The sequence below is a fragment of the Camellia sinensis genome, chromosome 2 (assembly GCF_055761805.1).
Source record: "Camellia sinensis isolate YWXY chromosome 2, ASM5576180v1, whole genome shotgun sequence".
Taxonomy (NCBI): domain Eukaryota; kingdom Viridiplantae; phylum Streptophyta; class Magnoliopsida; order Ericales; family Theaceae; genus Camellia; species Camellia sinensis.
The window spans coordinates 100,596,732-100,668,820 of record NC_138962.1 but is presented as its reverse complement, the minus strand read 5'-3'; the positions used below and the strand labels follow the sequence as shown (position 1 = coordinate 100,668,820).

At 35.9% G+C, this 72,089-nt stretch overlaps 2 protein-coding genes and 1 pseudogene across 25 annotated transcripts in view; 2 read left to right on the top strand and 1 right to left on the bottom strand.

The window, feature by feature from the left end:
* Positions 1 to 7,613, top strand: part of LOC145820229 (putative disease resistance RPP13-like protein 1) — an 11,459-nt gene extending 3,846 nt beyond the window's left edge. For 2 of the 24 annotated variants that reach the window (XM_082915280.1, XM_082915266.1), the window contains exons 1-7: positions 1 to 607; positions 2,514 to 2,599; positions 2,761 to 2,871; positions 3,873 to 3,935; positions 5,307 to 5,386; positions 6,033 to 6,118; positions 6,627 to 7,613. The exon at positions 1 to 607 is cut by the window's left edge. Coding sequence is in view for 14 of the 24 variants with exons in the window: in XM_082915266.1 (XP_082771392.1) it covers positions 1 to 592 (592 nt within the window). In the remaining 10 variants the exon portion in view is untranslated. Of the gene's footprint in view, positions 608 to 1,494; positions 2,600 to 2,760; positions 2,872 to 3,872; positions 5,220 to 5,306; positions 5,387 to 6,032; positions 6,119 to 6,626 lie in introns of those variants that run through there. The other 22 variants (XM_082915281.1, XM_082915267.1, XM_082915283.1 and 19 more) reach the window with 16 other exon arrangements.
* A 1,359-nt stretch (positions 7,614 to 8,972) lies between these two features.
* LOC145816225 (cation/calcium exchanger 4-like) lies at positions 8,973 to 12,062 on the top strand (annotated as a pseudogene).
* Positions 12,063 to 14,020: 1,958 nt separating this feature from the next.
* Positions 14,021 to 61,956, bottom strand: LOC114303356 (nuclear pore complex protein NUP107). Its single transcript, XM_082915261.1, is given in 25 exon segments — positions 14,021 to 14,288; positions 14,909 to 15,025; positions 15,234 to 15,394; positions 16,107 to 16,248; positions 19,154 to 19,356; positions 20,415 to 20,571; positions 20,692 to 20,866; positions 27,871 to 28,059; positions 28,164 to 28,262; positions 30,097 to 30,219; positions 31,116 to 31,179; positions 31,182 to 31,243; positions 31,776 to 31,864; positions 34,367 to 34,424; positions 37,288 to 37,523; positions 52,285 to 52,383; positions 52,730 to 52,897; positions 52,965 to 53,057; positions 53,358 to 53,516; positions 56,097 to 56,222; positions 56,310 to 56,343; positions 57,306 to 57,419; positions 58,314 to 58,383; positions 59,377 to 59,725; positions 61,728 to 61,956. Coding segments are annotated over 25 exon segments (3,234 nt in total). The 5' UTR covers positions 61,806 to 61,956; the 3' UTR covers positions 14,021 to 14,219.
* Between the last annotated feature and the right edge of the window lie 10,133 nt (positions 61,957 to 72,089).

Genomic DNA, 72,089 nt, shown 5'->3' with positions numbered 1-72,089 from the left:
GCTTCAGAAGCTGGGTTTAGTTGATTGCAGAGCAGGAATGGTCTCCTACTTTGTGAAGGAAGGGAGTTTCCCCACCAACATCACTTCACTTTCAATCGGGAGGTTCAGAGTGGACGACGTGGGTCAACTTCCAGTTCCGCCTCCATCTCCATTAGAGTGGGGTTTGCACAAACTCTCTTCTCTTACAACACTCGAACTTTATGGCCCAGATTGGCCGTGGGGAGATACGATGTCCTTTCCAGAAGAAGGGATGTTCCTGCCCACCTCTCTCATCAATTTGACCATTTGGAACTTCCGAAATCTGGAAAGACTCTCTTATGAGGAGTTTCAAAACCTCACCTCTCTTGAAAGACTTGAAATCTGGAGTTGCCCTAGGCTCGCGTCCTTTCCAAAGGAAGGGTTGCCCCCCTCTCTTTTGCATCTACTGATCTATAGGTGCCCTGAGCTTGCGACCTTTCCAGAACAAGGATTCCCTCCCTCGCTTTTGTCACTGTGGATCGTAGATTGTAATCCAATACTGAAACAGAAGTGTGAAAAGGGGAAAGAATATTGGCCCATCATCCAATACATTCCCAATGTAGATTTCGAATAAGCAGCCACCTGCAAGGTACAAACAAACAAACACAAAATCTGTCCTACCATTTTTATTTATTTATTTGTATTCTCATTACCAATTTCAGATTTTTATCATCTACCATCACAATATAAAAATTAAAAAAGTAGAATTAAAAATAATAAATTTTTAATTTAAACTTTGAATTTTAAATTTGATCTTATACCTATTAAATAATTTATTTTAGTTTAACATTTTAATTTTTATCAAACAATTTTTCAACTTACAAACAAGCAAACACAAAATCTATCATACCTATATTGGAGCATGTATATATTTTATATATTAAATTATTAAATATATAATTATATTCTAAAAATTATTTTTTTCTATTTAGTTAGTTGTAATATATTTGTTAAAATATGAATTTTTGTTGGAGATTGATATCAACTACAAATTGTTTTTATTAAATATAAATAAATATTATGTAAATAGAAAGTACGATAATAAGTTTGAGTTGTTTTTTTTTTTATTTCTTTAAGATTTGTATGCTTGAGAGATTCAATCTCACTTGTAAGGGAGTTTATTCCTAGAAATGAGCGAGTTTCTTGTTGGTTTCTTATTTGAAAGCGTGGAATTGCGTTTCTTAGTAAGCTATGAAGCATAGGTATTTTGAAAAGCATGTCGTACCTGTACCAAGTATTTACTGGCATATAGTATCTCGCATGATGCTTCTGCATACGTACCAGGTACACAAAACATGTACCTAAAATTTTTCTTCTTAATTTTTGACATACCCAAGCGTACCTAATATATACCCAAGCCCTACCGTACCTTAGTTGAAATAATATATTCTTTTACTACATAGATAAAACTCATTTCACTAGAATTCTTTTTTTATTTTTTGCTTTATGGTTGGTATGATTTTAAAATTAAACTATTGTTTGTAAATTATTTAATATATTGACATTTAATTTTGATTTATACGTTTATTTTTTGCATTAAATGTTAATTATATGTTGGATTTTAACAAATTAAATCATTTAATTAATTTCTACATTACTCTAAATTTAAAATAAATATTTTTTTTACAAGTGTACCAAGCCGCACCTGTACCCTACTTTCTTTGGATTTTACCATATCAACATACACGTATTGTACGAGTACCAATATTCGTGCTCGTACCCGTGCGTCATACTTAGTAAGAAACATCACCAAATTAAGAGTGTCCTGCACTATGGTTTGATCAACTCAAATTGATCATTTTGTGTCTTCAACTACATCTCCACATCAGCTCTAATAATTCTGATTTATAGCTTCTATTTTTCACCTGTATCAACACACAACAATGTTTTTACGTTCATTTCTTTTATTTTTCTTTCAAATATTTCCTTTTCCTTTTTTATCTATATACCTCTGCTGCATGGATGAATTTCATTCTCATTTTTATTTTATTTTTACCCTGACTCTACTTACAGACATGTAGTTGTGACTTTGAATACTATGCTCTTTTCGTTGTTCAACTTGTAAAAGTGTATTTTTCTATATTTTCTCAGTTTTCTGTGAAAACAATATAGAAAATATGACTTGTTTGGTTTGTTTTGAAAACAATTTTTGAGAGCTCAAAACCCAAAATTTGTTGGGTTTACAATTTTCTCAGAATGATTTTCAATCACTTTTTCTATCTCTTCTCTCATTCTCTCACATCCTACACATCAATCAATCACTTTTTCTCTCACATCCATCTATGCAACTACAAAAAAATTTCAAATCATTCCAAACTACAAACCTACAAAACTAATTTCAAAATATTCAACCAAATAAATTTTCAAATTTTGAAAACTCTTTTCAATCTTGTGTTTCAAAATTATTTTCAAAACTAAACCAAACGCAGCCTATGTGGACAGTTTAAATAGTGAATCCCACTAACTATTGTTGTTGTCACCCTTTTGCTCTCCAGGGCTTTGTTGTTGTGGAAACAAACTTTAGGATGTATTCATACTTATTGTCTAAGCTGCATTGCGAGATTTTGTGCCTCTTTTCAAGGTATGCCAAAATTATGCTTGATAAAAGACTTTGGCTGCTTTGATTTAACTCAATGCTTCTTGGCTTTGGGGAGAGCTACAATTTTGAATGCAATGGGTCGGTATTTTTTGAGTTTTAGAATTGTCATGAGTTTTTTTTTTTTTTTATAAATTTCTTTTCAGAATATATTCATATACTATTGTCCAGTCATGGCGAAAGCTCTCATAAGTAATAAAGGAGCAAGAGATATATGAAGAAAATTGAGAATAAAGTCCTTTCCTGAGACTACAATTGTAAACACCTCCCTATTGCACATCGTCATGTAAGACTTTTGATCATTAAGACTTCATTGCCATGCAAGAAGGGATTTTTTTCTTTTTTAGTATCAAGTTGTATTTTTAAACCATCCTGCTTGCATGCTGGATTACATTTGACAATTACAAAGCCACACGTAATCTTGTCAAAATCCATGTGGGCAATCTGTCTAGTAGTTGGAGTGATTTAGGCTTCCTTTATTAAAGGGGAGTTGAGAAGCCATCTACCCTACTTGGAGTATTATTTAGAATTCAAATCCAAGGCAAATATTCAAAAAAATATAGGAAACTATTAGAAATTGGCATACCGTATAGAGTTTTTGTGTTTGTTTGTTTAAATTTACTTGTTGATTTGTTTAGACTTGTCATGAAGTGGGCGATATGGAAAACAATAAGAAGAAAACATAAGGGGAAGTTCATCTAATAGTAACAAATAGTTCTCTAATCTTTGATAAAATCGGGTTCTTTTTCGGATGGGGTTGACCAAAGACTAAAGTATCTTAGCAGACACTAGCGAGAAATCCTCGCTACTTTGCCACTCCAAAAATCTTCCGACAAACTCCAAAACATGAAATATTAAAAATTGTTTGGAATGAGAGTCTTAGCTTTAGATATATTTATTCTACTAGATCATAGGCTCTTTAAAAAATAGTCGATTATTTATTCTACTAGATCATAGGCCAACTGCAAGGTACAAACAAACAAACACAACATCTGTCATACCATTTTTATTTATTTATTTTCTCATTACCAATATCATCTCAGATTTTATCACAACTCAGAGTTTACTATCTACTTCTTTTGGATCGTAAGAGAGTTTTAGTTTGTTGTGAATGTTGAAATTACCAATACATTACTAATTAATTATTATTAAACACACTGCTCTATTTTTCAATTCATTCTTTGTTTTTTCCTTTCAAATATTTCCTTTTCTCTTAATTTTCATTCTCATTTGTTATTTTATCTTGTATTATTCATAGGTGCTGATGGAAAAAGTGCCCTGTTCGTTTGGAAAAGAGTTTGGTTATGACTTTTGAAAAGAGGTTTGAATTGTGTGTTATGAATTTTAAAAATAGTTTTTGAATTGAGTTTTGAGTTGTGTGTTTAGTTATGAGTTTTGAAATTTTTTGATTAGAATCACAATTCCAAAAGTAAACCAAACGCAACCTATTTTTCTATAAAATGTTTTCTCTACAAAATGATCTCCTATGTTTGATTGCAACTTGAAACTAATGTACTAGTGGTTGCATTAGCGGTGGCATTAGTTGGAGTGGGGGGGGTGGCGGCAACAATGGTGGTGGTGGTGGTAGTGTGGTAGTGTTGGCAAGACTTTAGACCAAAAAATGTTTTACATTCCGGGAAAAAATGTGACAAACATTTTTCCATAGAAAACATTTTTCCATAAAGCATTTTTCACTCAAAAGGCTTATTTTTTATTGACCATTGAAAACATTTTCCATTTAACTTTCATTTTCTATCATACTAACCGCCAAAAATGTGACAAGCATTTTTTGAAAAAGCATTTTCGGCCAAAACAAACAAAGCATAAGAGATGAATTTTTTCTAGGTTTAGCAAATATTCTGTCAAAGGGGTGGCTATTGATGATTGTTTGGTTTCAAGTTTATGTATCAAGTTTGTTCCGCAGTTTTTACTCACCCTGAGCTCAATTCATGCATAATCAACTGCCATTTTTCTAAAATTCTACGTGTTCCCACATTAATTCATCCATGTTTAAGTAAACAATAGAATCCTTGCACTTTTGTTCTACAAGTACCTGAATGGAAGCAAAAATTTTACTTCTGCACCATGTTTCAGTCATATTTCGAGTTTGCATTTTTGTTAGGACCATAAGAGAATCTTTATTTTACTATTGTGTATTTAACATGCATTCCATCTCATTCTGAAAAAAAAAAAATGATGTACAAGCTTTGAACTTTATAAATCTGGTTTTTTGAAGTCTATTGAAAAGTATAGCATCACTTTTTGATACTCTTCACGACAGTAACTCACTCAAACATAATTCTTCTATTGTTACAATCATTATAATTTCGAGTTGTTTCAGGTTCTAGCTTTAGTAAATTTGAAATTTACTGATGATAAGCTTATGCATAAATTTTGAGTTTTAAATTTTAGGGTCTTGCTTAGAATGAATAGCTGGCAGATTAAAGAATTTTATTATCCTTAAAAGACAACAATGCTTCTCTCCCAAACCGTATAAGTGACAATCTCTAAAGATGTGGAGCTTATCAATCATCCAAAATCTTAGTCACTATGTTCATGGTCTTCCATGCTCACCTATGGATGACAATCAAAATCTACTCTGTAGGTTGTGATGGTTCACTTTTACTTTGGGAATACATTAGTTCTCTAATTCATCCTTGTCACCAACTCACGCAAAATATTTTTTTTCCAGGTTCTTCATTCACAATCTGAGCTAGACACTGCCTTTTCTCTTGATCTTTCATTTTTCCTGTACTGCTGCTTCAATTCCAGGTAATTGGCAGACAAAATTTCCTTTGTCTTTAATTTCATTATGTTATCTATTTGTAGTCCATACCATGGCTTCTAGTTTAATTTCAATAGAGTTAGAATTATGTATTCCACTTTTACAATTTTTTGGACTTAGTTGGGACACGAAAATTTGGTGTGTCGCATTTATGCAGAACATATAGCAGTGCCAGAGACCGCATAATGTATCATATCCATGGCAGCATGGAATATATTTTGGGAAAATTAATCTATTACATCAACAATGGAAATGTGACATATGATTTATTAGCTAGCTTCATAATGTTTCCAATGGCTACAAAATAAATGGTTCAGCAATTTGTATTAGTTCAAGTTATTTGTTCTTTTTTGAAATTGCCAAGACGAGAGCTAATGAGTGGTTCCATTTCACTTGGAATGCTGATATTGTTTTTCATCTGCTTCATGAGTACGTTCGCCTACTCCACCAAATACAAATACACCTCCATGAGCGTCGAGAATATTTTTAACCCTAAAGAGGACAACTTCCTCAGTCTGTTAAAACCTGCAGTTGTAGCTTGTAAAACTGTGCTTTTCAGTATTTTTTCAATGTTTTGTTGAAAATTTAAATAGAAAAATGTACTGACTATTGTCATTACCTTTTTGTTCTCAGTGCTTTGTTGTTGTGGAAACAAACTTTAGGATGTATGCACGCTCATCATCTAAACTGCACTGTAAGTCTTTGTGCCTCTTCTCAAGGTATGCCAGAAATTTGCATGATAAGTACTTTGGATAATGTAGAAAACTCTCGTAGGTAATAAAGGAATAAGAGACAGGAAAAAAAAAATCAAAAAAGGAGATAATTGAGAAGAAGTCCTTTCCATGATTGAAAAAACCTCCCTCCAGCACACTCCTAGGCAAGACTTTTGATCATTTAAATTTCCAGACCTTGCAAAAATCACTTTGTGTTTTTGAGCCTTTCTCCTTGCATGCTATTTTACATTAGACAGTTAGGAAGCCACCTTGTCTGGCCAAAATCCATGTGGGCAATCCATAGTTAATAGAGTAGCTAAGACTTTACAATAATAGTTAATAAAATGATGAAGTTTGGTCCTTTTTCCTTTAAGTGAGCTTGAGTTTGGTTGCTAATTTCAATTTATTTGTTATTAAGCAAATTCGCTTGGCTTCTCATCTCTACTACAATTGTGTTCATGTATATTACTTTGAACCTCTTATCAACTTATGGTTTTGTTTCCTTACATTGCAGGTAGCTGTTGAGGATGCTTGAGGCTCTGCACAACAATATGGAGGTTTGTCATGGGAAAACTTAAAAAAACAAAAAAATGCTAGTGCAGGCAGAAATACCCATGCACATCTAACAATTCCCTCGTCATCAAGGCAATAGATTTTGTGTGCAATCTCCAAGAAAGGGTTTGAAGGGATTTGAATGTCTGGTGTGTGATGATTTGGAAAGTTTGACGGATTCCACGCTGATGTAAAGTTTTCTCCCTTATTGATGAAAGCACTGGTGTCAGGAATGGAATGAAGCTCTCATCACATGGTGTTTTTTGGATTTTGAAGCTGAGTTGATATGTAAAATCCCTTTTTGCCCAAGGCTTGCTAATGACATACTGTTTGGCACTTTACTAAAAGTGGCCTTCTTTTTTTTCTCTTAATCAACATATTATTGGGAGATGGATTTGCAAAGAAGAGAAACACGGGTCAGTTCTTCAGATGGTAAGCAGCAGATCGTAGCCACCTAAAAAGGAATGAGTTTTTAATGGGCAGTGAAAATGTTTGGATGGAAAATCTATTTGAATATCCTTCCTTTTCAATGAAACTTGAGTATGTGCAAAGTAATTCAATTTGATGACTGCTAACTTGTACATTAGCGGCAAATTAGAGATGTTTTTGGTGGTTTGAGTAAGCTTACAATGTGATTGACAATGTTAGCATTGTAGTCATTCACTTCCACACCCAACACAATTTGTGGATCAATGCAGTTCTTGGCCCTTTTTAAGTCTCTTGACACATCTTCATTTGTAGCTCTGCTTAGGTAGCTGATTTATTAGAATTTGACTTTCTTTTAGTCTTTGCCACAATGGCCTCAGTGTTCACATGGTATTCACTTTTCAAGAGCATTCTTGAGAGACAAGTATGTTTTGTTACTTGCTCATATAAATGATGTAGAAGCACAATTACTTGAACAAAGTTCTGATCCTGTATTCAATTTAGTTGATGTTCTGAGGCAAAATGCTAGTTTGGCACTTGGAACATAATACCTACCTGCCCCCCCCCCTCCCCAAAAAAATAAAAAATAAAAAAAATTCCTATTGAATGAGGTATAAAATTGTCTAAAGGAAAAAGACGAAATATGTATACGTGGACATACATAATATATATATGTGTGTGTGTGTGTGTATTCAAAGCCTTAATCTCATTTATCTCTTCTAATTTCTTCCCATTATTGTCATAATGGCTGATAATATTATTCCTCAGTCTATGGCTATCAACTTTAATTTTATTTTGGCATTGTAGTTGTGGGATGATTCTTTTGCAACATACGGATTAATATAATGTTGAAGTGCCTCTTGTTTTCCTATGGCTATATGGAGAGTTAAAACACATGGATCTAATTTAGTTTCTCTTTGGTTCTAATGACTCTCAAACTAAAGTTAAAGTTAGAGTAGTGTTTTTTGTTCAATTTCCCGAGTCGAGTCTTTTAATTTTAATATTCATTCTCAACACTCAGAGAATCTAATACTTGTTGAATTTTGAAAAATCTTCTTGATATATCATGCTTCATCCAAAAATTCATGAATTTGATAAGTTTTCTCAATTTAATTTCGGGCATTTAAAGTAACGACGGGAAACATTAGGACAATGATATTTAAAAACTTTAACGCACTAGGTATTATTAACTAGTATCCTCGTTAACTTGCTGGTTTTTTTTCTTTTTTCTTGTTTTTTAGTCCAAGTAAATCAAAACCCTTTGGCATTAAGGTCTTCCGTATGTAGTTCAACAAGGCAACCATTGAACTCATGTATTGCAGCTCATCAAGATTGCTATTTCCAGTGTTTCACTTTGAAACTTTAAGGTTGTGTTTAAATTAAGAATTCTAAGATTATGTGGATGGGGAGAAAAACAGATAGGGAAGGGAAAAAATTTAGCTTCTATTTCATACATTTTTTCCCTTATTTTTTTTCTTTCCTTCCACAAGTCTCCCAAAAATCCTTGATCCAAACGCACTCTAAGAATATCCTCATCCCAAGTTGGGGTAGCAATCATGTCATGTCATGTCGTGTTATCGCGGGTTCATGTCTAAAACACCCAACACTAACATGATACACTAAAATGATCCATTTAATTAAACGTGTCAAATATCATAACATTGACCTAACCTACTTGAGGTCGTGTCAATCCGAACATGACACGGCTAACATGATTAGTATTAGAATTTATTTTAGATTATAAGCAGTTAGTACAACCTAATTCAAGCAAACTTGTTTTAAATCACATACAAGGGTAACTTATTTAAATATTTACACCCACAACATAATATATAGAAGAAAATACATTATAGTGTGAATAACTTAAAGTAATTGCACTTATATGGAGATCCAAGTCAGAGCAATGTGAGAAGTGTATCCCATGCCACATATTTCACGTGCAGCTCGTTACTCTTGTATCACTTTCATTGGTTTTGTATGTTGGTAAGGTGATTGTGGGGGGAACCATCACATTTGTCTTGATTTATGCAGTTTATGCATTTGTTGTTGCTGCGAATGAGATTTTGAGGAAACATGCTCGGAGGTTGAAATTGGTTGTTGTTACATTGTTGTTTCTTGTCAAAGGAAGTGCATTCTCTCAAGGGAACCAAGAGGATGACTCTATCTATAGTACGTTGCTTGACATGGACATAGAAAGTGATACAATCGTGTCCCTTAATGCATTGCCTCAGTAGATGTGGGTGTCAAATGTCGCAATATATTCAAATCAGTCAGCTAAGGTCTCTGACAATGAAAGGCTTGTGTGGGGTTGGATTGATGATGGCATAGAAACTGAGCACTCGTCATTCTCATGTTCTAAACTAAGTTCGATAACGGAGTTGCCTTTAAAAGTGCCACGCCGGTTGACAATTCCTCTAGTTGAGGAGGAATCTTAGTCAAAGGTCTCTACGTTGTAGGCAGTGCTTCACTTGCTCCCATTCTTTTGGTATTTCTCTGGAGGACTCAAGACTCTAGGTTCTAAAAGCAGAAAGGTTGCTTATATGCTTAGTGTTTCCATTGGTTGTGCACTCAGTTTTCTTGCATTTCGGTACGCTAGATCACACCGCCCACCTTAGAAGTTTTTACTTCCATTGGTTTTGGGTGGATTTTTGATGAGTAGTGTTTGGTTCTACATGATTGCAAATGAGTTTGTTGCTCTGTTGGTAGGATTGGGTGTAATTCTAGGGGTTAATCCATCAATCCTTGGATTAACTGTATTGGCATAGGGCAACTCGATGGGTGATTTAGTGTCAAATGTTTCATTGGCAATGAATGGTGGGGATGGTATGTAGATAGCCTTGTCTAGATGCTATGCAAGTCTGATGTTCAACACACTTGGTTTGGGGATCTCAATGTTGCTTGGAGCCTGATCAGAGAAACCTGGCTGGTACATTGTTCCACAAGACAGAAGCCTCTTCTATACTATGAGATTTCTCATCTCAGGACCTATCTGGGCACTTGTTGTTTTACCAAGGAATGATATGCGTCCTACCAGGAGGCTTGGAGTGGGCCTCATTGCCCTGTACTTGATATTTTTCCCTATTAGGGTAATCAGGGCCATAGGAATCATATCATCGGCTGGTCTAAGTTAACATTTGATGTAGTGAATATTTAGGAAAAGCAGGTTAACTACAAATATTTTTGAAGAAGATGATGTGTATTTTGTCTTATCTATTATTGTCATCTTGAAGTTGTTTCTCACCAAGGACTAGGAGGAGAAAAAAAACTCATGATCATGATCAGTTACTGTACTTGCAAGTTGGAAATGAGTAATCAATTGTTGTACAGTTAAATTCACTACAAGAAAAAAAAGGATATGGCAACGCTTTTGTATGCTTTATTCTGATTTATAATTGCTTGTTTTGTACAAAGATAAGGTGATATATTTTGAATTTACCATCATCTGCTTTTATTTTGTGATTTCCCTGTTTTAGTATAATTTGAAAATCAAACCAAACATGAAATTTGAAAATCAAATTTGAACATTAGAGGTAAGTAGTGTTCTGTTAAAATTCTATTAGTTTCACTAAAATTGCAAGTGCAATCTTTCTCTACTTTTAGGATTTTTGTAGGTTAATTAATGACTTCATTTTCATATCAGAAAATGCTTATAGTTGGATTTTTGTTTGTTAGGTAAGTAGTTGATATTGTATTATTGATGAAATTTTTTGTTACTTCTTTGAGTGGTTATGTATCTGTTTGTGATTAATTAGTCACTATTATTTGTATAGTGTAGGCACCTGAATTTCCTATTAGGTGCAAAATCAAACTTCAAATTATAGTAGTGTTCTTTTGGCTTCCATTTTTGGTAAGTGTTATTCTTTTGTATTATAGTAGTGTTTATGTTTATTTGTATTATCTTCAATGCCTGCTTGCTCACTTTGATCTTCTCTCTTCACTCAAAATTTTGAATGAAATTTGTGATTTGAATATGTATATATATATGCAGTTATGAAGTTAATAATCCAGATCTGAGTATATATTGCAGATATGAAGGGGTATGAGTTTTGGAGTGACCCCTTGAATGAGTTTTGGTTTTGATTAGCCTTGGATCTATTATATTGACTAAGTGTTACTTTTTCCAGTGATGAAATTGGAGGACAAGCAAAGGTAGAAGGGTCAATAGTGTCCTTGGTTCAATGAGGTGTGTATATTTTGCAGTGTTTAATTGATTTATTTATACATATATAGCTGATTTTTTCTTGTTGCATTTCAAAATGGCAATTTTAATAAATTTGCACTAGCTTATAGATGGGTCAGTCCAAAAGCTTGAAGTTCCGTAAATTCTATTAAAAAAAATTAAACTAAACAACATTTACTTTGTTTGGTTTTGAGTGATTTTGAATTTTCAACAACAGCTCGAGTTTTTTTTATTTTTTCTATTTTTTTTTTCTTTTTAGACGTACCTAACCTATATACATCTAAAAAGTAAAATATTTGTAATTTTTTAAAAAAAATTGAACAAATACAATATATATATATATATATACTGATTTTTAATTTTTTTTTTATGTAAGTGAATTTTTAAAATATTTTTCATAAATATTTTACTTTTGAAATGTGTCTAAGTATCTAGATTAAGTGAATCTACAAAGTAAAATAATTACATAAATATTTAAAAAGTTCACTAAAAATAAAAAATAAAAATTCAAAAACTATTTTTAATAATTGTTAATCAAATAGAGTGATTTAAAATTCTCAAAACAATAGATTGTGGATTTGTATTTGATGGAGTCTCTTAACTTTTTGATGAGAGTAATTTATATTAAACAAAATATTGATAAGATAACTAATGTTTTTTTTAAAAACTTTTGATAGTTTGACGGGTTCCTCGAACCCCATCGGTTACTATGCGGAGTTGACTCTGAACAAGATACGTCTCCACTATTTGGCAACGATGGTGGACATTGATCACATTGACAACTACGATTGAGGTGGCGCTGCTCTAGTCACCCTTTATATATACGCGAGTGTTGTCATACGTAGGTGAGAGATGACCATCAATGGGCATTATAGATGATGGGAGAGAATTTGCAAAAGTCTACATTGAAACAAACACATGACACGCACTTTGATCAGCTGCCCGCTATGAACCATCTATGACAAAAGTCTACACCTAGTAATCTGTCACATTAGAGAGAGAATTTGCAAGCATACAGATATCATCATTATTATAAACATCAGCAGTAGATGTTAAGGTATTAAAGCCTGCTCTAAACATGGGAATGATCTTCAAGTAACGTTAGAGGTGAGCTCTTGAGCAAGAAGATTTGCTTGTAATTGTGTCATATTCATGCCTTTAAACACATAACTATTTCTCTGATGCAAAATGGCCCAAAGTATAGCAATGGATTGGACAATAATTTCATGATCCCAAACCTTCTTCGTCTATTGTTTGAACCAATCCAGAAAAAAACATGGAATTTCCTCTAGAAAAATTCAAGCCTAATGAAGAAGCTCGCCAAACCAGTTGAGAATACTGGCATTCAAAGAAATAGTGATCCACAGTCTCTATCCCTTTATCACATCATGGACAACTAGGCTTAGTGGAAACTTCTCCGATATAACACATGTCGGACTGAAAAGATACAATAAAGCCACTTCTATAAAAAAGCGTCCACTTAGGAGGTTGTCTAAGATTCTACAATCACTTTCAAATGAGATCACTAGATTGGTGACGTGTACCCCTACGTATAAATAAAAAGAGGATTAATTAACTTACCATATAAATAAAAAGCGCGCTGCATATAAATAAAAAGCCTTAATGGTTTATTGGTCAAATTTAGTAAAGCTGAAATAATTTGATCTCACGAAGGCACGACCGGTAAATGAATAACCCTAATATAATCTATGCACTCCAGTGGAAAGAATACTCGTAGACGATCGATCCTCCAAGCATGATTTGGAGTATCAATGAAGTGAGATAGATTCAAGCATGTTGGATTATTAATAGTTGAAATCCATTGATCCTCCAAAGAGGATTAATTAACTTACCATCCCCTACCACCCATCTTATCTCCGGATTTAACAAGTCTCTTCCTTATAAAATTCATTTCCATCCCCATGAAGCATTGCTCTTGACAGTATCCATAAGAAAAGATTGAGACGAACAATATTTCCCTGACAAAACCTTGGAGAATAGGGATTTAGGGTCAATCAAAATCCTCCACACATGTTTGGCTAGAAGTGCTTAATTAAAAAAACTTAAATATAATCATCCCTTGGTCTACTAATTATAAACGCCAAAAGCATTTGGTAATTATAATTAGCAGACCGATGAATGACTTAAAACTGAGCTTTTTATTTAGTTTTTGTGAATTATAATATGTTAAATAGTCTTCAGTCTCTAATCTAAACATCAATGAACTATTTTTGTATTTTTATTTCTGTGTTTCAATTTATATATGTAATTCATGGTTGGGATGCATATTTAATGTAATCTTTTGAAAATCAAAATAACATTTCAACTAAAATCACAAGAAAAGGGCATGTTTTACAAGACAAATCAGTTCTTTTGATAACTAATGAAAATGATAAAAATATGGACTTCAGAACTTTTAATGAAATAAAAGTGAGAATTTTACTAAACAATTATGCTTACGATAATTAATTTTCATTGAATTAAATTTTTTTAAATTGAAAAATGATAGTCGGTAATTTAAAGGGGAAATATCATTATAATGTCAGTACAAAAAATATTTTCAATTTAGCAGTTAGAGTTAATTAAATTTTCTTTTGATATTGCAAGGTTTCCACTAAATTATTATTTTTTTTTTCCAACTATTCATTAAAATGGCATTTCCCTTGTTTAGTTGGAGTTGGAGTAATTACTACATAAACTTATGAAAGTTGGAGAGGGAGCTCAACAATCAATTAAGAATCAACAAATACAGGATCTCAATCTACCTACTGCGTAGAAAAAACTACCCAAAACACGCCACTTAAAAAAAAAATTAAAAATAAATAAATAAAACTTCAACCCTTCATCGATTCCACAAAAATACCACTGCATCAGCAGAGCATTACACTGCTACTAAATCAGCACCTCATAATTAAACCCTAAATCAACACCTCATAATTTACACACAAATCAACAAGGAAGTTCCTCTCCAAGCTCCAATTTGCATATCCAGTATTCTCTCTCTAATAATAAAAATTCCTGGACAAAACAAAACAAAATTATCAGCAAAATCAATGGTATTTAATTGTTGTATCAACCAAAATAACGACAAGTTACAACACAAAAATGGATTATTTGTGGGTCCTATATAATTCTCAAACTCATGAAAAATAAAACACCTTTAATCATTCAGGTGAATTTCTAACATAGTAAGATTATGGCTTAATTACAGTTTTAGTTCCCAAATATGAGTAAATTGGAACAATTGTTATACATTGGGGACCCAATTGACACAATTTAAACATTAAGAACCAAATTTTTGTAAAGGACCAAATTGACACAATTTATGTATTGAGGACCAAAATGACAACACTTTTTGGAGACCAAAAATGTAATTAAGACTAAAGATTATAGTAAGGCCCTAATCTTGGCAACTTTACCAGAAACCAAAAAAATAATAATAATAAAAAAGGGTGGATGGACAAAATTTAGGAGGGCAACACTATTGCCAAGGCAAAAATTATGTTGACAAAACTGCCATCCAAGTCAATTCTCCTGTGAGGGAAGGTCAACTATGACTACGAAGAAGAATGAAAAGAGAAAATGCGATAATAGCCACCCCAAGCAAGTAAAGACTCGTTATCTAGATAATAGATTACCTGCAATTGCTGCTGACTAAATAAATGGAGAAACCCAGTTTCAGGCGATGCAACTAGTTCAATGAGCTCATCATGTCTTTCAGGTGGATTGCCCGACTCCACGAGCGAAACAGAAACCTGTGAATTTAGCACGAAACAAAAACTAAAAACTACTATTCTTTACTACAGATCCTTTGTTTCTCTTACAAATTTCCTTGAGATTGCAAAGAAAAATATATATTATTTTTAAAAGGAAGAAATTGGCAAAATGGTAGAACGTTACATGGTAAACCAACCAATTTGAAGAAACACAAAAGGACTTCCGGCTTCCAAAAAACAACTTTACCTGCATACATCTAAGAGTAACTTCTGGAATGCAACACCTTCGACAAAGGCCCCTCACGATGTATGTAGCTGGGCCTTCCGGGGAACCATCTTTGCTTGAATACCAGGCATCTAATCGTAAGATCTCCACTGTTACACCAGCTTGAAATCGAACAAGCTCTCCTGCATTCATACATTATATAACACAAAAGAAAGTCGTTTTAAACAATACACAACCTGTAACTAGCGGCTCACATCCAGGTTTCGCATTGTGTTTACATCTCCATTTACTAAATACCATGTAGGACAGGACATGTGATGTCAAACAGCTCCTAGTAATTCCTGTTGGATACCTTGTATTAGACTTTACCCAATCCGAATATAGAACTGAATTGTATTTGAGCAAATTTAGACAAGGACATGAAGGTATTGGCCAATTTGTGACAGAAGAGACAACAATCCAACTGCCAATATCCGTTTCTCAAGCAACGTGCAGAAAGGGCCAAGAAACTTTTGTAGACTTTCAAATTAGCATGTTCCACTATATCTTCCGTCATCCTTTGTATTTTAGTTACTTGTAAATTCTATTCAACACATAAACATGGCATGATTTTTTTGGAAACAAAAAAGTACTTAATTAAAGCCACAAGCTTGCAACTCTGTATAAATGTTCATATATACATATAACAAGCTTTTATTTTTTCAAGGTGTGTTTGGATGTCCCCTCAAATTTGATTAGTTCTATTGCAATCATGTGGAATCTAAAGTAAAAGTTGATCACCTAAAAAACTGAGCCATCAAGTAAAATAGGAGTCTTCAACCAATACTAGTTATCAGATTTAAGTTCCAAAATAATGAATTTTGAAAGGATAATGCAGTTACAACCATCCCTTACCTTTAAAGCCAGCAGCAATCACTGTAGCAAGAATACCACCATCATTAAGTTCATGTGGACCAAGTCCATCACCGTCTGTTGCCAAGCAGCGAAGAACAACCTCAATGCAGTAATTGTCTGTTGATGAGATAGAGACGCTCACCTTCCCATCAAGGAAAAATGTCAGAGACAAAAGATGTGTGTGTGTGTGTATATATATATATATATAGAGAGAGAGAGAGAGAGAGAGACCTAACTTAAAAAGCTTATCTGATGAAAAATAGTTGGCAGAAGCAAATTTTACATATTACATAATTATATCCTACATCACCTCATTAAACTTTGTAGATTATGCAGGACTTAAGTATCAAGTGATTCATAAACAAATCAATAGATATTTAATGGTATTGTTTCAGGAACTAAAAGGTTTAATTTGAGTTGTGGTCAAAGTTTTTAGAGGCGAATGTGTAACTTGAGGTTTTTTTTTCTTTTTTCCTTGGCACCAGGCTGTCCGGGTCAAAGCCCGACTAATTCCTAGGGGTGCACACTCCCTCGGCAAGGAGTTTTCCGCAAGTGGACCACGGTTAATTCAAGGGTTTTCCTAAGAGGTTTCCATCCTTGAACCTTGGAAGGAGCACACCCCCCAGACCCAAGGCCTTGCCAACAAGCCAACCCCTTAGGGTTTAACTCGAGGGGAGGTGAAAGCCTTAAGGCGTTGAGGCATAAGCATTCAAAATTTAAATTTTAATATTTAGTTATTAAATCAAATATTTTAAATTACTAAATAAATAAATAAAATTATTAAAATATAAAAGTGTAAATACTTTTCTCCACAAGGCATTAAACATTTCACTGTAGAGAAGGAAACCTGCCTTCATTAAAAGTGAAATTAATGTTCTTAGCTTTAGTGATTGAACTTCTCACTTGAACATTAACTCTGTTTTTTCTTGATTGATCATTTCCTCTTATAGAATATAGTTGCAAAAATGGTTCTTTTTATTTTTTGCCTTTTTATGTTTGTTTCATCTACTAGATTAAGTTTACCAATAGCCTAGGGGAACTTCTTCTTATGCCCTCATATGCTTATGCGCAAAAAATGTACAAGGCTCACCTAAGGTGCATGCCATAGACTGTGATGCGCAACCCTTTGGAAAACGTAGTCTAAAAATCAAAGCCTTGATACGTTTTACCTTAGCCTCAAGGCGAGGTAAACATCAAGGCGAGCCTCAATAAAGCCTTTTAATATTTTGGTTCAAGAAGTAAGGATCCAAACAACACAGCAATTTCCAAATAATTAGGATACAATCACAGCCGAGTCATGGCTAATTATCTATTTAATATGAAATTAAAAACAAATTATTCATTTTTTTACATAGCAAAATTTCTATTTACTGTATGAAAATAATAACAAATAGTTTATGTTCTACATATAAACGTTGAAAATAATTAAGAAGAGAACTTAATGTTTTACTTTTAGAAGTCACAATTCACAAACAATTTTGAAGTTGTAAAGGTTCAAGGTTCTAAATATTAAAAAATCCAAATGATCAATAAATATGTAAATCCATACTACTCATTATTCTCTGAACTTTTCAAAAAACCTCAGGTTCACACTATATGCATCATATTCTATGAAGCACGGACACTTCATCTGATCTAACATATCAGTGTCTAATACGTCTGGGACACAAACATGTTCGGAGATGCGGCAGATACGTGTTAGACACACCCTCTCCTGTGTCCCATTTTTTTCACTTCTTTTGGTTGTTGGACACACCTCTGACATTCTCTGGACATGCGTGTCCCTTTCTGGAACAATCCTTGGACAAGACGATTGGCCCCAAAAAAAAAAAAATCACTGATTTTGTTCATTCAGCCTGCAGGAACCCTAGATCTATGATTCAAAGAAAAAGTAGAACTAATCATCAGCATAACTACAATTAATGTTAAAAAAGGGAAAAGGCAAAAAAAAAAAAAAAGAAACGTACTTACCTGGGTTCAGATTGTCTTCTTCAACACATCTTTACTTTTTTATTAGGGTTTGTAATCTTTACATCTCACCAAACGGGCTAGGTTGCAAAACTCTCTTTTCTGTTGGTATGTAGTACACCTATTATGGGATTTGTTGGGTGTTTTATTCTACATTTCCATCGATCCAATTCATTATGCAAGGCTTTGTCTTTGGATCTTAGTTGCGCAAAGCGGGGGCGAGGGAGAGAGAGCATATAGAAGTTTCTAAGGTAGGGAATGCCTATGGAAGCGTATATATATTTCATATATTAAACGCATAAATATATTATAACAATTAATTTTCTACATAGACATAAAATATGAATAAGAATTTGTGATTGACGTCAATTATAAATTGTTTTTGTCAAGTATGAATACACATTATATAAATAGAAAGTACTATCATTAGTTTAAGTTGTTTTTCTTTTGTTTCTTTGATATTTGTATGTTTTTCGTTTCTATCTCAGTTGAGAGCAAGTTTCTTCCTTGATGGAAGGGAGTTTCTTACTTGGGAGCACATAAACATGTTTCTCAATAAGAAGCGTCACCTAAGTAGAAGTTTTTTGCTACTCAGATTTGGATATCATCAAGCCCATCATTTCAAAGGAGGATGCATGGGAAAAAAATATTGCAAACAAAAAAATAAATAAATAAACAAATAGTTTATTATTAAATAAAAAATATCCAATAAAAATGAAAAAAAAAAACTCAATATTAATTTAGTTTTTTCGAAATTCATGAATATTGTAATATATATTGCATATAAAATATATAAAAATGTCTCTTTCACGTGTCCATCGGCATGTCGTGTCTTGCTTTTTTTAAGATTGTTGTGTTGGCAAATCCGAATCATGTTGTATATTTGTCACGTGTCAACACCTTAACACATTACGAGACTATCCCACTAAAAATAATGCAATCAAATTTGGCATATAGATCCATAAGGCACAATGAAGCACAAGTGTAAAGCTATCCTCAAATTACCAAAAACTAATATACCATTTCATTTGGCTCCCATCCCTCTGAATCATATGACAGGACGAAAGGAAGCAACATACCATGAGCTGGCGATTTAAGACAACTTCCTCGCTTACTGAAGAATAAAGGGCACTCAGTAGTGTTGCACACGAGGTGGCATCCGAGCACATACATTCACCAGAAGGCAGACAAAGCATTGCAATGGCATGCAATTCTAGGAACAAAGGTTCTACTGATTCATAAACATGATCTTCAGTGGGAACCAACCATGGATTTTCTTTTCCTAGTGTGGGTACTTGCATCAAGCTCAATACGTGGCAAGCCCCACGGTGCCACATCACCAAAACCCCACCTACGTGGCAGACCAATAAGGCACCACGTTTGACATGTCGTATGTCTGATACATGGTGAGCCCTATGGGCGCCATGTGCCAAGGCAACCAAAACTATATGCTCATGGTCCTTCATACCTCGCTCCAAGGCCAAACAACATTACAATCAGCCCCCGGCTCACTTGGACTTGGATTGATAAACAATGGCTCCTGCGGCCCATTCTCCTACTTGGTCACTTGGAAACGAGCCCTTGGCTCTCTTAAACACTAAGGTGGGCCCTGGCCCATTTATCTACTTGATGCCTGGGTTGGGAGCAAGACCCAGGCACTACTGCTCGGGATCATCAGAGGATACTGGACTGGCGGCTGAGGTCATGGGATCGTCGAGATGGTTGTCTTCTTGCTAAGACAACTCTATCTCGACCAGGCTTGGAGAAGAGGCAACAATGACCTTACGTTCATGTCATCCGAGGCATATAGAAAACGTTACTTTCTGCCTGCCATGAAACGTTGCTCTCCGCCTGCCGGCAAGCCACAGACGGCAGAAGGGCTTATATCACTTCTGGCAGAGTTGAGGAGAACGAGCCACCTGTCTAACAGTTTCCTTGCGCTCCAATACTCCTGCGGCCTATATAACGTATCGTATATGCAGCGAGAAACAACAACAATACAACCAAGTCTCATGCTTAAACACCCTCTCATATTTTACATTAGTGTTCAAAGGTCTATCACTGCCAACCTCTCCCTCTCCAAGCTTGCCTTGACCTCCTCCTCTCCACCTCCGGTGATCTCAGGCCATTGAAATGCCCGCCATCTTCCCGGACTACCTCTAACCACACCTAGAAAATAAAATACATCAATTAATTCAAACCTAAAAGCTCACAAGTAGAAGAACATAAAATGATGTGACTAAGTCAACAATCCGTAATAAAAACTAAACAAATAAACATGGTGGCTAATCCAAAGATCTCTACGTGCAATGTTTGTAGCATATAGGTAAATCAACTCACTTAAGAGCAGTGAAAATGATGAATTTAGTGTTTCCTTAGCTGCTGCAATCGCTCTTTGCTTTTCCTCAACTGACAATTCAAGGGGAGAAACTTCCACATTCTCTAACTCAACTTTCAGCCAGTTGCGATAAGTTGCATCACAGGAGTAGTACTCGCTCTAATTTAATGAAACATTGTACAAACTTGCAATCTTAGAAGTGATAATATGTCGAGGCCAAAAGAAAAGCATAAACAACATTGAGTGCAATGAACAAGTACAGATCTAAATAAACCATACCCAGTCCTGGAACTCTCTTAGGTTCTCAGAAACATCATGATCCTCAGTAGAAAGAAGAGTTTCAGTTGGCTGTTTCAAAGGTTCAGCAAGAAAACTTAGCAATGTGTGTGCACCTATGGGCATTGCGGGCACCCTCCACATGGAAATAAGAGCAAACTCCCTGAACAGTATGTTGCTACAAACAATGAAAGATCAGTATTTAGCAAGCCAACAAGATGAGAACAAGAAAATAGGTAGGTAAGAAAAATAGTAAAGTAATTAGTCAAGCATGTATAAGAATAATGCAAGAAGAGACCACGGTAGCAGACAATGGGAGAAACTAGACAAATTCAAACCACAAATAGATGGTAGAGCTTAATCAAAGGAACAAGAAAAACATGTTCAGAACCTAGAAGCACCAGCAATAAAGACAATATCACAAATGTAATTGCTTCCAATTTTAAATCAAGTAAAGAATAAAAATAAAAATCACTAAGTTCTCATTATTCACTGAAAAAGGGCACTTTTTACATGATTTGTGGACATGTATACAAGTATCGAATGTCAATACTGGAACCAAATGTATGATATGGAAAACCCCACAATTCAGGACACGGGGAAATGGACTCATATTTGTATTCATCTAAGTTCCATTACCCTTGTACTAAATACACTTCTGTAACTTAGAAGACAGCAGATGGGTAAAGAAAGTTTATAATTGGGTGAGGCCAAAGCCAGTTAGCTGGTGTTGGTTCGACCTATTGAAAGTATTAGGCTATGAAGCACGGACACAGACACACATGCGGACACGGACACAGGACTCGGTAATTTCTAAAAAATGGGGACACGGACACGGCAAGAGACACATCAAATTTTTAATTTTTTTATAAATATTTTTATTTTAATATACATTAATTATTTTATTTATTTATTATATTTTTTAAATAATGTGTTCTAATTAATTTATTTTATTTTATGTTACATACATGTGTTTATTTATTTTTTTATTAATATGTATAAGTATATATTATCTTATAATATGTATTATATATTATCTTATAAGTATATTATATGTTATATAATAACTATTATTTAATATATAATAATAATAGTTATCCTTAAAATTGAAATTCATGTTATGATGTCCAACCATTAACTCTTAGACCAATTATAATATAATAGTTATATATATATGTGTGTGAGTCAAGAAGATAGAGATGAGAGAGAGAGAGAGAGAGAGAGACAGAAGCAAGAGAGCGATCGATCGCGATCACAATCGCGAGGGAGAGAGAAGGCGAGAGAGAGAGAGCTCTGAGAAGTCGAATTGACGGGCTCTGGATCGTTGAAGTCAAAGGGAGTTGAAGTGGACTGGATCATTGAAGTCGAAGGGCTATCGCTAGTCGAAATGGACTGGATGGAGGTCGATTGGCTCGAGATCGAAGTCATGAGAGAGCAAGAGAGAGAGCGAGGCTTATGGCGCCGACCAGGTTTGTACTCCTTTTCTCTTTCATTTACTCTTCTCACCGACCATGTCCTATGGCGTGTCCAGATTTGGACATGCGTGTCCTCGCCGTGTCTCTGCCGTGTCCCTTGCAAAAAAATAAATTAAATTAAAGGGACACGCCATATGGCGTGTCTCGTACGTGTCCCCGATGTGTCCCCGTATCCAACACCGCCACGGCTTCCATTTTGGCGTGTCCATGCTTCATAGTTATTAGGAGAAAGTGATTTTGTTAAGTTTGATCCGTGTTCCATTTTTTGAGATCACCATATCCCGTGTCCATGTTCATCCTTCTTAAGTGCAATTAAGCATATAAAAAACAAATATAGGGATCATTCCGAAGTATTTACAATTCATTTAAAGCTTCAATAATTACTTGAGTACATGGGCCACGGACCACTTGTTTCCAAGTTGAATCCGGGGTTATGCAAAAAAGCCTCTTTTTGAGCATGGTGTTTTATTTTTGAACTCAACTTCCAGTTACAGCCAATAAAGCACCAATAGGAGGGGGAAAAAATAAGAATTTCACTCTAATAGACGCATCCTTTGAAGACTCAAGAACTCTAGTACAAGAAAGGAAAGGAAAACCATCTTCTTTTACTATCATGTACACGTGTTCAATTGTTACACGTGTTCAATTGTTACAAGAAAATGTAGGTTCCACCATAACTATTTTCTTTAAGAAACTAGTTTTCCTCAAATCCTTTCCTATAAAAAGTACAAGATTCAACATCGAGGAAAAGTTAAAATTATTTTTCTACATAAATTTTCTTTTAAACTGAATAAATAACGGGAAAATGAATTATTTCTATTTTATTTTCCTTTCCTTTCCGTTAAACCATTTTCTCTCAAGAAACATTTTCGTGTAACAATATATGCTTGGCATCAAGTTGTTGAAGGGGGCTAGTCTTTTTTGACTTTTTCTTTACTGTTTGTATTAAAATAAGACTTCAAAAGACAAATTTTCTGCATTTCAAGTGGATTCAGAGCCTCATAGACGGATCTACCTTTACAAACTTCACTTTCTAGAGTTATTGCCAGGCTATGAAGCACGGGTACTCCAAAAATAGTGCCGTACACGCACCGGGTACTTACCGGGTGCGGGTACACATACCGGTACGGCTGCACACGTACCGGGTACGGCAAAAAGTGGTCGGGTACGTCTGCCTCTGTTGGGTACGGCATGGGTACGGCTCGGGTACGGCATGAGTACGCCTTTGGTGCGTTTTGAGTACGGCGGGGGCAGAAATCAAATTTTGTGAAGAATTGAGGGGTACCGGAGCAATATTAAGAAAAATTTAAAAAAAAAAAAAAATGTATATACGAATTTGCCCTAATCTCATCACCCTCGACTTCGACTTCTGCCCTAATCTCATCGAAGCAAAGAGGCAACTTCGACCATCACCCTCGTCTTCGACTTCGACCCAGAGATTCGACCATCACCCTCGTCTTTGACAGATTCGACCATCACCCTCGTCTTCGGCTTCGACCCAGAGATTCAACCATCACCCTCGTCTTCGACTTCGACCCAGAGATCGACTTCGACCCTCGTCTGCGACTTCGACCTAGAGACTTCGACTTTGACCTTCAGAGAGGTATAATCTCTTCATCTTCATTTTTTTTTTTGTTTTTTTTCTTGTTTCTTCTTTCTTCTTTATAATCTGATGTTGATGTTGGGAACACAAAATAATCAAAAATTATAATCGACTTCGACCCTTTTTTGTGTATAATCGACTTTGACCCTTTTTTTTTCAGTTTTGATCTAATTTATTAACCCTCGTCTGTGTTCTAATTTTTTTTCTCTAATTTTGTGTGTTCCCAACATCAACATCAGATTCATTTTTTTTTTCTCTAATTTATAATCTGCTGTCGAAGTTAATTAGATTAAAATTAATTTTTTTGATTATTAACATTATCTAATTTTTTTTTCTTCTTCAACCAAATTATTATTTTTTTATTAACATTATCTAATTTGTCTTTTAGTTTTATAATTCTCTTTTTAGTTTTGATATTTAACTTCAATTTGTAGGTTGGATCTTTTAACCATAATTATAAAAAATAAAAATAAATAAAAAAATATCAGCGTACCGCAGCCGTACCCGTACCTTACTTTTTTGGGATTTTGCCGTATCGGCGTACCCGTACTCGTACCCGTACCGTACTCCTACCCGCACCCGCACCCGCACCCGCACCCGTGCTTCATTGTTGCCAGGTGTTTCACATATAACATATTTTTCCAACCAAAGAATTTTTTTTCACATATTGCAAGCCCTTTAGTGTAAAGCTACTATTAAAATGTCTTTGTGAGAATTTTTTTTTTTTTGATAAGTAAGCAAATATTATTAAGAAAGCATCAAGATGATGCAACCAATACAAAAAAACCACCCCATAAAGGAGAACCAATAAAACAAGGGCTGACTAATCACCTCATCTAAAAAATCTAAAAACACAAATAAATCCGGATCTACCCTACCCTCCAACCAACTATACAAAACTAGAAGAAGATGACTTTGTAACCAAGAAACACTATGAGATACCTCGAAGAAGGTATGTCTATTCCGCTCCAACCAAAACAACCACATCAAACAGAACGGAGCCAATAACCAAGCTCGTCGCCGCCGCCCGCCAAGCCCAAAGGTACATCTTTTTGAGAATATATTGTATATATTCTATATTAGGCATACTTCTGATTGTATATATTAGGCTTGATTTAAGCATGGTTGTAATTACGTTATATTAGGTATGATTGTGATTATGTAATCTTTGTATTTTCTTTTTAGTTTTAGGAGTTAGGGATTATATATACTGAGGTCTTGATGTAACTATATATACAATTGAATATACAAATTTCTCATAAAACCAATAGTCTTGACATATAAAATCTTGAAATTCCTTTACAAATAATAATGGATCCACTATGGAGAAAACAAGAACCAAAACATTTCAAATACCATCATTTCCAAACATGGTTATTGAGAAGTTGGCAATGAGTAAACCAAATGGAAAAAAAGGCTTCAGCGGGAAAAAAAGGTTAGCATCCATTACATTGGCAAGTTGAAAACGAACTGAGAAATACGTAGGTGTAGAAGTTATTAAGGATGGGATGTTGGGGTTAATAATAGGGTTGTCATTATACCCGCTAACCCGCATAAATCGTCCGACCCAGACAGCCTCATGATGTTAGAGACGATTTCGAGCAGGTGAATGATAGGCTGTAGTTTTCTAATATATTATTTCACGAGTTTGTGGTCGGAAATGGATACAAAAAATACACACCAGACCAAATAAATATAATTATATAGCATTTTATATTGGTGGCCTTGGAAGTACACTCTTGTCAGTCTGAGCTCTCTATGATAGACTGCTATGCTTTCTCACAACCATTCAATTTCTCTCATAAACCCAAAGACTTCCCCAAAAAACAAAGATACTCTCTCTCTCTCACTCACTCTCGGTCTCTCTCACTTTCTCCCATTTTTCTTCATAACCATTCAATGTTTTTCTCTAATAAACCCTAAGAGTCTTTTCTAGAAAACTAAAAAGACTCTATCTCTCAGTCTCTCTTCACTCTATAGGTCACTCACACTCTGTTTTTTCTTCTCTCCATTGGAGTCTAAGAAATACTCTCTCTCTCTCTCTCTCTCTCTCTTTTCCCTCTTTTTTCCCCCATTTCCTTCCTCCACTCTCTCCTACACGGATCTGTAAATATATATATACATATATAAAAATATAAGTTTTAAGGTGTATTGTTTTGAAATTTGAATTTCATTTTTTATAAATTTTTTTTTCTACTCTTTCTCTATCTTTGTTGGATCTTCAAAATCGACTAAACTGATAATCAAACCGAGGTCTATTATTCGGTTGATTTCAAACAGTATATCGACTGATAAAGAGTGACTAATTTCCTCACCCGATGGTGTCGGTTCAGCTGACAAGCTAAGGGTAACCCGACCCGACTCGACACGACTCAACTCGTGAACACTCGTAGTTAATATAGCATGCGTACAAGGGACAAAAGAAGACTCACAATTCCACCAGCCATGGGTTATGGGACTTGAAATTTTGGTCAAGTAGTACCACAACGAATTTTGACGTTGAGAACTTATACCACCCTGACATGTGGCGAGCCCTATGAGCACCGCGACATTATCACCATACCTCTGCATGGCAAAGCTCCGAGACCCAACGATGTCCTCACAAGACAAATTGAGGTTGTATTCCGAGCATAAGTAGGGACATATACCCACCAACTAGGATGCTTAGCTCACAAGAGTAGGTGCCGCCCTAACAGGAAAGCGCTCCAAAGTGAATGAGTCAAAGTATGAAGAGCACGATGCATGGTTGGGAGCCTGTGGCAGAGCCAAGTTCACCGCTTAGCCATAACCTACTTGATAACATCATGGCTCTAGAGCACCCAGTTTGCCTAGAGCCTACGTTGACCATTGTCCTTTGTACCTCATTCTTACTAGGAACACTCGAGAATTACTATCTCGACTCAGTCAACATAACCTAGTCCTCAGCTTGCCTATGTCTCCCTTATGCACTCCCTATGTCTCCCTAGGCATTCACTACTTGAGATTATTTAAGGATTATAGATTGGAGGCTAGGATCAAGGGTTCGTCAAGGTTGCCTAGCTACCCTAAGAAAACAACTCCACCTTGACTAGGCTTAATGAGAAGGGACGTTGACCTTTCACTCTCGACTGCTACATGCCTTGATACACCTCCCAAGATATCATACCTACCCATCCAACTCCTATGATGGCCTAAACAGTGAGTAATTTAGGCTTTAACAGTTAAATTAAAAGCTAATAGGTAAAGGAAGGGATTAAAGTTGATTTGGGGGTGATTGGATAGGGCTTTGAGGTTGAAAAGTGCACTTTTCAAAGGCTGTAAATAGTAACCCGATAATAATAACCAAGGTTTGGGTGTAAAGAAGAAGAAAGAGAAGAAGAAGAAGTAGAAGAAGAAGAAGGAGAAGAAGATGATAGGTTTAAGAATCCCTCCGTTATTATTGGGTTACTAAGAAAGCTTTCTTAGTTATTATCAAACCCTAACTGATTTTGGAGCTTTCATGGTCCACAAGAAAGCTTCAAAGCACTAAAATATTTTTAACATATCAACTCCATTAAATATAAGCATTAGATGACTTTATATAGAACTAGGAGAGTTCCTAAACCAACAAGAACCAAAAAACTACTTTTGACCTCCAAAACCAATTTAAGACCAAATAAGAAGTATAAATATAAACCAATTAAATAACTGGACCCACAAGAGAACTCATGGACAACCCCTACAGCCCATGTTAGCAAATTTGAAATTGCTAAAATACCTCGACTTAAAAATACTAGAAAACAAAAAAATAATCATAAAATAAGACTAATAATACTATAAACATAATTATATAAGATTCCTGTACGTTTCTCTTTGAAATCACGCCAATATCTAAATATCATCACTTCTTTGAATTTAGCCTTCCTTGAGCCTCTTATATTTTGCATCACCACCTCTGATACCTGATACCTAATACCTACAACCGTTGAATCGGTAGATGTATATTGATTTAACCCTAACATTTGAGATAATCCTCCCTCTTTTTTGTGCATGTAGAAAAGTGTCCATGTAAATAGAAGAGACATGTTGCAATTTTTATGGGACCAAATACAAACAGAAGTACTTGCATATCAAACATATATATACCTGTGTAACAGTGCTCAGAGGAGAAGTTTGGCACTAGAAGCCTGAGCATCATTAATAGTGGAGGGAGGTGTAAAGCAGAGCCATTGTATGACCATAGCCTTTTGAAGACTCTGCAACCGATGTTGCTCAGCAACATCAGATGATTTATCATATTTTCCAGGTTTGATTTCCCGAGATCTTGACAGAACCCTATTAGAGTAGATTGCAAATGAACTCCCCAGTTACGAAAATAATACTATTCAATTCACCCTGTCTCAAACAATAAACTTAAGGTCAAGGAAATAGATAAAAACCTCTCAACAATTTCTTCGAAACTGCCTTTTGAATCATCTCCAGGAGAAAATCGTAAGTACTCAATAGCAGAAAGGAAGATTTTATATTTGACATGCACACTGGCCAAAGAAAAAGCAACAAGTTACCACATTAAAAACAAACTCAAAACTTCATATTTAAGAATCTTCTTCTAATCTTTCTGTGTATCCAGGATAGTTGGTAGCACAGCATTCTCCCTCCCAGTTCTACATACAATTTGTTGTTTCTCTTGAAAAGGGAAATCAGAAGCACGTTTATCATGAACACAAGTGATCATGAGAGAACTTCTGTCACACGGCTAGTGGGACATTTTACAGCAAATGAACAAAGAGAACAGTTATCAAACTGTTCACGGTACAGTACCCATATGCCAATGAAATAAAGAAGCCAAGGCTCCTCATTTCAAAAGAAACAACCATACCGCTCTTTAGTGACAACATGGATAATCTTATTGACATAGTTTAGTTGAGAAAACCTGGGCACAGGAACATTATCACTGCATTTCCCTTTGTATTGCAATTATATTTGTTCACAGAATATATCTATCAATATATAACAATACAAATGCAAATTAACAAGTTGAACAGATGAACTTCAGCAATATCTTAACATACGTAGTTTTATCTTCTTTTTTCCTTTTCTTTTGCTGCACGACCGCACATAGCTTACAATACATACAGAAGACTAAATGTACACTATTTTGCAAACATAATGAGCATGCTTAGAAACAAAAAAATGTCTACAAGCCTAATTTTATATCCCATTTTGTTAATATCTAGGACTGAGTATTTTTTTCAGATGTGTTACTGAAAGAAGAGATTTTCTAGAAAATATTATAGTTTGGAAGAAAACAGTATTGGTCTTTGTAATGGTCCTCTGTCCTCCATTTGTGGCTATGTGAAATATTATATCCAACTTCTATATTTTTAGATTTTTTCTCTGAATTTCGTACAATGACACATAATGAATTTGATAGTTGTAACTAGGATAATCAATATTGAATCATCATAGTAATACTCATAAACATGAACCTTTAATGTATGCTCCATCATCTTCATTATTAATGTAGGTTTAGGGCCACCGTTAGTTACAATTTTTTTGTCATGATTATGGGAAAGTTATTTTGAATTAGACTTGTTTGTTTAACCTAGTTGTAGCTTTGTAATCATTACATTGCATGAAAAGAAAAAAATCGAAACAAAATTTAGAAAAAAAAATATTAAAATTAATAAATTTTATATTAATTGTAACATAACATAAAATATATCCCGTTTTGTTAATATCTAGGGAGGAAAAAGGACCATTACAAAGACAAATACTGTTTTATTCCAAACTATAATATTTTCTATTTCAGTAACACATACGAAAAAAATACTCAGTCCTGGGTTGAAATTACCACCTCCAACACCGTCTTTAGTTTTATTTAGGGTTAATTAGAATGCAGGGTGTAGGACCAAAAAAAAAAACAAAACACGGGGGAGTTGCACCCCTCCATTTGTGTAAATTTTTTTTACTATCCCACTGTTTGATGATTCCCCCAATAACAAACAGTTTTTTTTTTTTTTTTGATAAATAATTCCCCCAGTAATAAATAGTGAAGCACAATTGAGGCACCTGTAAATTGTGCACAAGCCTAAACAAGCATCAACTCCCTCCCAGCCAAAAAGGTTAAAAAAAAGACTAAATAAATCAAACATAAAGGAAAAGGAAAGAACAAGTTGGAGAACTATACACAAAACAAATCTTACAAACTTTTCTAACTCACCTTTTATATCATTGAAGTGAGTCCAGTTTCCACAGTTTCATTATTGTACAGTAAGCAAGAAAAATTTGTAAGATTTGTTAGTTTGGATAGCATTTTTCCAAAAGTAATAAAGAGACGAAACCAATTTCAGTTCTGCCATGAAAAAACACCTGCTGTTCAGCCTTAACTCCATCATGTGCACAAAGAGGTCAATGCAACGATGATGTGCAAGTTGAGAAGCATAAATGCCAACCAACTCTTCGCAGTGCGTTGAAAATAGAAATATCGCATACCTGGAAAATTAGAAATTGTATTTCCCAGTTAATGGTTGCACATAATGTCTCCCAATGCTTGGCAATACCAAGCTAATGTAAACAATTGTATCCGACTTTGTTTAACATATACCAAATCATATAACGGAAAAAAAAAACATAACCTTGGTCATTCTTCACAAGGCAAGTAAGCCATCCTATCTACGGATGTCACACATTTCAGGGGTATGAAGCCATATCTCATCCAAGAGATCCTCAAATGAATCAACTTGACCACATGGATGTCATCATGTCGTTTCTAATGGACTAGCAGAAAATTACTGGTACAAATTATAGATTTTAAAGACCAAGGTCTTACAAACAAAAAGAGCAAATACAGACCAATAAATTTCAAACTGAAATCCATTACAACAATTGATATTTGGTTTTCTATACAATAGGTCACTTGTCGGTTGTAACTTGTGTTTAATAATGCCAATTAGCTTTAATACAGTTACTCTCTAAAGAAACCAACTTGATTCTATGCTTTAAAACTGTGACTCTTTCATTTTTAATAAATCATTAAGTATCATCAGTTGTTACTTGTTAGCTTGAGTGCTTTCTCCTACCGCTGGTGCAAGTATCTTACTTATCAAAAACGAATATGAAGACGAATTGTTCTACTATATCATCTTTATATGTGCTTTCAAATGATAATTGCAAATGAACATGACATAGCTGGACTCTCTACCATGATAACTCTGAGGACAAACAACAAAACAAAAGGCACAAATCAAAATAATAGACACATGTAAATTACTATTGTCCAACTCTAACCATGTTAAAAAGACAACTCCACTGTGACAATCAATTATTTTAGGTATTACAATCTATTGATCTGTAACAATGATTAATAAGCATGGGTCAGAAACGCTTACATATGAAGAATGAGGTCACCAACAGTCATGATCTACTCTCTGAAAGCATCCTTCATTTGTTCCACAAGTATCTAAGAACAAGAACCAAGGGTGCACCGAAACGAATCATCTGAGGATCACCATGAGGCCTGAGAGAAAGCAAAAAGCAAATCCAGCTCAATGACACGAGTATCCCATGCTCAGGCGGATGAATGTTTATAATAACAAATAGTGTTTAAGCAAACACGGATGCATGCATGCATGTGCACGGTATGTTCTTCACTTTTATTTCATAAAAAAAAAAAAAATGGAATTTATAAAATAATAGTGAAGAACAAGTTCCAAACATGGTCCACAGTGAAACAGAATGCTACTTGGAATGCCAGTAAGAAACATCAACAGAGTTATTTTTAAGATGTTTTCCTTTTAAGCATTTGGCAGTATTTCAGCCACCTAATCGTGGTCTAGCTTTCAAATGGATCAACACAAAGCTGTGAATGACGACTTCGATTTATATATCTATTTCGTTAATCACAACAAGAATATAACAAACACAACAGGTGGCCACAACTTGGAAGGACCATAACAAGTTATACGCACACGAACATCAAAAAGAAAACAAAGGTTTGTATCTAGAAACAAGACTCTAACTTTAAATGCAGATAGAAAGTACAAATTCACCTGAAGACGTTTTCCTCATCTTCAGATGGTGATATCCATGACCATATAACGTCTAGCAGATGCGGTATATCCCCCATCATAAGATTCATCTGGACATCAAAGATCAGTAAGAGAAGACTGGCCAATGACATGTTATTCAAACTGAGGAAACTAAAACAATTGCCACATTTGCTGATGTATACAGAAAAGCAAAAAAATCTTTCTATAGTAGAAAGCAAAAAAGACCAAGCACAGATACTTTGTTTTTATTAAAATTAAACAGAGCAAGCAAACATGCAGCGCAAGGACTTTGAAAAAAGAGAAGTGACGAAGAGAAAAAGAATAAAACAAATAGTGGTGCTCTAAACTTGTTTCTTGGTACTCCCTCCGTCCCAAAATATTAATCTCCTATTCCATTTTTCATTGTCCCAAAATATTAGGCCCTTTTCAAAAAATCAAGGACAAAAATAATATGAATTTCCTATTTTGCCATTCTTTTAAATTCATTATAGAAAGAACAATCATGACAATTGATATTCCCTAAAAAATGTACTATCAAAGGGTAATTTTGGAAAATCAATTTTTTTTAAAGTGCAATAATTGTACTACCAAAAAAAGTTGAATTTCCCAAAAGGGACTATTATTTTGGGACGGAGGGAGTACAATATACACAAGAACCAAACCAAACTAAGCCTCCGGTTACACGGATGTCATGATTCATCATATGGTGTATAGGAACCTACATTAGGTTTTTTTTTTTAAACAAAAAATAAAAAAACTGCCAAAAGTGAAATTCTTCCATTCTATAGGGGAATACATACAGAGGCGAGAAAGGAGATACAGAAGTAATCCAATGAATGCACAATAGACCAGCTGCGCTAAACAGATAATCAGCAAAATATTGTAAAGGCAGTATGATACCAATGAGTTGCTAGCAACAAGTTCGTCACCAATAAGGGAATTTTGGTCATGACAGAAAACCCTTTGCTTTTTCTCATCCAAATTGAGAACTAAATTCTATTAAGCTACAGAGTACAAAACACCCCATAAATGACAGGACCAAATAACACATTAGAATTGTGCTCTTTCTGCACCCAATTGCTCAACTCACTTCAACAAAAATTTTCCCTACTACATGTGGTTGGATATATGGTCATTTCCCCTAGCTGGCAATATTTTAAGTCATGTCCTTAGATAATTCTAATTCAATTATGTCTTTTCTTATCATCTCAGCCCATCTCCTCCTGGGCCTTTTACTTATTTGACCACTCAATGTGGATCAAATAAGTCCTCCTTACATGTGCGTATGTGGTCCAGGTTACACATGCTTATATAATGCACATTAGTTTCATACCCATGCAATGTGGGACTCCTGCTTCATACCATCTCAAACGGCCTTTTTCCATTTTATCATGAGTTGGTGCCACTTTTAACTTAGGAGTGTTCAAAACGCCAAATCACCCAGCCTGCCCAATGCAATCACATTACGGATGGTTTCGCCAATCCTATTGTCAGCAACAGTTGAGATTCTCAAAATTTATTTGAATTTGAGTCGGACATCGAGGCAAATTTATTTTTTCTCAAAATGCCTTATAAGGTATAGCAATCCAACCAACTCTAATTCCTTCTATGAGCCACATTTTCCTCAATCTTTATGAATAATTGACTCAAAACATCAGAAATTGACCACTCTTGGGTACCACTTACCCCTCCTCAAGTGTTACTTGATCTTTACCTTTATTTCTAAGTTCGCTAAAATTGCATTCCAAATAATTTGTTTTGGTCCTATTTAACCTAAAACCTTTAAATTCAATAGTGTCCCCCACAATTTTAACCTAAGAGTTTACCCCACTTATTTGTCAACTAAATCATATTATTTGCATACTATCCCGTGCATGTTGAACATCAAATGTGTCCTGACAAGTTTGGTCACCAAGTCAGCAACGACCGTGAAGTTTCTTTATATCCAATTAACTTCGGAATATGCATAATTTGTGTAGAATAGAACTCATAATCTACTACTCAACATGTCTAAATATTTTTCCTACATAGAGATATTGATTGGTCTAAATATTGCTAATTTGGTTCTTACTATGTAATTGTGCAACATATTAGTTTTCATGCATGTTTAGGAGGTGAGAGCCAGTCAAGCAGGTGGACAGTTACTAGAATTATCAGCAAGTTAAATTCCTTGAGCCTGTGTTTGGATCATAGATATGGGTAGGAGTTTGGAAAAAGAAAGGGAAAAAGGTGGGTGAAATGTGACTATATTTCATTCACATTTCACTAATATGTACCCTTTCACTTTTCCTTTCCAAATCCCTACCCAAATCCATGATCCAATCACAGCCTAAAATAAACTTTGATGATTGAAACTAGCAAATAGGTGGGTTGATCCGTACATTACTGTAACACAATCCCTTTTTAGGCAATCCATCAAACAAGTTAACTGTCAACAAGACTTCGTTTCCAACAAGTCATAACCACCCTTATTTATAATGGAACAGGTGGCTTGTGAGACATCATTTTAGAGCTCAAAACCAATTCGTATAAAGAAGTTGCATTTGAATATTCAACTATGCTAAAGTCTTCTGCTAAGAAGATGCTCTTACTTCAATTTGCCGGTGCTGCTCCTTGCATTCTTGAGTAATAGCTTCATGTACTGAGTCACTAAATCATGCAGAAAATAGAATTTGTAGAAATTTAATGTATAAAGAGAAATAGAGAGAATTAATTATGTATAGAGAAATAGAGAGAATTGTATTATTGATTGATATATATTGATTTCTATTACAATGATTCATGATTCCTATATATAGAAGAGGGTGAGTGTGTAGTAGGTAAGGAGTAGGTGAAGTGGAGGTGGTAGTGGTGTAGTGGGTTAGGTTTAGTGGAGTAGGTGAGGTGGTAGTGGTGTAGTGGGTTAGGTTTAGTGGAGTAGGTTTAAGTGGGTGAAGTAGGTGGAGAGTAGGTGGATTTTAACAGCCCCCCGCAAACTCAAGGGGGATAGGAACTAACCAACTTGAGTTTGGAGAGAGTAACAAAACAAGAAAATACATAAAAATAAAAGAGGATAGGAGACACTGTATGGTCGTGTCAGACCATTGGTGAAGACACTGGATGGTGGTGTCATAACGTTGTAGAGGACACTGTATGGTGGTGTCATAACGGTGTAGAGGACACTGGATGACGGTGTCAGACCGATGTAGAAGACAGTTTATGGGGTCATGTCGGACCGTTGTAGCAGACAATGCTGTGACAGTTGTTGTGACAGTTTACGGAGTCTTGCTGGACCCTTGTAGAAACTAACCGGAATCAATGTCGGGACAGTTTACAGAGTCTTGTCGAACCCATGAAGGAGCTAACCGGAATTAATGTCGAGACAGTTTACAGAGTCTTGTCGGACCCATAAAGGAGCTAACCGGAATCAATGTCGGGATAGTTTACAGAGTCTTGTCGGACCCCTAAAAAGTCGCACCCTCAAAAGGTGTGCCCAATCTTTCAAAAGGCGTGCCATCAAAAGGCGTGCCCAATCCATAAAAAGGCGTGCCATCAAAAGGCGTGCCCAATCCATAAAAAGACGTGCCATCAAAAGACGTGCCAAGTTGTCGGCGAGCGCCGAGCGGCTCATGATGCGCGTGTCGGCCTCTTCGTCAAGGTCTTTATAAATCGAAGCGGAGGCTGAGGCTGAGGCAGAAAACCCGCTAAAAAACTCTGAAAAAAAACTCTTCGTGTTGCTGAGAGAGATAGTTCCTTTTGCTGAGAGAGTGTCTCTAAGAGCTGCAAATCTTGAAACACTCTGTAATACTCGGTTGCCCAGAAAATGGCCTCTTCGTCCCGTAGTCTGCTCACTCTCTTTCCAGACCTCAATGAGTCAACAAGAGAGAGAACTGGTGCGGTGGCCAGTGAACCTCAACCAAACACCTCTGTGTTTGCTCCGTTGAACTTTCCGATGCGGTCGGTGGAGCAAAAAATGGCGGTGCAAACTGATATTGAGGCCAATCAGTATACTCTGAAGTCATGTGTGGAAACCATGACTGCGGTCACAAACTTGTCGCACCGGCTGCAGAGCAGGACAAATGAGGTGCAACAGTTAAACTCCCAGTTGGCTCTGCTCCAACGCATGTATAAGGATGCGCGAGCAGAGATAAGTGTGCTAAAGGCGGAAAACAAGGAGCTGAAACGGAAGGCCACCGTGATGTTCCGATTTGGAGGGCCGCCATATGCTGCAGTGGAGGAGCAGGGAGTAGTGATCATGCCCAGTGGAGTGGGAAACACGGAGGCAACACCGGCAAGGGCCGCCCAGGACGGAGGCAAGAAGAAAAGACCGGCGGCAGAGTAGAGAAGAAAAAATCCCACCTGTGAATGTGGTTGTTTGTTTGTATTTTGTTTTTGTTTTTGTTTTTTTTTTTTTTTGTGTAAAATTGTGATCGGGGTTGATCCCTGAGATGAATAAAATATGGTTTGGTGTGCAAAGCTAGATGGTATGAATGGAATTGGAAAAAGATTAAAAATAAGGTGAAAGAAAAATAAAGAAAGAAATAATAAAAATATATTTGAAATCAAAAATGAAAGATGGGGGAAATAAGGAAAGTGGTTTGGAGAAAATAAATAAAAATAATGGAGTTTGAAATCAAACGGAGGAGAGATGATGTTTTTTTTTTTTATTTATTATTTTATTTTTTTAATATATAATAAAAAGAGATATATATATATATATATAAAATAAAAAAAAAAAAACACAAAAGTTGGGAACAAAGACTGGCTGTGAGGTTTAGGCTAGTCCTTTGACCAGACAAAGACTGGCTGTTGCTCTTTGGAATCCATGTTCAAAAGCTGCAAATGTGAAAAAGCTTTGCTTCAAGAGGTGGTGTTGAAGTGTATGAAGCTCTGTGAGAGATAGAGAGAGAGGTTGATGCCGAGAGTGAGAGAGAGCCGTGGGTCTCCTTGGTTGGAGTTTTCCAAATCAAATAATGTCTGTGCAACTGTCTCCTCAAATTCAGTGGGTGCCGCATCTTGATCTTTGTGTATCTTCTTCCTTGAAGTGTACATCGTAACAGATCTTGAGAGGTGAAGCGAAGATCGTATCTGATCTATCTGTACCAATGAAGGAGGCCCCCGGTTCGGCTTCAACTCGCCCGCCGGTGAAGCGAAAATATTAGGTTCTAAACCTGCTCTGATACCATGTAGAAATTTAATGTATAAAGAGAAATAGAGAGAATTAATTATGTATAGAGAAATAGAGAGAATTGTATTATTGATTGATATATATTGATTTCTATTACAATGATTCATGATTCCTATATATAGAAGAGGGTGAGTGTGTAGTAGGTAAGGAGTAGGTGAAGTGGAGGTGGTAGTGGTGTAGTGGGTTAGGTTTAGTGGAGTAGGTGAGGTGGTAGTGGTGTAGTGGGTTAGGTTTAGTGGAGTAGGTTTAAGTGGGTGAAGTAGGTGGAGAGTAGGTGGATTTTAACAGAATTATCAAATACTAATATATCCCACCAGAAAATCGTAATAAATTGACGACATATACCTTGAATGGAGTTTCTGAAGAAGCGCAGACAGATGCCGAGGTTGCTGATTCAAAACTTGTAGTGGCCAATTTTCTGGCCCAACTGTAGATGGAGAAACACTGTCTCCTTGTCCATGGCTTCTGTCAATTGCATCTTCATAAGTTTTAAATTGATCCATTCCACCTGGTGGCAAGCGGACTAGTTCAAGATCCACCTGAACATCAAGCCATGACTTGGCCATCGCCCAACATGCTGACTGCAAAAGCATTCGAATTTAATTTCCAACATAACTATAAACTACAGAAGTAACAGGGCAAGAAAATGAGAAGAAATGAAGATCAACGCAACTAAAACTCCCAAGAAATATTGCAAAGGGAGCAGCTAAACCTCAAGACTTGAGCCATTTAAACAAATTACGTATTTAAACTATGAATCAGAATTCACTACCTCAAGCTCTAAACTTAACACTGCTTATTCACAGAACTTGATTACGCTGTCTACTAGAATAGTATGAGAAAGTATTCATGACAATGGAGAGCGACAAGCATAAACAACAATACAGCGTGGTTGTTGTGAAGGCAAATGTGTGGCTTGATCGTTATTTTTCTCCCTTCAAAAGGTGGGTGTTTATTGGAATGGTACTCTATAGACCTCATACTGGATAAAATAACACTACTCTATTATCCAGTCACGGCCAAGTGTAGCTTGTCAAGAGAGGGCCTTCGAAGTTTCTTACCCCTTCGCAGAAGGTGCTTCTTGTAAAGTATAAGCTTCTAGTTCTAAAGTATCTCCCTACAACCAGAGCAGAAGTTAAATAAAATTGTGCTTTGTTGAAAATTATTGAAAAGCTCAACATGGTTTGAAGATTGGGATTAGATAAGATGTTGGTCAAGCGGGTATCCAATAGGATTGCGAAGAACTACGATATAAAGAGGTACCTTAGAAGTTGCATAGCTGAGCTTTTATCTTTTCTGTATAATCTCAGTATACATAAGTTGAGCCTTGAGGCTATGAACCAAGCTATTATTGCGAAAATTGCTGAATACAACCACCAAGAAAACTTGGAAGTTTCAAATAGCATTTTGTGTGCTTGGTAGTTGTGGTTAAGTGAGGTTAGAGGTGGTCGGTTGTGAACCTTTGGGAAAATGACGGGCACTTTAGTGGCTTGAGAGCACTGGAGGTGGAGGAAGAGAAGACCTAAGTAGGCCTAGAGATGGGGGCGCATAGCGAGACCTTGAACACTTAGAGCATGTTTGGTACGAAGGAATGGAATAAGTGTGGGAATGGAATGCAAGGTTGAATAGAATGGAATGTTCATTCCCATTCCATCATTTGGTTGCCAACATGAAATGACATAGAAATATAATGATAATTGAAAAATCTAGAAATCCCCTAGATGTTGATTTGTGATTATGTATCAATTTAAAGCAGAATATAACAATCCCAATCAAACAATCAAACAATCAAGACAAAGAGACACAACGATTTTAACGTGGAAAAAACCACAATTGGACACCTCCAACTGTGATCAAAAAACCACGGGCAACAGCCACAAGAACAAACCACTAAGAAGAATTAAAGGAATTACACAGGTATACTCTCAATTACCTAGCGAATCCACAACGCCTAATTGAACCAACCTCTATCTGCCTCTTCCAACCCCATCTTCACCACGGAATTGTCTTTCTGATGAGCCACTCCGGATTCCACCAAAGCTTCAGGCTCGAAATCTTCAGAATCCACAACTGAAGAATAACTCTCTCTTTTGTGTATAACAAACAAACCTTTGATGTACTCTCTTTAGATCATGAGTTGAATACTCAATAAAAACATCAAAGAAAACTCCCAAAGTATCCCCAGATATAAACCCTAGAAACCAAAAAGAAGATCTGAAGAAGTTATCCTAAAAATCTGACCCAACACGCGAATTTATAGAATCTGTCCCGCGATCTCCGCTCGAGCTCAACACAGCCCGCTCGAGCGGACTGACCAAAGACTGCGTGCGAACAAACTGAGATGCGCTCGAGCGTAGGAGAATCCGCTCGAGCGTAAAATCACACCTTCCAGTATTTTTACAGGCGACTGCAGAGATGCTGAGAGCTTCCAATCCCCGCTCGAGCGTCACTTTCCCCGCTCGAGCGGGAAGGCCAAAAATGGAAAAACTGGAAAAAAATAACATGCTCGGACAGGCAACTTTGAATGCATTTTTGCATTTTGCTTCAGGGGCGCTGCCCCTCAACCCCGCCGTGGCGCTGCCCCGGACCCGCCAAGGGGCGCTGCCCCCTGGACCCCCGTGAGCTGACCGAGCAGCTCGATCCCCGTCATAATCAGCGAAGTGGCAATCTTGAAAGCTTTATCATCACAAACTTCTCTGAAATGCTTGATTCGGGTTGGATTCGCATCTAACAACTTATAGCCTCACTGAAATAAAAATGCGAATAAAATTACAACTCAAAGGAGTTTTGTCAAACGGGATTGCCAAGAAATAAAACCTAACAATCTCCCCCTTTGGCAATGCCGTGACAAAACACACCTAACAAATAAAATCCTAAACACCCCAACCCATTACAGCCAACAAACGCCAACTTCTTTCTCAAGGTCATGATCTGCAAAACAGCTATTAGTGCCACAATCTCCAAAACAACTATTAGTCCCACAAGAGTATATAAAAAAGCAAGAGACATATGACACGATTATCTTGAAACATGAGATGGAAAACATGAATAGATGAAAACTAAGACTCATGAACAACTACTCTCAAACAACAAAAGTAAGATCATAAACCACACAAGCAATGATATGACGATGTAAATACCATGAACATACAAGACGGGCAAATAGGGCATAGCAATATGCAAAACAAATAGCCAATCTCCCTTACCAAAACATATCAAAATGAACCAAACTCCCCCTCACTAAAAGCAACCACAAACACTGAAAACAGTGAACAAGAAGAGAATGATAAAAATAATATGGTGGAGCAAGTAAGGAATTTCAGATTAGTACCTTAAAACACATAAGATTATCCAAGAAGCACCATTACAAGAAAACACAATGTGCACAGTCTGTAGAAGATTCCTCATGCAAGAAAGTGATGCATTATGTGAAAAGCATAGATCCCATGATAAAAAGTGTGTGTGTGACGCTTGGAGTTCGACAAACACTAGATTCAATCCTAGTAGTGATAAGAAAGCTGGACCTCCGACAAGAGAATCTTAAGCACGACAAAGGAAAGTCAAACCACTAGGAATCAAGGGGTATTTGGTGAGTAAAGGCGGAGGCTCCCCCTCAATCAATGAATCTTTTTTTTTTTTTTTTTCTTTCTTTCTTTTGCACATTTTTTCTTTCTTTTACATATTTTGTCTTCTTCTCTTTCTTTTTCTTTTTCTTTTGCACAATCATTGGTGGCTGACACGCTCAAGAGTATGGAAACCGAACCAGAGAAGCATGGATATAATAATGATGGCCTGGTTGGTGACTCTGAGGTAGCCTTTTCCTCATGGCTGGACTGCAAAGAATAGAGGGGAAAGCCATGGAGGTGCAAAAAAGATGGTAGGTGGTTAAGAGACTCAACATCACCCATGATATGCTAGTATAGGTCAATTCCTCTAGAAACACAAAAGATCAATGACAGAAGTCCATAGAAAAAAATAATCACTAGGGCGGAAGACTCCAGAATTTGCTAATCCAAGAATGTGTACAGAATGAGACATACTAATCAAAGAACACACACTCCAAAATGAGTAATGACCACAGAAAGCACACACATATTAACATGTAATGGATTTTCTCATCAATTCCAATATGTACCAAGGACCACTCAAAAATTTCAAGCTTGCAAAACCATACTAAGAAAATCTTTTTGGAATTTTTCTTTTCTTTTTTTTTTTTTTTCAATTTTTTCTTAACCAAAGCAAGACAAAAAACAAACAAGCACACATTAAAAGACCCGAAAAAAAACACACAAAAACCTATAAACTAAAACGACCAAACAAATTAACACAAGTCAACTTTTCTCACCCAAATCTTTTTGGTCTTAACAAAATCAGGTCTAGCGGTCTTGGTAAGTGTCGTGGTGTAGTGAACACCCGCATGAATCTTGGTATTCCGCCTAGACATGTAAATCGAATTTCTACCCTTTTGAGGCACTCTCCCATGCAACTTATAACAATAAGGGCGAATATGACCATGCATACCACAATGATGACAAATAAAAACAGGGTGTACCTTCTTTTCTTTTACCTTACCAACTCTAGGGAGTTTGAGAAGTCTTTCATCTTGTTGAATCTTTTGTCCTCCCTTTCCTTGAGTTCTTGTATCATAAGATGAGGAAGCAATCTGTTTTTGCTCTTTCTTACCACCAAAGCCAATGCCACTCTTGTCACAACTCATTTGTTGAGACCCAATGATATCCTCCAAAGTCTTTGATCCTTTGTTCCAAAGACCAATGGTAGCCATAGCACACTTGAGCTCTTCCTCTTTCTTGACCATTAGTTCTTCCAAAGCAACTTGTGACATCTCGAGAGATTCAATCTTTTTTTCATACATGACATGGGTTTGCAGTAGCTCATTCCTCTCCGTCTCACAAGTCAACAGTTTTGCACAAAGAACTTGTTGATCATCAGCTACCTTGATGGCATTAATCCTGGCCTCGGAAATTTCTTCCTTAAGTTTGACATTCTCACTTTCACATGCTTTGAGTTTCTTTGTGAGTTTGTCATTCAATTTGAATAACTTAAGAGACTCCTTATACAACTTTTCATAAGCTTGCTCAAGCTCTTCATGATCGCTCTCCGAGGATTCATCATCAGTGATATTCTCAACTGACCTCTTTGGAGAATCTGTTTGTCCTTCAGCTTCAGAAGCCGCCATGAAAGCAAGAAATTGTTTATGACCCTCTTCGCCTTGACCTTCATTGTCACTTTCATCTTCATCAGATTCAGATTCATCATCCCAAGTGATGGCAAGGGCTTTCTTCTTCTTCAAACGAGTGGGGCATTCTTGAGCAAAATGGCCAAATCCTTGGCATTCATAGCATTGGAGTCTTTCAGAGTTTCCTTGTATCATTCCTTTCTCCTTCTTGGTTATAGAATTAATTTTGAGTTTATCTTTGCCTTTAGATTTATGAGAATGAGTAGATTCCAAAAGATTAGGATTCTTTTTCAAAAAAGATTTTTTAAATTGTTTAACAAAAGCAGCCATAATCTTGGAATCTATATCACAATCCTCATCAGAATCCTCTCTAACTTTATGAGCACTACTAAAAGCAATATCTTTTTGTTTCTTTTTGAAATTCCTATGTGCTTCATAAGTTTGAAGGTTTCCAACCAACTGATCCAGCTTGAGGTTGTCAACATCTTGAGCCTCCTCAATAGCCATAACTTCTGGTTGGAACCGATCGGGCAAGGATCTCAAAATTTTTCCCACAACTTTGGATTCTGGAATTTTTTCACCTAAATTGAAGCTGGAATTTACAATGTCACTCAACTTCGCATAAAATTCATCAAAGGTCTCACTATCTTTCATTGAAAGGTTTTCGAAACTAGATGTGAGCCTTTGAAGTTTTGAGCGTTTAACAGAAGGAGTGCCCTCATGAATAGTTTGTAAGATATCCCAAGCCTCTTTTGCGAATTCACAATTACAAATACGACTAAATTCTTCAGGTGTGACGGCGCAAAAGAGAGAATTGATAGCTTTACTATTCCAGCTACTATTTTGGTAATCAGTTGTGTCCCACTGATCAATTGGTTTGGGGATTGTAACTCCATCAACAGTAATTGTTGGTTCAGTCCACCCATTCATGACGGATTGCCAAACTTTTTCATCAATAGATTTTAAAAAAGATCTCATCCGAGCTTTCCAAAAAGGATAATTGGATCCGTCAAGTAGGGGTGGTCGAACCATAGAATTTCCTTCACGAATTGTATCCATTATCATAAATCAAACAAGATCTCGTTCTAAAAGAAAATATTTTTTTTTTTTAAAAAAAAAATAGAACGACCCGCTCTGATACCAATTGAAAAATCTAGAAATCCCCTAGATGTTGATTTGTGATTATGTATCAATTTAAAGCAGAATATAACAATCCCAATCAAACAATCAAACAATCAAGACAAAGAGACACAACGATTTTAACGTGGAAAAAACCACAATTGGACACCTCCAACTATGATCAAAAAACCACGGGCAACAGCCACAAGAACAATCCACTAAGAAGAATTAAAGGAATTACACAGGTATACTCTCAATTACCTAGCGAATCCACAACGCCTAATTGAACCAACCTCTATGTGCCTCTTCCAACCCCATCTTCACCACGGAATTGTCTTTCTGATGAGCCACTCCGGATTCCACCAAAGCTTCAGGCTCGAAATCTTCAGAATCCACAACTGAAGAATAACTCTCTCTTTTGTGTATAACAAACAAACCTTTGATGTACTCTCTTTAGATCATGAGTTGAATACTCAATAAAAACATCAAAGAAAACTCCCAAAGTATCCCCAGATATAAACCCTAGAAACCAAAAAGAAGATCTGAAGAAGTTACCCTAAAAATCTGACCCAACACGCGAATTTATAGAATCTGTCCCGCGATCTCCGCTCGAGCTCAACACAGCCCGCTCGAGCGGACTGACCAAAGACTGCGTGCGAACAAACTGAGATGCGCTCGAGCGTAGGAGAATCCGCTCGAGCGTAAAATCACACCTTCCAGTATTTTTACAGGCGACTGCAGAGATGCTGAGAGCTTCCAATCCCCGCTCGAGCGTCACTTTCCCCGCTCGAGCGGGAAGGCCAAAAATGGGCGCTGCCCCCTGGACCCCCGTGAGCTGACCGGGCAGCTCGATCCCCGTCATAATCAGCGAAGTGGCAATCTTGAAAGCTTTATCATCACAAACTTCTCTGAAATGCTTGATTCGGGTTGGATTCGCATCTAACAACTTATAGCCTCACTGAAATAAAAATGCGAATAAAATTACAACTCAAAGGAGTTTTGTCAAAAGGGATTGCCAAGAAATAAAACCTAACAATAATGACATAGAATAGAATATTTTTATTTTTTCGATTTTATTTATTATTATTATTATTATTATTATTATTATTATAACAAGCTAGTAACAAACAGGTTAAAAATTCATATAGATTATGATAGTTGTGGAAGGGATGGGGTCAGTGGTGGTATTGGTGGCGGCATCGGTGGTCGTGATAGTATTGGTATTAGGATGATGGTGGTGGTAGGTCACTATGACGGTAGTGGGGTAAGCTAGTGTTGTGGTGTTTGTGGAGGTGGTGGTGTTGGTTGTGGCGGCGAAAATGGTGGTGGCAGGTAGTGGTAGTACAGTGGTGGTTCTCATGATAAAGGTAATGTGATTTTTGTAAAAATGGTGATAGTGGTGGTAAGGTAATGGTTGTGGCGGTGACGATGGTGGTGGTGGTCGGTAGCAATAGCAGAGTGGTGGTTTTGCAATAATGGTGGTGGTTGTATGCTTTTTGTTAAAGTGGCGGTACGGTAATGGTTTTAGCAGCAGAGGCAGTGGTGATGATAGAAGCGGAGGCAGTAGGGTAGTGATTCTAGCGATGGTGGTAGTGATTGTGGAGGTGGTAGTTGTAGCGGTGGTAGTTGTGGTGGCATCGGCGGCGGCGGCGGCGGCGGCGGCGGCGGTAGTAGGGTGGCAGTGGTGGTGGTTGTGGAGGTAGTGGTAGTGGTTATGGCGGTGTGTTTGTGGTGATGCGGTGGTTGTGGTGGTGATGTGGCGCTTGTAATTGTGGCATCGATGGTGGTGGTGATAATGTAGTAATGGTAGTAGTGATTATGATGGTGGCAACAATAGGGTGGTGGTTGTGGCGATGGCAGTAGTAGTAATGGTGGTGGCAGTGATGGAAAGGAGTGGTAGTAGAAAGGAATGGTGGTAGTAGCTAATTGATAATGTTTTGTAGTGATTCTATGATCGAATGGAATGACTATTCCTTAAGTTAGAGAAAGGAATAGGCATTCTCACATGCAAGGTTTTAAAAAGCAGCCGCAACCGTTACGTAACGGTTGTAATGGTTACTGCCACCCATTACGGCCGCTTTTGCAGTGTGATTGAGATTCACAAGTGTGTCAGTCGTAGCTGCTGCCATAGCGATCGTAACGGTGCCGTAACGACCTGTTACGCACCGTTACGTAATGGTTCTGAACTGCTTCTTTTGAAGAAAAAGAACACACAAAAAAAAGCTGAAAATAGGGGAAGAGGGATAGGAAGAAGAGGGACGATAAGGAGAGAAAATGGAGGAGTAAGAAATAGAGAGAGAGAAAAGGGAAGATGAAGAACAAGTTATTGATTTCTTGAAGCTGTAAGACCTATGCTATTCTATTCAGCTGCTATCACTCAACCATTTTGTTTGTGTGTATCTATCTATATATTGTTTGAAAATAATAATAATAAGTGTGGTCATTATCTATTTAGCATGGTTAAAATATGTATGTATATATATATATATATATTTACTCTTATTTATTCTTTTATTTTTGTCATTATTTATCTCATATATAATAGTTAGTGATTGATCTTTTGTATAATATAAAGTCATTAATTATTAAAATAAAATATAAAAAACTCAGTTTATAGTGATTTAAAAATATGAAATATATTGGATCATACTTTAAAATTATCTCATATATAATAGTTAGTGATTGATCTTTTGTATAATATAAAGTCATTAATTATTAAAATAAAATATAAAAAACTCAGTTTATAGTGATTTAAAAATATGAAATATATTGGATCATACTTTAAAATTTATAAAAATTGATCAATATTTATTTTAAACCCAATAAATATGATTATGGAAAAAAAATATACGTATCGGTAAGTTTTTTTCATATTGTGCGAAAAATAAAAAAATTTATTGTTTCGGTTACCGCAACCGTTACGCTACGGCCTTTACACCCCACAACTGCAACCGCACCACTGCTACCGTTACGACGACCGCAACCGCTTTTCAGAATCTTGGTGACATAAAAAAATAGACAAAGTCATCTCACCATCGTGCTACTTCATTGCCCTTCTACAACTACATTTAAACAGTTATTCAACTAGATAACAATATGACAGGTCAACAACTAATTCTCCTTTCATTACAGCAGTTCAAGAAAACTAAATTACAAAGATTAACTATTTGCAATATCAACCACCTCTTATATCAGTTTACTACATAATTTTTAGGATTAATTTCAGTTTTATCCCGTAAACTATTGTTGTTTTTTTCTATTTCATCCCTAAACTATCAATTTCTCTAGTTAATCCCTAAAAATTTGATTTCAGTTCATATGGTCCAATTAGAGACAGCCCATCCAAATCAATAATGAGGGAAACCTAATCCACTAGGCAAAAAAATAATTTTACAGTTTAGACAACCTAATAGTGGGTTTGGCAATAGTTTTTTTATTGGCCCTTTTTCGTCTTTAGTGAACTTTTATAAAAAGAAAATTTCAAAAAAAAATTCACTTTTAAGTCTAACTAGACTAAACAGACCTTAAAAGCAACTAAAAAAAACTTTAAAATTGTCTTTTTTGAGTTTTTTTTTCTCTAGTGAGCTTTTTTTGGAAATTTTCAATTTTTTCCTACTTTTAAGATCCATTTAGACTTTTTGGGTGGATAAGATCCATTTCGACTTGACAAACCTAAAAAGTAAAAAGTTCTGGCACAAATTTTTTTAAAAAATCACTTAAAAAAAAATGGGCAAAAAAATTTAGATTTGTTAGCTATGCCAAACATAGCCTAAATCATACAACAACTATATTAGACAACTTACACTACAACCATCTATGAAGCACGGGTACGGGTACGAGTACTGTACTGGTACGATACGGACACGTCGATACTGTAAAATTCAAAAAAAATAGGGTACGAGTACGGCTTGATACGCTTGTAAAAAAATATTTATTTTTAATTTAGAGAAATGCAAAAATTAATTAAATGGTTTAATTTGTTAAGGTTCAACTAATATTTAACATTTAATGCCAAAAGTAAAAGTATAAATCAAAAAATAAAAAAGAAGTCTAATGAAATGAGTTTTATCTCTGTAGTAGAAGGAAAATATTGTTTCAACTGAGGTACGGTACGGCTTGAATATATACTGGGTACGTCAAAAATTAAGAAGAAAAAACTTGGGTACGTATTTCGTGTACCCAGTACGTATGCAGAAGTACCATACGAGGTACGGTACGTCGGTAAGTACTCGGTACAGGTACAGCAAGTTTTCCAAAGTACCCATGCTTCATAGACAACCATACACCCATCCTCTTCTGTAACCCTCAATTCAAATTAGCGAATAAAAAAAATGATTGTTGGTTCATGTGGTTTAAATTGTTCAATTATTAAAACGACTTTTTGCCCATCAAATTAGGTTTTAACATTCAATCGGACTACTTTAGTTGAAATTAAAATCTTTATGACTAAATAAAAATAAAGGGTAACTTACAAATACACCCCCTGAAATTTGGTTAAAATACAAATTACTCCCTATAGTTCTGTAAATTACATCTCGCCACTTCAAGTTTCTAATTGCATAACCAATGACTTCTTTAATTAATAAATCATCAAGTCAATTAACAATTTTTAATGATATCATAAACATATTTCAATTAAAAATTCAAGTAATTTCATTATTGTATAGGAGAGTGGTTAAGAATTTCATTTTTTCTATTAATTTTAGTAAATAAAATTTTTTGACAAGGAGGTATTTGTAATTTTCAAAACTATAGGGGGCAATTCGTATTTTAACTTAAATCTCAAGGGGTGCATTTGTAATTTAGCATAAATAAAATTAATAGTTTAAGGACGAAACACAAAGAGTGGAAATAGTTTCAAGAAACATTTTTTTGAGCATCAACAAAGAATTTTATTAAAAAAGAAGAATGAGAGAAGACAAGAAGTCCTTAAACAAATAGAGAAAGAGAAGGCAAAACAGTCAAAACAAATAACGTTGAACTCCTAGCACTAGAGATGGCAAGCAGCAGACCAATCCTTAGAAATCAAGAAAAATAAAACTCCTTTAAGAGGAGGAGAAGCAAATGCCCAAAATGAAGCCAAATATCCCGCCCTATTTCACAAAGCCTCCTCATCTAATTCCTTGCCGTCAAAGATTTGTGCATTTCTCTCCAACCAGATAGTCCAAGAAATAGAAAACACAATTAAGGACCACATTGTTTTGGCTCTCTTGTTGCCGCCCAATCCATTGAACCTAACAAGAAGCATACGAATGCATTCTCGCGGAGCAAGCCACTGAACATCACATAGGCCAAACAAACGCTACCATAAAGCAAAAGCCACCGGGTAGTGCAAAAATAGATGATCCGCTGATTCCGAGTTCCTCTTACACATCACACACCATTTGAAGACAAAGAAAGTGATTGGTTGTGACACCCTTCTGAGCTAAGGGCCACATGAAAAACTTCACTTTATGAGGAACAACCGCTTTACAAATTTTCTTATGAAGAGTAAACAAAGGGATCATCAATGAGTTTATCGAACAAAGATTTACAAGAGAAGACCCCTGAAGAACTAATATTCCAAACCCTACTATCACAAGAGGAAGAAAGAAAAACCCCATCAATCAATAAAAACAAAGAAGCCAACTCACCAGCCTCCCTATCATTTAAATTCTTACGAAAACCAAGATTCCAAGAAATGGGTGCCACATTAGAACATGCCACCGACGCTATTGAAACATCCCGAGTACGAACCAATCTGTAAAGGAGTCGAAAAGGTCTATCGAACAAGGAATCTCCTAACCAAACATCCTCCCAAAATAGGATACTCATCCCATTCCCCACTTTCAATGACAGGAAATTGGACACTTGTGGATACAAACGCGTGATCGACTTCCAAGGAGAACGACAATTGCCTCTAGTAACCACATTAGAATATCTACCATTGGCTAGAAAACATGAAAGGCAATATGTTGCCACGTAGGAAAGAGAGGGTTTTAAAATTATGAGAATTTAGGAATAAATATTTGGAGGCTTTTGACAAAACAACTACATTTGGTTATATATATAGTATAGATTGGCTTGAACTTCATACTTGCTTTTAATGATAGAATATCATAGCGACCCACTTTCAACAGGAAATCTCCATAACCACTTACTCAAGAGGGCAATGTTCCTAGTAACAATGTTTCCTATAGCAAGGGCCCCTCTATCCCTAGGAAGAGAAACAACCTCCCACTTAACTAGATGATCCCTTTTACCCTCATCAGACCCTTCCCAAAGAAAATCTCTCATCAATTTCTCAATTTTCCTCGCAATGTTGACCGGAATTTTGAACAAGGATAAGAAGTAAATAAGAACATAACCCAACACGGACTATACCAAAATATACCCCCCCCCAGATAACAAAGCTCACTTCCAACTCTCCAATCTTTTCCCAATTTTGACAAATACAAGCTCCAAAAAATATGCCGATCTAGGATCTCCTCCCAATGGAAGCCCCAAATATTGAGAGGAAACTACTCAATGGGACATCCCAGCATATCCGCAATCCTTCGCCCATAGGTAAACTCCAAATTAATACCCACAACACTACTATTACTAAGATTGACCTTGAGCCCCGACACAATTTCAAATATTCTCAATAGCATTAGCAAATTGCCAACCTTTCACTCTTTTGATAAAAAAAAAGATAGTGTCATCCACAAACTGTAAATGGGTGACACCAATCCTATCCTTACCCACCACAAATCGTTCGATAACATCTTTTTCTTTAGCCAGATCGATGATTCTGCCCAACACATCAACTACTAAAATAAACAAAAATGGTGACATTGCATGACAACATTCACAATGACCTAAAAGAATTCCCAACCTTACCATTCACAATAACCAACATATTGCATGACGACACACACTCCCAAATCCACCTCCTCCACCTAGACCCAAAGCCCTTCCTTTCCAACACAAAATCCAAAAGCCCCAATCCATATAATCATATGCTTTCTCTAAATCCACCATAAAAACAGTGCTCTTTTTATGCAATCCCCTATACTCCTCAACTAAGAAACACGGACGCAAATACGGATGCGGACACGGACACAGACACAGGACATGGCGATTTCCAAAAAATGGGAACACGAACACTGCAGAGACACAACAATAAAATATGTTTTCATATATTTTTATTTGCTATCTAGATTAATATTACATCCACAAACAATCAATATTAACAAAACTAACTTTAATTCTGATTTTATACTTTTTTATGCAAAAAAAAAAAAAAAACACTTTTAAATTAACACATTTTTTTTATAGATGATCTATTAAGTATTCAAATCTAAGAAAAAAAATAATAAATATTTAACATTCATCAAAAGTACTAAATAAAATGGAAAAAAAAGATAACTTGGCATGTCCCTAGTGTGTCCCCTAAAAATAAATTAATTAAATAAGAGAACACGCCATGCGGTGTGTCCCATACGTGTCTCTGTCATGTCCTTGTGTCCTCGAAATGTCAACAATCTCATTGGCCACTAGGACCACATACAACATTTGTCGTCCATGCACAAAGGCTCCTTGTGAGGGAGACATGATTTCCCCAAGGACAGCCCTAATTCTTTTGGAGAGCACCTTTCCCAAAATTTTGTTAGGTGACGTAACCAAACTAATGGGCCTGAAATCTCCAATCTTGACCGACTTCCCTTTTGGAGAGCACCTTTCCCCACTCTCAAAAAACTCACCAAACACTTTCATGAGATCCCCTTTCACAATCTCGCAACGGTCACGATACACTTGCCATTGAGAAACCATTCGGGCCTAGAGCCTTATCTCGCTCGCATTCAAACACGGCCTATTGCACTGAACATTCTTCAAAGGGTCTCTTGAGCCAACTGGATTTCAAGGTATCCGCAGGAGCCCAAAAAATACCTTTGATCCCTAGACGGTCCACTCCTCCATCAGAATAGAGAATCGAGTAAAAATTGAAAATCTCATTAATGATTTGCTCCTCCTTATTCACCACCAATCCTTGCCCAATTTCCAAATTTTTAATGAAATTCTTCTTCCTTTTCCCCGACACAACCCTATGAAAAAATCTTGAATTGATGTCGCCCTCTTTTGCCCATTTCAAGTTAGCTTTGTCCCCAAAAAATCTGCTCCCTAAAATCAAGCTCTTCCAACTTTAATTTGAGCAATGATCTCTAATCTCTTGAAGTCCTAGATAAACACTCCCCAGACTCGTTTGCATCCAAATCTTCAATAACCCAAACTAACTCTGCTTTCAACTCATTTAGATCACCAAAAACTTCACGCTTCCAATCCTTTAAACTCTCCTTGACCCTCTCAACTTCCGCATAAAACCCATGGACTCTTCCATTCTCCCACCACTCCTTGAAATAAGCTTGAAAAGAGCGATTTTCCAGCCATACGCTCTCGAATCTAAAGGGGGTCTGGACCCCATTTGAAGGGACAACTCTCAAAAACCACCAGGCAATGGTCCAAAACAACTCTTGGCGCTACCTCTTTCCGTAAATTAGGAAACAACTCCTCCCAACCCAAAGTATGATGAAATCTATCCAACCTACAACAAACACGATTCTCTTGAAGATTAGACCAAGTAAACCAAGCATTACTCAAGGGTAGATCAATCAACTCACTCTTATAAAGGAATCGAAATCCCACATACTTCTATTTGTGGAAACCCCATTGAGCTTTTCTGAAATCAGCCTAACCAAACAGCCTCCTCAATATATATTATACATATATATATATATATATATATGTTGCAATCCATGTTGTAGAAGCTAAATAGACATGCTTAGAATCAAAACCACAACTGGGAGAGCTTCTGCATATGCTCATATGCATTTTATGCCAAGTAATAGGTAGGAGGAATAAATAGTTGATTGTTCTTACAAAAAGCTCAAAAGATGTATCAAAGCAAATTATGGGTGAACAAAAACTGAGAAAAAAAAATTATTCACCCAAAAAAAAATAACTAATAAAAAATTAGAAGGTAACATCATTAAGGAGCAAAATATTACCTCCCAGTCTGTACAAATAGGAAGAATACGCTTCAAGTTACTACACTTGGCTGCATATACTGCTGTTTCATATTTCCCACCATCTTGCTCTGCAATTCTCTTCAATATAAGAAGGCATAGAAGAAAGAAAATCACTCAATTGATCAAACATTTTTTAATGGAGATATGGCAGCATCTTATTAAGCTACGAATATTGAGAATCTCCAAACAACAAGAGCAGAAAACAATTTACAATAACATCAATTGTCTCCCAATCTTACAAGAGAAAGTGAACAAGATTTGATTTATCAATCAATGGGAGTTGCTGAAGAGAAAACTTAGAGCCACAAAATATTGAGAAAAAGGGAGCACAAGGAATTTGTGTGCGACATTTATAGAAATCATTGTAACTGCATAAGAAAGTTCATTCACAGAAAGTACTTTGATTAAATATTTTTCCCCATACCTCTGATACACAATAGGTAGCCCATTTCCAAAGGCGCCATTGGTGACCAATGCCACTTTCAAGTTCAATAGCTTGCAGAGTTCTATTATTTCCATTTTTTACCAGGGCTTCAACTGATGGACATAGGTCCAACCCTCCAAATGGGCATAGAGTTGCAGCTCTCCATGGCTGTCCAAAGGGAATTTAATATCACAATGGCACTGGAAGTTTACAACCTCAAAAAAAATTTGCATACCTGTCCAGCAGACCGGCAAAGATCACATGCCTCCTCTAGTCTGCCAGCCCTTAACAAAGTCCAGACATCTTCCAGAAGAGATTCATCTTGTTTCTGTTGATATTAAAAAAAATAAAATAAATAAAAAACAATTCTATCAAATAATAAATAAATAAACAAATAATACATTTCAAAAAATGTTAAAAATCTTCTAGATCTACTAGTTTCAGGAAAATTGAAGCCAACAAGATGAACGGCATAGGATACAGATACAGTGCTGAACAGATGTGAAAAGGACTTTAATATATTGAAATGTAATCAAAATTATATTCAAAATGTACTACAACAGACCACAAGCAGTTCATCGGTGAAATAAAATTATATATATTGAGACAATTGCTCATCGAAAAGTACTTTATCATCGGGTAGTTGTTCAGCATGTTCACACGTTGGAGCATCAAAATCCAAGTGATGAACAGTTTTTGGTTTTGAGACACCTTTCTTTAGAGCACGTTGGGTATGACGCCAGACCCCAGAGCTGGGGAGATAAGTACCAACATGAGAACCTCTCACCTGCAAAGACAACCAACAGTTATGCCAACCATACCAAAGAACTCCTAATCCAATTTTAGTCAAATTATTGTGAAGTTTAAACTATCAGGGAAGAACCAAGGAAATCAAACAATTATTTTTAAATACAATCTTCTTCAAAGAAGATATATGACTAAATGGCTGCTGAATGGTTCTTTGGTATTCTGTCTAGATATTGATAATAGGACCCAACATAGCTTAATCATGGTTTGATCCTTCTGCTTCGGGCCAACCACATGTTCAAATATGAAAACTGAAAGTCAACCGGGCTAAAAAAACAATGTGAATGAGAGCCACAAAATTGTCATCCCATAGCGTATGTTTTCATTAAGACGTCTCCATTTTCATTTTGCATGACCAGAAAGCTTAGTCAACATTTGCTTACCCATCCCACAACTGGTGGTATTAATGAAATCTCCAGCATCCATCCATACCAATCAATCATCCATTTCAGCCTCCTCTGTTTTAATTAAAGTTCGCCCTTATGAGTGTGTTATTCCGTCACTTCCTGGATCTTGTACATCAATAAAGCACACCCTTTGCCTTAATTGACTTTCTTCCAATTCGATACATATGCTTGATCCCACACAACAATGTTTCTACTTTCATCATGAAACTAACTCATGGATATTTCCTTTCATCTGCGCTTTTTTTTATCTAACAATTGATAGATAAAATCAGCAGTCTTCGTAATTTGTTGGACAGTGGCTATCCATTATCATTACACCCTCACCACCTGGACCCAGTTCTTCAAAATCCTTTTACCAACTCTAGTCTTGCTTCTCATATATACCCATTGAAATCTAAAGCATCTCAACTTAAATCAAGGCAATCAAGCTCTAAACTATCACAGTCTCTACTAGTCAAACTAGTGATCACAAATGGCAAACAACATGGGATCTCTTCCCTGAAGTGCCTGACCAATCCAACCATAATCAATCCAAAAGAAGACCTTCCCTATGCAACCTTAACCTAGTGTAATTAAGAATCACTTTGGTGGACTTCTTGCCCCCCATGTAATGACTCCATCAAAAGCCACAAAACAATATGAAGATGCTCATCTTTCCTTCAGTTGCATAACATAACAATAACTTCCATGGATAACCAACATAATACCAAACCACATAATATACTACTATTCTTGTCTCATTTCTTGACCTTTGCTCAGTCACCCTCTTAGTTTCACAGCACACCTAATAAATTTCACATAGCACTTGATGCAGCATTTATATCCCTCTTTATTCCTTCTCTTTTCTCTCATCATATAAAATACCTCCTCTATTCCACATGCAGATATCATCAATACTTTTTTACTTATAAAATAAATTAAATAAATGCTCCCTAGTTAAATATAATTTATTCCACTGTAATAGTGCAAACCTCAGTTTTGTTACGCTTCATCTTACAATGAGACTATTCTTACCTTCAAAGCCCTCAATTAAAACCCCAATGCCTTTCCCATATCTGTAAATTGCTCCCAAAAAAAAAAAAAAAAACAGATACAGTTCCTAAAAACAAGGAAGTCAATAATTTCAGCTGCAATGTGTTCCCCTATGTGGTTTATTGGGTAAATAATGAATGCAAAGTTGACACTGTTCCACATCCTTTAATTTCTTCATGACACAAGCATTTGATCCCCACCCATGATGCATATAATCTAATCCATCTCTAGTTTCTAGATGACTTATTGTAGTAAGTACATGCATGTCTTGATCACCACACACCATAGTTGTAAACTTACAATATGGATCGTCATGTGAATTTTTATATATCTTAGACTTACTAGTCTCCATTTAAATATAATTATCTACTTAAGTTCTCCCTTTTCCAAGACTATATCATGCTTTGCAACCTTCCCACCAAACAGCCTTCTGAACTACAATGTATTAAAACAAAATTTTGCTTTCAGTATACAATTTACAATTGCTCCTGTTTAACCCTCCAAGGGCCCATCACTGCTCTCCTATAAACAGGCAATTAATGTTGCAAGTCACTGATTCTTCTACCAAATCACATTCTCCTTTTACTAATACAGAATAAAAGCTTTAGATCTTTTGCTTTCAAATTTCAGCACATAAAACCTATTACATATTTTATCTTCTTTGCCACCCAATATCTTGATAATATATTTGATTTATTAACGTGCACTGAAATCTCTCCAGGAAAAAAGTCTTTTTGATCACTAAATTGTCTGCTAATTTGGAAAGAAGGCACTCCAAGCCTTACACCTCGTTGATGTGCATGTTAAAGAAAAAAGATGTTAATTTTCACTATCTAAATCATTTGTTTACTAAAATAGACCTCAAATAAACTAAAAAATAATAACGGCTGAAAATAGCCACCTTCAACTATGATAATTTCTCTAATTGAAAAAGGAAAAAATAATTCAAGTATATGGTGGATTATGGTATCAATTCACAATAATTGACAGCTTCAGACTATCTTTTGAAATGCAACAAGAAAGACATTCAAAATCAAAATTAAATTTTAGAAAGTAAAGAAACACCAAACCATGTATAAGCATTAGACTGTCAAACCAGGAGAAAGTAGCAGAGTCATCACCTCATTATCCAAATCAAGCACTTTGGAGGCTAATCCTTCAAGCCACTGAACAATCCGGAGGCCTAATTGTGCTGTATGATCTGCAACAACAAACTGGCAAGCCTCCAAATGCGAAGTTGTAGGGGACTGTCATAAGGCATTAGATGAACTCAAAAAATAAGAGCAAGAAAACATAATGGAAAACTTGAGAGTTGACAATAGAAGATGCATCACCAGCATCAGATCTTCTGGAAGTTCTTCATTTCCTACAAGAAGATGAAAAAAATAATTTCACAAACAAGCCAACATAAACATGCAGGAGCCAACAAGAATACCTTGTCTAAACATTCAAGTACACCAAGTAACTTCAATATGCATCATTATTCCTAACTTCAATATGCATCATTATTCCTAACCAGGAAACTATGTGAGCAAATATGTAACTAAAGTTTGAACATTCTAAGATGAATGTTGGGATAGCCAATCATCTAATTTAAGAATTCAATTTGTGGGAAGTTATGTGATGATAAATGTATATAAAAGAATGACCAATTTCACCATCAAATAGAAATTTGTTTATTAAGGAAAATGATAACACTTTGTAAAGCTTTCTAAGTATTCAATTAGACATGGTATCAATATGACATGCACCAACAATCAGGAATAAAAATCTTCCAAGATTTCTAATACTAGCTGATTCATGATCCGATATTGTAACATACACCAATGTTGTCTCATGAAGATCGTTACACCATGAACCAGCAAGATTCTCAGAAGTCTACATAACTAGCCCAATTGAAACAGTGGATTAAAAGGTGAGGTGCAGAGTGGAGTGGTCAAATATTACATTGACCAAGAGAGACGAATTAATTGTAAATGCTGAAGAGAATGGTCAGATCACTTATATGCTCATATATTCAGCAGGGATGTAGCTAACAAATATAAACTTCAAGTGTGCTTTAATCTAGTAACATGGAACTACTTTTAAATCATTTTTGAATGTCACAATGCTTAAGCACAACTAAATAATTTGATACCAACAGAGAATGGATAAATTACACAAATACTTCACTCCTCAGTACATAAATCATGAAGTACGAACTTCCCAAACTTCAATGAGCATGCATTCAAGAAGTTTCAATATTGTTGTGGTGACACTGTAGAGCCCACTTTATCTATATAAAACATCAATTCTATGATAGGAACATTAATGGTAGAGATTTATTTCCTTTCCCATATAGGTACCACAAAAGAGATCAAGAAGCAGCCTCATCAAGTAAGAGTCGAGCCTTCTGCCTCATCAACTTGTCCTCCACAATTCTATGTCTTTCATTGGATCCATACCTACAGAAGTAGAGCATAGGATACAGTAAAACAACCAACCAAGATGCTAAGCATTACCAAATTTAATATGAAAAAATCAAAACAAAATATTCATGATAACTACATCCTAAGAACCTCATTCAGCACAATTCAGAGCCAGTATTTACACACACAAAAAATGTGCACTATACAAAATATTTTAGGTAGAGACCTTTCTCCTAAGAAGCATGGACACGAACACGTGACACGACACGGACAGACCGATATACTAATTTTCAAAAATGCAGGACACGACATGTCAGGGACACGCATGAAATATGTAATTTTATATATTTATTATATGTTATATATATGAATATATTATTCAAAGAATCAAAGATAATAAAAAATGTAATGTGACACTGATTCCTATAAATTTATATGGTTTTTGTTTTATTATTGTGTCTTAAATTGTTTTATTCAAACTTATAGTTAGTTTTACATGTGTATAATCAATAGCCACGTGTGTTTAGGCAATAGAAACATGTTCTCCAAGTGTTCAAAGAGTGTCTGGGTCTTTAAAAAAATTTAAAATAGGACACATTTTGAAGAGTGTCAGACACGTGTCCTAAGAGTGTCCAAAGAGTGTCGGTGTCCGACACGGACATGACACGGATACATTACCTTCTCAGAAGTATCCGTGCTTCTTAGCCTTTCTCATTGTTTCTTTCTTTATAAACTAGAAATGAGACTTCCTCCTCCCTTGTCTACCCACCTCCTATTTTCATCCTAATAAAGATATGTTTCTCGTGCATGCACAATAAAATACTACAATAATATTCAGAATACTCAACATGCTACAGTGGTACATGTGCACACATTCCGAAAGAAAACTCTTCAACAGAAATACAAATATACGAGAAGTGTGAGACCCACCTTATTGACTTTGATACATTGCGGCAAGATCTCTCAAATTGCAATATCAGATTAGGGATAGGCATCAACCCTATGATACACAGAATGTCAACTGTAAGATACACAAGGGAATCATAAATGTCATTCATAATAAGTTTTGTGGCAGGAGAAACTTGAGCACAGAAAGGAAATTCTGAACATTAGTGTAATAATTTAAAATGTGAAACAAGATAAAGCATTCATGCAGCTTTCAAAGAAGCAAATCAATAATCTTTGTAAGCTTCTCAAGTTTACCATCTTAGGTCCAAAATCCTCCAAAACATTCTCCAGGAGTTATGGAATGGAAATAAATATTAGGTTAGCACCAAACAGTTACTAGATCAGCATCCGACATGGCTTAGAATAACATAAATAAAAAATTTAAAGATTTTGTAATATGTAAAATAACAATTTAACTAGAGGATAGAAAAGTTGAGTCAAAATGAACTTCAATTGAGGTCAAAATCAAATTTCATTTCTAAAGAAGATCATAAGCATCAAGCAATTTGAAAAGTTACCATACCAATTTTAGCAAGTAATTAAATGTCTATCCCAAAAACAACAAAAAAACCAAGTAGCATTGCACCATTTCATCATCATGCAATCCTAAATGGATATATACCATAATGTATAACACAAACAGAAAAACTCCACATAGGGGTGAACTTGGATTTACACATAATTAAACACAAAAACAGTGGCATCACATATGCAAAAGCATAATCAAATAGTTCCTGAAACTCCAAAAGATTAATGCACTTGATGAATTGCCCTCTTTGATGTCACTGAATCCACAATAATTAAAGTTCAATTTTTTTTTTTTAAATGATCCACTCAGCTCCAAAATTGATAAACATTAATTAGATTCAAGAAAACATTTTGTGATCTCACACCTACATAAACTAGCATAGGTTAGATGAATAAATGCAACTTAAACACATCCTTCAAACCTGGTCAAAATCTATAACCATTGACGCAAGAGACCAATCCACATGCAAAAACAGAGAAAATTGTGATTTTAATTGAGGAATTTTACTTCAAGCACCTTGGAGAGCAGAATCAAGTAGAGAAGCAAATAAAGTAAAAGTTGTATCTCCACCATCTGACAATGCATCATCCTCATGCTTGCAAGATTTTAATGAACAACTTCCAGGTCGACGTATCGAATCAGCAGCAGCATCTCCAGCCAATGATTTTCTCCACAAAGCAGATTGTGTCTTTGCAGGTGTTCTTTCTAATTGATCAAAATCAAAGCTCTCAACCTCTTGTTTGATATCTTCAAGAAAAAGTGCAGCGTTTGGCCGCCTTTCAATGCTCTGCCCATCATACAAAATCCTGGTTCCACTGAACTTAGAAACTGAATTGTCGTGACTGGAAGTTGAGTGCCTTTTTCCTACACATTGCATAATCATTTAGCGCAGGTATGCACAAGCGAAATACAATAAATCCTGTAATTTGTTAAAGCAGTGTTGGTAAAAACGCACATAAAGTGCAATAATAGAAGAGCTTTTAGTAGGTAAAATGAAGCGTATTTACAACACTGCACTAAAAACATTCTATCTAATAAGCTTAAATCGAGCTTTTTTTTTATATATTTTAACATATATAATTTATTAGCTCTACTTTTAGATTACAATGATGATGGTGGTATGCTTAATGAGAATGATCATTATACACTTATAGGATTGTATTGCATTGCTTGTGTTAGGCATGGACCACTAGTGTTTTTCAATTTTGGCTTTTAGATATATTTTTATTCAAGCATATACTTCATTTTGATCATGACTATCAAGTATCATGATTGAGAATATTTTGTAATTGTGAATATTTGGTAAAGCACGTGAGAAATTATATAAAAAGATTTGTTTAAATGGTATATGATTAGTTGGTCACTTGTAATATTATCCATCAATAATTGTTTTCAAATTTAAAGATATTGGCAAGTGATGCAAAGTATAAGAAGCTCAAGGAAGCGTAAATTCAAAGAAGTGACAATATTAGAAAGTTGGCACGATTTCAAAGAAAAACCAATAGGAACCATATATAATCATATTTCTAATATTATTAGAGTGTTATTTTATTATTATTTTTAAGTTTTCTAGGATTTTTAGGGCAGGGGTATTTTGGTAATTTTTATATTTGCTGACATGGACTGTAGGGGTTGCCCATGGGTTGTCTTGTGGATCAAGTTATTTAATTAGTTTTAATTTATTGTTCTTATTTGGCCTTAAATTAGTTTTGAAAGTCACAGTATTTTTAGTAGTTTTCTTTTTTAGTTCTAGTTGGAATAGGAAATCTCTAAAGCTTATATAAAGTCGTGTAATGCTTCTAAGTTAATAGAGTTGATATTAGAGAATTTTAGAAGCTTTGAAACTTTCTTATGGATTGTGTGACGCAATCAAATCCTAGGTACCAAGAAGCACAGACATGGACACGCGACACAACACATATGCGATACGAACATGCAGACATGCCAACTTTCAAAAAATGTAGGACATGCAGGGAACACGCATGAAATATATAATTTAATATATTTATCATATGTCACATATATGAATATGTCATTCAAAAATAATAAAAAATGAAATATAACACTTATTTTATAAATTTACTTTGTTTTTTCTTTTATTATTGTATCCTAAGTTATTTAGTTCAAGCTTGTAAGTTATAACTAGTTTCATGTGTGTCTAATCGGTGAACACTTGTGTTTAAGCAATGGACACATGTGTCCTCCAAATGTCCGGATCTAAAAATCTTTTAAAAAAATAGGACACATTTTGACGAGAGTCAGACACATGTCGGGAAGTGTCCAACGAGTGTCAGTGTCCGTGCTTCTTAGCCTAGGTGTGATTCCTAGAACTATCTTCTTCTTCTCCTTCTCCTATTATGTTTTCTGCACTTTGACATTAAAATCAGCCCCAAAGCTCACTGTTGCTGCTATCTCTATTTGTCCTACATCAACAAGCCTATGCAAATTTGAACTACAACATTTGTACAACTGAATAAGACTCTAACCATTTCAGTTAAAAGGCTAAATATATTGCTATTTGACTTTTTAACTTTTTATTATATATGTTATGAATCATTATCATTATATATTATTTTCTTTGAGCTTTGCACCTACGCTCCAAGATGCCTCTGCGTTCAATAACGCTTTCACCAATTCATTATTCACCAACACTGCCTAAGAGCACAATGCACTAATACTACGGGGAAATAAATGTGGTTAGACCAAATTGATGGAAATAAATATGAACAACCCAAATGATACTGGTTGAAATTGGGCATTTTAAGGATACAAAGGGGTTGTTATAATAGTGAAGCAGAAATAGACGGAAAAAAGCGACTAGTACTGAAATGGAAAGCGTATGGTATGGTAAATAGAATATAATACCCATAACGACGATAGCGTTCTCTGGTGCTGAGATCTTCGGGGTCGAAGTAGCTGGGAGAAGTCTCCATATCAACCTCCATCGCTACAAATATTGGCTGTGGAAATCCTTAAAACCCTATAAATCACTTCAATTGTGTGTCCAGTCTGGCTTGGATCCAAGATAGAGAGATACAAAGGGTTTAGGGTTTAGAGAGAGACAAAACCAGAGGGAAGAAAGGGAGGAGTAGGGAGAAAAAATTGGCTAATGCATGTCACGTAACGCACCGATCAAATTCAATAATAGGCTGGCTAGCATCTTTTATCTCCAAACCGCATTTGGCCTTTTTGGGGAAGTGCGTTAAAAATTAATTTTTAATTCATTTCTCTTTTCACATAAAAAAAATTAAAAAATTAAAAACTCAATAAATTAAAAACTCAACTAAACTCAACTTTAATTATCTTTCTAAAACGCTCTTTTGTTTGGTGTTTTCATTTGCGTTCGTCAATTTTTTAAATCAATCCTTACTTTTTTCTCACATTTTTTTAGTTTAGGCTTTCATGTCAAAAATTTGAATTTGAATTCTTTTTATTTAAAAGTCTTTGCATGAAAATAGAAAATTTCTATTTTCACATACTTAATTATCTCAATTCATATCATTTCTTAATACACACACTTTGTAATTTAATTATTAATTAATTTTCTCAATTCATATACTAAATGTATCAATTATACCATTCACTCATATTATTATACACACACCCCTTCAACTCTCCTTTCACACACTTGTCCCTCCTTCCATACGCTACCTACTGTTACGGTTTGAAAATTTGTAGATCCACAGTTCTACAACAGTCAAAGTGAAGACCCACATTGAAGAACCAAAGTCCTCTATTGAAGACCTCCATTCCATTAAAGACCTCTATCGACAACACCATGGAAAAGACTTCATTGCATTGTTAAAGGTGAATAATCATTCCATTTTGTTATTGCATTTAACATTTTATTATTACATTTATCATTTCTAGACATTTATGCACTCTATTGCCATAAAACTCTCGTTTTTTCTTTCAACTTTTGCGATTTTAAGTTTTCGGTCCCGGTCTTCCGAATTTATGTGTTTATTTCAGAAATTTACTTCTGAATAATATTTACTAATTCGCCAGGTTAGTTTCAAATAAAAACAAAAATATCGATGGTTGAATTCCGAATTTAACAAATTATTTTAGTTCCGTAGTTCTGAATTTTGTCAATTTTTTCAACAGTAGATTTTCCGAATGATGTATTTTGTTTCGGTACTACAGTTCCGAATGATTTATTTATTATTTATTTATTTATTTATTTAGACAACATTACACGTGGAGCTTGGGTTCATTTATGTTTAAAAAATGACAAGATTGGAGTGCTGTTGAGAGTTTGATTTTGTGAATGGGAGTAGAAGCAAATCTGTTGTGGTGCACTGACATGGAAGCTAGTATTATTCACTGAAATTCATGCCATCATTTTATTCTTTTAGGTCTATTTTTTCCCTTTTCGGTTCCTCTTTTCCAACTATTTTATTTTATTTTATTTTACTAGTGAGATTTGAACTCAAATTTCATGTAAGTAGAGAAGACACCCTAGTCTAACCTCTAATGTTATTGCTATATTGGTTAATGACTACAATTTGACTATTTCATTGTATTTTTATTAGAGTGTTTTCAATCTAAATGCTCTATTGGGTTAATAAGAACAATTTTGCTTATGCAGATGGATGCCGGTCCCAGTCAACGTTGGTCAATAACAACTTCGAATAGAAGACTCCGTGAATTAGAAAATGCTAAACATGGATGTGGACATGGACAGCTCGAGTGCATGATGATGATGCACACATTGTCATGGATGATGATACTATACACAATGCACCAGTTATGGACAATATTGCTATAGATGATGACCCTACTGGTGATGATGTTGACATTGTTTATGAAGATATCCTTACTCAGCCATTTCCAAGAGGGCCAGCTGATCTGTCAATCTTAAAAGTTTTAAAAGTCATGTTGCCGCAACTATTTGGAATGGTGCTGATGAAATAGGGCCCTTGAAGTGTCATAATCACTTGTCTAAGATTCGTTCGTGGTCATGGTTGGAACAAGGCAATACTGCTACATTTGTAAACATTGTGGAGTTGTCAGGACTTGCACACTTAGCTCGTTGCACATACCACTTTGTCAACAAAATCGTTGTGTCCAATTTTGTTGAGAGATAGCAACCGAAGACAAACACATTCCATTTGACTATTGGAGAGATGACTATCACATTGGACAATGTCACTACTATCCTATGGCTTCCCTTTGTAGGCAAATCTATTAGCATGTGCAAGTTGTCAAAAAGGTGGGCTATTGCATTAGTAGTTAATACGTTGAAAATTGATGAGCAAAAGATCAGACATGAGATGTCTAGTGCTGGAGGCAATTCAGTGAGGCTTGAGTGATTGAGGGCACACTTTCACAATGTTACAGACGATTATTCAATGGAAAGAATTGCATATACATGTAGAGCATACTTGCTATTTTTGTTGAGTTGTACACTTTTCAGTGACAAGACTGATACTAGGGTCCTCATTGTTTATTTGAGTTTGTTATCCGATTTGATGACTATACCTTCATATGCTTAGGTACTCCTGCATTAGCATACTTATACAAATAGTTGGGGTACACTAGTAGGTCCAATGTGAAATAAATAGCCAGTTACATGACACTTCTTGAATGATGGATTTATGAGCACTTTCGTAGATTCTGACCACACCTCAATATGAATTATGCTCAACACATGCCACATGTTTACCGTTGGACTTCTCAGAAAGAGTCTAGTGAAGAGATACAGTTGCAGGCTTTTCAAGAGAAGCTTAATAGGTTGGGTGTACACAATATAAGGCCTTGTTTGGCATATACTAAAAAAGTCAAAAAGTCAAAAAATCACTATCCTATTTAAGTCACACATCTTATTTAAGTCACATCACCTCTCTACCACATCACTTCAAACCCAATCCATATTTCATAAAAAGTCAAAAAGTGCACTTATTTAGAACATCCCAAACATCTCGTAAGTTAAAAAGTCCTTCGAAATTGAAACTTTATTTTATGCAAATTTTATAGTTGTTATATCTTATAGTTGTTATTGTTTGTAGGTTATTTGGGATCCGTATCAGAGTTTCAGAGATGTCTATCTGTGTCATCTAGTTATGTTCTACCACGGTTGCCTGAAGTGTTTGGAAGTAGTTGAACAATATCACTTTGATAAAGTTTTAAGACAGTTTGGCAGAGTGCAAACAATCCCTAATCCATCACTTGGCCCTATGCGTACTTCTTAAGGAGCCATAGCTCCATGCTACAATGTTATGTATGCATACTTGGACATCATTTAGGAGACATGGGACAACCATGTGTTATCTGAGTAGAGGAGGACTACACCGATATGGCAGCCTTAGGGTTGTGTTTATAGTTACATGGATTGGTACCAAACTATTACCCATATGTATTGTCACGACCTGAACCCGCTTCCATGGGTTAAGGACATAACCGGCCAGTAATCCTGAGATTACCTACGGCCTCAAACCAAACCAGACATAACTCATCAGAGTAAAAAGGGCCAAACGAAAGCAAAATTTAAAACTTCGTCCGTAGAGCTGTGCTTACATGGCACGCCATAATAAACCATACATATATCTGTTAATAACTCACATCAAAATATGTACCAACACAAAACTCTGTACACACAGGATCATTCAAGTCTAAGTCAGCCAATCAAAGCTATATACAAACGTGTCTAAAGTCTTCGCCAACATGACAAAATAAAACAAGATAGCAAAAGGGCGGAGACGAGTCTCGTGCGTGAAACGTAAGGGCTGACTCTTCAAAACCTTGGTTGTTCCACACAAACTTCACTGGGGCTGGGTTTGGACCTCTCTTGGCTCACCTACAAACACATGAATGAGCGTGAGCAAAAGCCCAGTGAATAATATCGACTAAAGAAGATACATTAGAACAACATACATCAGACGGCCTTGGGCCCAATTCATGTCAAACGGCCTTTGGCCCATTTGTCTTCCATTCATGTCAGACTGGCCTTTGGCCCAACCATTCTTTCAATCATGTCAAACTGGCCTTTGGCCCATTCATTCTATCATTCATGTCAGACTGGCCTCTGGCCCATTCATTTATCATTCAGATCATACTGGCCTCTGGCCCATGCATTTATCGTTCGGGTCATACTGGCCTCTGGCCCATTCATTTATCATTCAGATCATACTGGCCTCTGGCCCATTCATTTATCATTCGAATTAATGAACTTATAAGACTTACATAGAAGTAAGTAATAGGACAAATAACATGCTTCAGATATCTTTATTAAGATATTACTCACAGTGATCGGCTGGTTGATTTGCCCTGAAGCTTGACCCTACACATCATATAACACATATGGGTCACAAATGATTCAATCCGTTCTTAATTCACATATTCCTCTTTAGGTTTCATTCTTATCCTTTTAACACATTAATAATGCTCAATGCATGCCTAAGAGTGCTTGAAAGTGAAAGAGAACGGAAAACGAAGCACATAATGCATTTTCAAAATTTTAGAAATAGGGGTCCCCGCTCAAGCGTGGACTTCCTCGCTCGAACGAACCCAATAAGTCTGCAAAAGTTCTGGCTACCTTGATTTTACGCTCGAGCGTGGACTTGGGCGCTCAAGTGAAAAGTCATCCTACATAGCTCCCCGCTCGAGCGTGAACTTCCCTAGTCGCGCGAACACCATGTCTGCAAAAAAAAATACTGGGAGCCTGAATTTTACGCTCGAGCGGCGGTTTCCCCGCTTGAGCGGACATCATGAATTCTGGGTTTTCCAACAATGTTCTTGAGCTCAAACTTGCTATTCAAAAGCTCTAAACACATGATTTCGGTCCAAAACATGCAATTACATTATATAGCACATGGATGTAAACAGCATGAAGCCAATCACCCAAAATCATGGTCCAATTATTCAAAATCAATCATGGCTCATGCTTTCAACCTCATATAAGCTCCACATTTTTAATAATCAAACATGCATGCAAATTTTGACTTCATTTCTATTTTAAATGATGCAAATGGTGTCCATTCTCATGAAACTTAACAAAAACATGCTTGAATGTATTATCCAACCCTCAATCTTTTATAATTGACATGCTACATGTTAGATTATACAAATTTATGGCAATTCATAGCAATTCTATGCATGCATGTGCATATCTCATCAAAATCAACACAACTCATGATCTAACTCACCATTTAGTCTTCAATTCACAAAAACACAACTCAAACTCATGAGCTAAAGGTTGATTACTCACCTAGGAGCTTTAATCTTCCAAACTTATGCTTAACTCTTGAGTTGGTGTCCAAATCACTCAAGTTCAAGATCAAAACTTCAATTGTTTCCCTCTCTCCCTCTCTAGCCGATCCTCACTCTCCTTCCTTAGAGCAATTTTCGGCTCAAATGAACAAAAAGGGAAATTGAGTGTGTAGTGCCCCTATTTATAGGTCCCATTAGTCACAATTGATTAAAATTAAATAATCGAGCACTATAATACCAATTTAATCTATTTAATTTGATCTAAATCAATTTTCAATTAAATTTCACCGTAGGCTCTAAAAATTACGCCAATCACAACGGCGCAATCAATTTCGGATTTGGTGGCCGATAAGGCCTTCAATTTAAATTCCAAAGCAGGTAATCAAATAGATATTCCTATGGTGAACAGATAGAAATTCAAAACCACATATATTCATATAAATGGCACATAAAATCATATCAAATACATAATCAAATTCATAACAAGGACCAATTAGCATATTAAGGGACAGGGTTATCACATGTATGTTCAAAACCTAGTGAATATTCATCATTATCAGTATCCTAGCCAAGATGCACAGGTATCATCTTTTTCATTTACATTACAACTTATGTATGTAAACTGTTCAGACAATGTATATAATGTTGTACTTGTTCTCTTAATGTAGCGTATGTCACAGATATATTAGATTACTTATCCTTTCATTGAGTCTGGCTATGAGGACAGTGTTGAACATCCGATAGGCTTTACTATGCAATAGATGCAATTGAACACCTTTTGCATGATCAGCACATTGGTGAAGTTGCACCTAGCACATCTACTCAGGATCGGTCTGCACTTTGCTCTTCTACTGCATATCGTTTTGGAGCACATTACACTCACCGATCACGTAGTTGATAGTAGTTCATAATGTTATATTAGGTATTTTGTGATGGTGTTGGTGGATGTACAAGGAGACAAATATTATTATTATCTTTGGATTATGTACTTTTTGGATACTTTAGTAGATTTAGTAATTTACTAGTAGGTATTTATCAGTGGTACTCTTTAATATTATTATTACTCTTTGTATTATGTATAAGAAGACATGTATTTTGTGATGATGTGGATGGATTGAACTACTAGTTGATATTATTTTGTCTTTTTGGATACTTGTTGGTTAATATTATTACTCTTTAACAGTAGTTGCACTTGGTTAATATTATTTTTATTACGTTTTGTGTTCAAACAATGTAAACAATATGATATCCATTTCATACATAAGACAACTATAACTTATGTGATATTCCATCAAAAAATGGCCATTACAAAATCCAAGGGCAAAATGATATCCATTTCAGAACTCCGTGCTATTATAAATCATAAAAACTAATCTCTTAAATCTTTTAAATATTTTAGAACTTCTCTCTAATACATCAGTCAGTGTCAACCATATCAAATGTCTCTCGAGTAGCTACATTAGGTCCTATGTTATCTTTGAATTTCTAAATGTGGCTAACATATGCATTCTCCTATTTTGATGCACAAGGGTGATGGTGAACTCGCCAAAGCACAACAATGGGAGGAACTGGATGATCGGCCTCCAAAAATACCTGCACGAACATGTAATGAAATTGTCATATCTGAAACCCGCCCCTATAGTTTTAGCGTCGTAACCGGCCAGTAATCATTGAATTACCAAAGGCCTCTAAACAAAATAACATATAATTAGTGGTTGTGGAAGCAAATATATAAAACACATTGTCCATGGAGCTGTGCTGACGTATATGGAACAAAAATTTAAACTTTATATACAAATATGTGACGTCAAAAATAAAGTCGTCTTACGTCACATTCATTACAAATGGAGCAAAAAGGGAACTGAGCCCCATATACAAATGAACAAAAGTTTGCTCGTATATCAACAGAAAACAAAGTCTTAAACATTTACAAAACATGGCCATAAGGCTTAACTTAATCCGAAACCCCCTCGGGAGGTACAAAAAGGTAGCTGACACACCAAAACTCCAGGCAGCAGCTAGGCCCGGTCACGTGCCTGGTCACCTACATACATAATATAAATAGTGAGCGGAAGCCTAGTGAATAATAACAGAGTAAAGAATTTAATAAATGATATCCTATAGAAGATTTTGAATCAGAAACAAATTCAGTTCCGCATACTTAACTAGAGATTAGAGCAGTTATATATGGTATATCCATTTAGCCGTCATATCATATCAAATTTGCATAGTCGGTACCGACGACCACGGAGGTCCACATCTTGTGCACACATCTTGTGCACAAGTAGCCATGGTACTGTTACCCCCAAGCAAGGGCCACGTGAACATAGGCCTTGGTATTGTTACCCCCGGGCAAGGGCCACATGAGTATAAGCCACAGTATTGTTACCCCTAGGCGAGGGCCACGTGCATATCAGCCACGGTATTGTTACCCCCGAGCGAGGGCCACGTAAACTATAGATGCCACAATCACATTTCAGAAAAATGGACACTCATTCATGATTTACAGATAGCATTCCAAATAGCATTTCAGAAAAACAGATCTTATTACATCATATAGAAAATAAATAAAGTTGAACATAACTTTACTAAGTTAATACTCATAGTTGGCTTCAGAGGCAGACATACAGAGTAGAAAAAGCTTACGGCGTGTGACCTACACAAACATAAAAGATACATTCTTGAAACATACACTCGGATATAACTTAACCCAATACATTCATTCTTAGTATGTTTCTAAGTCTTATCCTTATTATTATGTCTTAACCATGGCCTATGAATGCCTAGGACGCAATGAGGCTGCTGAAATGTACTTGAAAACACTTAGGCAATATACTGAAAATAGGGGCCTTGCTCGAGCGCAACTTTTTTCGCTCGAGCGGAGGTTAAAAATGTGAGTAGTCGCTCAAGTGTAACTTCCTTCGCTCAAGCGGTCTGTAAATTCAGCAAAAGTACTGGTTGTGTGAATTCTTCGCTCGATGGCCACTCGATGATCGCTCGAGCGTGAGACTGAGGTCCTCGCTCGAGCACAACTCTTGTCGCCCGAGTGATCTACAAAAATGGTAAACTTCTGGGAGCATGTATTTTACACTCGAGCCAACTTTTGGTCGCTCGAGCAGAGGTGCAAGACACAGAGTGGTCGCTCGAGGGAATGAGTAAAATCTGGAATTTCTAGATTGCTCTTCTTTGTTCAAAATTTGAATTCAACACATCAGAACTCATCCTTTTGGGCAAAAAACTTAAGAAAACTTGTGTGTGAACTTGGAAAACATCGAGAATTCAAGATCATTTCGTAAAATCAAGGCCCAAAAGCTTGCCAATTGTGCAAAACAAAACTCAATTCGTTGAAAACATAACATGCATAAGATGGTTTGGCTTCAAGGCTTCCAAGACATGATCATTTGGTATAAAATGATGCAAAACAAGATGAATTCTCAAAACAAAGGTAGACTTAGCACATGCATGTGAGAATTACTTGAAATTTAACTTAAAATGTAAGCAAATGTGCATGCATGCATAATATGGCTCAAGTTCATCTATTCTGGCTCAATCCTTGCATTATTCAACTAAATTCTCTTGAATTTATGGTCTAGACATCATAGTATACAATTCAAGGGTGGAATTCCTACCTCAATCTCTCAATGAAGCTCTAGTTGGTGAATTCTCTAAGGTTCCATACCAATTTCCTTGAATTGTCTAGCAATTTCTTTCAAGCTCAAGTGTTGATCTCAACCCTCTTGGTCTCTTCTTCCTCTCTCTCACGTTTGTCTCTTGTAGGCTTAAAGATTATGATGAATAGGTGACTCAAGTGGTGTGTATAGGCCTTATATAGGCTTGCTTAGGAAATTTAATTAATCTTAACTTAAGTTAAGCAAATTGACTTTAATTATTTTTTAATGCGTTCCAAATCGAATTTTAATTAAACTTACCATAAAATTCTAAAAATTCTAATTATCACAGAAATCAAGTCAATTTCCTAATTGGATGCCGATAAGGCCTTCAATTCGCAAAACAGAACAAAATCAGAGACAGATATTCCTACGCAAAACAGATAGAAACTCATATAGCACATAACACATGCAATTAATAATTTTCACCTTAATTACTCATTAGGCATTCTTACTCATGGTTTAACGGTTAATCATCGGTCGGGGTTGTTATAGTCTTCTCCCCTTAAAAGAGTTTGGTCCTCCAAACTCGAATTACCTTCGTTTTGGAAGAATACCGGATCTAGAGGGAACAAATCTAGGTGCCTCTTCATCATATCTTCCTCGATCTCCCAAGTCACATAAGTCCCTCCATGGTTTTGCCAATCAATCTTCACCAATGGGATTTCCTTGTTTCTTAATCTTTTGATTCGGCAATTAACAATCTGTATTGGCCTCTCTTCGTACGTATTGTCATCTTTCAGAAGTACATGAGTCGGCTCAATTACATGGAATAGATCTCATAGATATTCCCGAAGCATCGAAACATGAAAAACATTATGCATATGTTCCCTGACCGTCGGTAGGGCTACCCGATACGTCACTGGGTTGATCTTCTCAAGGACTTCGTATGGCTCAACATATCTTGGTGCCAGCTTCCCTTTCACACCAAACCGAGTTTGCCCTTTCATTGGCGTTACTTTGATAAAACATGTGATCCCTAACTTCATATTCTATGTCTCTTATTCGGACATCGACATAACTCTTTTGGCGATTTTGTGCAGTTTTCAATCTTTGTTGAATCAATTTCATATTTTTCGTCGTTTCTTGCACAAGTTCTGGCCCCAAGAAAGATCTGTCACCTACCTCAGCCCAACAGATCGGTGAACGGCATTTTATACCATACAGAGCTTCATAAGGAGCCATCCCAATACTTGAGTGATAGTTGTTATTATACACAAATTCGGCCAATGGTAAGTAGGCCTCCTAATTGCCTTGGAAGTCCAATACACACATCCGTAACATATCTTTCAAAGTTTGATTGGTTCGTTCAGTTTGGCTGTCTATTTGTGAATGGTAGGCGCTGTTCAG